Below are 60,948 nucleotides of genomic sequence, written 5' to 3'. Positions count from 1 at the left end.
GGTAGATAGAAGGGGGGGGGGGGGCAGGTGGGGATAAATTCAATCTGTTTTCCTTTTGCATAAGACAACATTGGCCACATCAACTATCCCATTCCAGGCGACATTCCTCTGAGGGGCACAGGGAGGGTCCATCTATGGTGTGTATGTGTGTGGAAGTATAGAGTGACAAACCCACCCAAGCACGGAGAGTCACGGCAGTCCCTCAGACACCATCTTGTAGGGATTGCGTTCAGCCAGTCTGAGCCGGTCTCGCCCTCCTTTCCTGGGCCGGACTGGGAGTGGTTAGCCACAGGGTCTCTTGGGTCCCAGCCCGGGACACTGCGTCCTCCCCAAGCCCCCACTCCACCCCCGCAGGGTTAACTCCACCTCCGCCCCTGTTTACCCAGGAGTCAGAGCCCTTGGGGGTCCCCGGCCCCTCCTTCAGCAACGCCCTCCCTCGTTGGGGCCTTGACCCGGGAGTCCCTGTTGGCCATCCTCTCTCCCCTCCAGCGAACACCCTCTATTTATAGCGGCCCCCAGCATTCCCCGCCCCCGCTCCTTGTTGTCCAACTTCTCACAGAGCAGCCGGAGAGCAGGCGTCGGACGCAGCAAAGAAAGGAGGTACTAGGACCCTGGGCACCCGGGAGTCGAAATTCCTGCGTCCTCGACGCCCCCAACCCTGCTCGGAGCTGGCACATCGACCCCTCCCAGCCCGCGAGACCCCATCCTCTTCAGCGGCCGGCTTCGCCCTCCTCCTCCTTCCTTAACCTAGCTCTCTGTTTCCAGGGGGCGGCAGTTGAAAATTTGGGGTGCCAGTACCTTGTAGGTCTCCCTCCACCCAACCCATAACTGAGTCTAGGGGCGAAGGGGGCTAGAGTACCACAGGCAGATACAGGCCATGGATAGAGGCGGTGTCGAGAGCGGGCGTAGGGATCCCTTGCAGGGTTAAGGGGTCCCCACGCACGCCCCACACCGCTCCTTGCGGGGGATGTTGTGTGGAGCGCAAGTGGAGCCTGGAAGCATCCCCCAGTTTGCTTTCCTCGCACTCCATTCTGCCCCAGCACAGCCCCTCCCTGAGCCGAGGACAGTCTGGGGCGGGGTAAAGGGGGGTGTGTTTACTGGGGGTCTGGGGCGGATCTGCTGGGAGCTGTCGGCCCGAGGGCGGGCCGGGGCGGGCCGGGGGCGGGTCTGCGGGGAGTCCGAGCCGGGGCGGGCCCGAGTCAAAGGCAAGTGAAGGTGGAAGCAACCGCGGCGGCAGCAGGTAGGGGGAGGGGCAGGCGAGGGGCCGCCGGGCCTGGAAGGCGCCCGCCGGGCCGGAGGGCGGTTTGATCCCGATTTATTGAAGCTGGCGGCTCCGGGAAAGGGGCCCCGCAAGGAGGGGGCTGCTGCGCACAAAGGCGGAGGCTTTTGCGAGCCGACGGGCGTGTTTGGGGTGTGCGAGAGATTGTGTCCACGGTGCCCGACGCTTGGCGCCTGCAGCCCAAAGGTGTCGATCCTCACGCGGACTGGCAGCGTAGGGACAGGCTCTGGGTGCTGGGCCCGGCCAGTGCCGTAAATCCTACTCATCCCTTCCCAGCTGGCGCTTGCCCTGGCTCGCCGTCGGGGGAGGCTGGGAGATTATGGGACCGCCTTCCCCACCCTCCCCTTTCTCCACTCACAGGATTTACAGAGGGCCGGCTGAAGGCTGGAGACTTTTTTGTTTTTAAATGGTGGAGGGAAACCCTCATCTTAAACGAGAGCTGTCAAAAATTTTGGGGGTCCCCTACTCCCCCCTTTTAGTTTTCAGGAGGAGATTTGAGTAGTAACCCAGTGGGCCAAGGTCACACTGGTAGTGGCAGAGCCAGGGTTAGAATCCAGAGGTTTTGACAGATATGCTTTTTCCTCCTCCACATCAGCACTTCCTTCTCGCCAGCCCCCACCCCAGCCTGGGCAGAAGCCAGCTCCGTGTTGTCCTGCAGGTCCCTCCAGCCTGTATTGATTGAAGCCTAGAGAGGACGCGTTCTCTGGACTCAGGGGTAGAGATTGGGGAGGGTTAGTGACCCTGGGAGTCTGGGTCTTGGCTGATGCTTCCTGTCCCTAAAAGACCCAGCGTATGTTTCCCATGTCATTCACCTCGTGTAACTGTGTTTTCTCAGACCCCAGAGTCAGGAGGAGTGAGAACCCTGACCCTTAATCCCACTGAATCCAGCCAATAGGAGCCCAGTAAGTGACCCCACCCACAAGCTGTAAACTCCTTCTTCTGCAGGTCTGCCCTGGTGCTCTGCCCCTCCTGGCCCCTAATGCTGAATGTAATCAGGAGGGAGTCTTGAGTCTTGGGACAAAGGGAGGCATTGATTGGGTTGGATACTCAGGTCCCTGTGCTGTAGTGTCCCTTTCCTCAGTTGTTCATTGCTCTGACTACTTTTTTAGTCCCCTTTCCTTTGAGTTGCTGACCTTGGGCTTTAGTTGAAGGTTATAGTCCACCGTGAACTCTCATCACCCTACTCCTTTGTATGTTTAGAGTACTCAGTCACTGAGCCACGAGTTTCACCCTCTACCTAACTGGGAGTGTGGGTGTCCCCTAAATATAGCCTGGGAAACCAGAGCCACACTGCTGTTCCACTCTGGTATTTCCGTACAGGATAGGGGAGGGGTAGGGTCTGGAGGTGCCTGTATTAAGGGGCAGCAGTGAGGCTGGCAGTCTGAAGAGGAGTGGTGTCCTGATTCCTGTTCTGCACCCCCTTCTCCCAGGTGATCTGGAAATGGAGCTGAGGCAGGAAAGGTCCTATGGGTATCCTGGAGTAGTCTTCAACTCCTGGGTTCCTCTATACTTTGTATTCCAGTGCTGACAGGGGAAGCCCAGTGTTTGAGGAGGGGTAAAGGTGAGGAGGCAACTACCCTGTCTTGTTTCCTCACCCTGCCAGGCCACCATGGCAGAGCTTCAGGAGGTGCAGATCACAGAGGAGAAGCCGCTGTTGCCAGGACAGACCCCTGAGGCGGCCAAGGTTACTGGAGACCCTCTGGCTTCCCTGCCAAAATCCTAGCCCCCTAAGCATTCCCTTTGCCTCCTGGCTTCCAAGCCTGTGGCTCTCATTCTAATGCGCACTCCTGCTTCTCCACCTCCGCCCATCTCTCATCCCTTATGCTGCAGCTGGGACCCAGGTCCTTGTCTTATCACTGCACTAACCTTCATCCTTTCCTGTCTTTTTTGTCAATCTCTTTCTTTGGTCTTTGTTGGTCTCTCTACCTATGTGTGTCACTCCATCTGACTCTTCATGTTTGTGTGTATCTGTGTGTATCTGTCTGTATGTGTGTCTCTCCAGGAGGCTGAGTTAGCTGCCCGAATCCTCCTGGACCAGGGACAGGTAACAGCATGAGGGCAGTCCCAGGGTGGGAGGAGTGGCTGTCCTCTCCCCCAGGATCTAGAAAGGGCCCCTACCTGGTTTTCTCTTAAGTTCCCTTCCCCAGCTCTCCTCTTTCCTTCCTTCTTCTTCCCTTCTCAGAGTTCCCGGATGCTCTCCAATCATTCTTTTCCATCCTCAAACCCATCTCCACCATCATGTTGCCCTAAATTCCTGCTGATCCTATTTTTAATTTTGTTTTCTTCTCTCTGCCACCCCCATCTCCCTGATTTTGTGTAGCTCTTTCTCTGGCCCCTGTTCCTCTCAGCCTAACTCCTCCCTGATGGTGACCTGTTTTCCTACAGACTCACTCTGTGGAGACACCTTATGGCTCTGTCACTTTTACTGTCTATGGCACCCCTAAACCCAAACGCCCAGCGATATTCACGTACCATGATGTGGGACTCAACTGTAAGGACCTTTATTTTCTCCTGTTCCTCCTTTCTGGGAAGAGGCTGAGGGAAGGGTACAATTGTAGAGGGAAGAGAGAGTGTGGGCAGGCAGGGAGCCCAGGGGCTTGTCAAGAAATTCTCTCCTAGCCTGATTATGGCATCAAAGCAAGAGGGTGGGTGGGTTCTGATGTGGGGACACTTTGCCTGTCTGATTCTCTTGTTGGGGTGATGTGGGTTCTCTTTAGATAAATCTTGCTTCCAGCCGCTGTTTCAATTTGGGGATATGCAGGAAATCATTCAAAACTTCGTGCGGGTTCATGTGGATGCCCCTGGAATGGAAGAGGGGGCTCCTGTGTTCCCTTTGGGGTGAGAATTAACCCCTTACCCCTTTACCAGACTGTAAGGTATAGGGCAGGTGTGGGGAAGAATGGACCAGGGAGGAGGAAGGGAAGGCAGGGGTGATTCTGGCAGAGGATAAGGAGGGCACCTGAGATGGGAAGTGTGGGCACAGATTAGTATCTTAACATTCCTCTCTTCCCCAGATACCAGTACCCGTCTCTGGACCAGCTTGCAGACATGATCCCTTGCATCCTGCAGTACTTAAAGTGAGAGGCCTGGGGACCCCTCTAAACCAGAGTTCTCTTTCCAGTACAAGGAGGCCTTAGCAGTACTTGTGCCCACCATAGTTCCTGGGCTAAGTTTTAGTATCTGGTGTCAATATATTCTTTCTCCCTCATACCCCACCTTGATTATTGAGAGGAGTGTGGTGGGTTTGGAAAATTGACTATGGAATAGCCTTAGAGAATGGAGGAAAGTGGGGGTGGTCTGTGCTTAGCCCTGCCTCTGGCTGGGGAGGGGCTTCTTAGATCTGGAAGCTAGAGAGGAAGAGGTAGGGGTGACCTAATCACTGAGGAACCAGATAGACCTGTCTCTTCCCCTCCCACTTTTCCCTCCTCCACACACACCTGGTGAACTGCGGGTTCTCTTCGAGCCCTGTGTGTGAGTGAGTGGGAGAAGGAAGAAAAGGCCACACAGGCTTCCTTCTTTGACATACACAGGGAGATGCTGACTCCTGGGTTCTGTTCTTAGATTTTCCTGGGCACTATGGCTCTTGGCAACTCCAAGAACCTCCTTGCCTCTGTTTCCCCCTTCTGTTGTTCACTACAGTTGTGTCTGATTTTACCTCTTGCTAAGTTCCATTCTAGAAAGCAGAACAAGTTGAACTAGCTCCTAAGAATATACAAAGAGCTATGCATATAGGAAAGAGTGGTTGGTAGATTGGTAGATAGGTGTTTTGTCTCAAGATACTAGCTCTCTCAGAGGATGCTGGGGCTAGTCTTCAGAGATCTACACTGGCTTCCAGTGCCAACCTTGGAAGTGCTTTTAGCTCCTTAGTACCTTCCTTTACATCCCCCCAAAGAGGGTCCCTTGCTGTCCTCCTTTGTGCCTCTTAACTCAGAAAGGAGGGTGAAGAGTTTGAGGAGACTACTGGACTCTGACAGGTTTTAGACACCAGAGCCCATGAGACATACATTTCCTTTTTATAGTTTCTCTACAATAATTGGAGTTGGTGTCGGAGCTGGAGCCTACATCCTGTCGCGATACGCTGTAAGAAATAAAAAATTTCTAGGTGGGGAAAAGGAGGGTCCTTACCGATTAGAAGAATATTGCTTATTAGTGTGTGTTCACAGGAGGAAGTGGGGACAAGGGTGGGCAGTCAGGCCCACCTGAGGGAACCTCAGGATGGGTGGAGCTCAGTGGGAAAGGGATAAGGCCATGCCCTGTTTCTGATTTCTTTCCTTCTACTGCCCCTCAGCTTAACCACCCGGACACAGTTGAAGGTCTTGTTCTCATCAATATTGATCCCAATGCCAAGGGTTGGATGGATTGGGCAGCCCACAAGGTTTGGAAGACTTCTGTTTGGATGTCTAGGGTGGGGCTCCCCTTGTTTGGGCCTAGCTCTATGGAGCAACCATATGGACTCAAGCTTCACATAGAGGGTGATAGGTAGGAAAGTGAAGCTGTATCATTTGCCTGGTCTCTTTTCCCCATAAGGTCCTGAACTTGTTCCCCTGCCCTTTCCTCATAGTTAACGGGCCTCACCTCTTCCATTCCGGAGATGATCCTTGGGCATCTTTTCAGCCAGGTAGGTTGGTTGTGGAAGATGGAGGAAGTAGGGGGTCCAGCAGGGACTTGAATGCCTAGGATGACTTCTTTAAGCTGGTACATGATCTGGAGAAAGAAGAAGGCTTGCCTCTTATGCAGTGGTTGCTTGCTTCTCTTTTTAACCCTAAGTTATCTCCTGTCTGTCCTTCAGGAAGAGTTGTCTGGAAATTCAGAGTTGATACAAAAGTATAGGAATATCATTACACATGCACCCAACCTGGAGAACATTGAACTCTACTGGAACAGCTACAACAAGTGAGTGGGCTGTGTGTGTGTGCATGTGAGAGAAATTAATAGTGGGAACTGGGGGGCATGGGAGGTACAGAGGAGGCAGGGGAGTCTGAGAAGTATGCAGTGTGGGAGGAGGGCAGGGTTTGGTGTGCAGCTTGGGCAGCTCAGGACAGACCGAGAAGGAAGAATTGTGAGGCACTGTCCCCTTTCTTTTGTTTACCTCCCATGGATTTTTGGATTCTCGGAGATAATGTGATCTCTTGTTCTTGTGCCCTTCTTCCCTCTTTGCTGCCCTCTGATCAGGGATATAGGGCATAGGTGATCACAGCAGTTTTGCTTGGGATCTGCTGGCTCTCTTCTCCTTTGGTTTCTACCTTAAATTATCAATATTTGATCATAAAGAAGGAAGATGGCTTTCTCACAGAGGGAGAGCTTATATCTGGATGGATCGCATTGCCTGTCTAAAATTTCTATTCTTTGAACCCCTCTCTAGCCGCCGAGATCTGAACTTTGAGCGTGGAAGTGAAATCACCCTCAAGTAAGACTTAAGAAATAAGGCTTTGCCTCTCTCCCTGGATCTTCCCTAGGTGTTTGTATCCCTTACAAGGAGAGTTTTTGTCAGGGAATTTCTCTGTCATCTCTTGTCCCATTATATTTGGTAAAGTCTTCCCTCTTTGACTCTTCTTGGTGGGGTTAGCAGAGGGAAAGAGGCTGTTTTCTCTTTAGAGTCAGACATTTTTCCTGCTGCTTTGCTAGGAAGAGGTGGGTGAGGGAGTGTCAGGGGCTTACTGACTTCTCCCCAACTATGCCTGTAGATGCCCTGTGATGTTGGTGGTAGGAGACCAAGCACCCCATGAAGATGCAGTGGTCAGTAGAAAATCTGGGGGTAGTGAGGGAGAGTTGGGGTCTGAGGGTGGTGGTGAGAGGGGCAAACTACTCAATTTGGGACAGGGAGGTCAACTTTGGGGCAAATTAAGAATTTGATTCTTTGCTGGGGGTGGAGGCACATACCTGTAATCCCAGTGACTCAGGAGCTGAGGCAGGAGGATCATAAGCTTGAGGCCAGCCTCAGCATCTTAGCAAGTTCTTGGCAACTTAAGACCTTGCCTCAAAATAAACTCAGTGGTAAAGTGCTCCTGGGTTCAATCCCCAGTAAAAAAAAAAAAAAGAAAGAAAGAAAATGTACGTTAGCAAAAAAAAAAAAAAATTGATTTCTTTGATTCTTGGTAAGGAGGCACTGGGTAGGGGGCTGATAGAGAAGAGAACTGGGATTAGGGTCCTTGGGAGGGGAGGGGCCCCAGAGAGAGTGATCTCATTCATTCAGCCTTTTACTTACTCCAGGTGGAATGTAACTCAAAATTGGACCCCACCCAGACCTCGTTCCTCAAGGTAATTCTACTCCAAGCTCAGCCTGACTTCTGGCCCTCTGTCTGGAGCCATATAGCCTCTCTAAATTCAGCGTCTAAATCTATTTGATTCTTCTGCATGGGAGCAAGTAGGGTGAATGAAGACTAAAACAAAGGGACTGGAGTCAGGAAGCTAGGAAAGAGAGACCCTTTTCTACCTCTCTGTGTGGATCATTTGATTTATATGTATATCATTTTTTCTTGGTGGCTGTTTCCTGAGCAGATGGCGGACTCTGGAGGTCAGCCCCAGCTGACTCAGGTGAGTACCCTGCTGTCCATGAGATGGGGAAGAGGGCTAGGACATTAGTGGTTCTCACCCCACCATGGCCTTGGGCTCCTGCTGGGCCTCTAAGCTCACTGTCTCTCTCATCTTACTTCCACAGCCAGGCAAGCTGACTGAGGCCTTCAAGTACTTCCTGCAAGGCATGGGCTACAGTGAGTGTGGGGAGAGAAGCTATCATGAGGACAAGGGAGGGATGGGCACTGAGAGGGCAGAACCATGTTAGTAAATTCCTGGACACTCCACCATCTGCCATCAGACTCGTTGACTCTCTGGCCCCAGTTTGAACTCTGGTCTCCACATCAGCACCCCACACTGAGTTGCCAGTCTCCCTTCCCCACTACTTTCTGATTCCTTCTTATCCTTCTGTCTCCACAGTGGCCTCATCCTGCATGACTCGCCTCTCCCGGTCTCGCACAGCCTCTCTGACCAGTGCAGCATCCATTGATGGCAACCGGTCCCGCTCCCGTACCCTGTCTCAGAGCAGCGAATCTGGAACTCTTTCTTCAGGTCCCCCAGGGCACACCATGGAGGTCTCCTGTTGAATGACCCTTGTTGCCCTGGTGTGGGACCCAGCCCTCACCTCCCACAGCACTAACCTGGGAGGCGCATGAGGGCACTGGGCAAGGGAAATGGGCAGATCACTGTTGGGGAGATGACCTTGATCTTTGATTGCTACCCTAACCTTGACCTTTAACCTGTGATTTCCCCTAGCTCCTGGGAGAGGTGCCTAATATCTCTTAGGGACCCAGACCCCTAAATTATCCCCTCTCCCATTTTGGTGTTGTGGAGGAGAAGGCATGTATCCTCTCTCCTTGACCTAGTTGTCTGTAGATGAGGGATAAGAGGCTGTTGTGGCTGTCATGGTGCCTGGATTAGACTCCCTACTTATCCCATATTTGCAAGGGCAGGGGATTTGGGGCTGGGGCTCCATTCACCAAAGCTGATATGGCTTCTTATTAACTCCTCAGGGCCCTAAAGGGAATGGGCCTCAATGAATGTGTGTCAGAGGAGGCTAGCTGGTGGGTTAGTGGTCCTCAGAATGTGATAAAATGTCCAGCATATAAAGAGGAAGTTGGAATGGGAGATAGTGGCAATGAATGATATGATGGAAAGTCTGGAGCTGGGGGCAATGGGAAGGGGCCTGGGGCCATTTGGCTGCACTAACTTTGGTAGCTGTCAGTGTGTGTCTAGAGTGGGATGGGGGAGGAAGCCAAGCTTGAGCCAGGATGCTTGGGGCTTGGCAGAGGGGTGGGAAGGGCTATGCTGGGGCTCTGACCACACTGTGTTATTCGTGGAAGGTGGCCTCCTGTCTCCCACAACTTCTGCTGTGACAATAAACTGTAGAGAAATCTGAGCATCATTATTATTCTTGGTCTGACTACATCCTGCATCAGGCCTCTTTTCCTATCCTCTTCTTGCCCAACTCTTAAAATTCTCTTCTTAAAGTAACATAAATCATGGGGGGAGGGCTTATGTAACAAAAATACTTCACAAAATATGACTATATGGGAACTGGCCCCAGTTCCTGTAGAATGGTATTGTTTTTCCTATAATATCAAGTTTGTGAGAGAGGAATTACTTAGATCTCAGAAGACTGCCTTGTTAGTTGTGGATTATTACTAAAGGTAATAGAATTTCAGAGATGCCACCAAAATCATGATCTTTGAGGAAAAAAAGCAAGCTGACTGTCTGAGAATGCCTTGCAATACACCTTCCTGCAGGATCCTTGTACAGGTCACCCAGGGTCCATTATAGATGGTTCAATATAATCAGTAGAACAGGATTAATGAAGTTACTATAGGGCTTGGGCTGTTCATAGTTCATCCAATTCTGAAGACTTTTGGGAGGGTCACAAGGGGATTCATTCCTCTTGGAAATTCCTCTACCTTTCTTTGAATACAAGGGATCTGGGAGCTAGTTAGACTACATTTGTGATTCTCTAAGAAGCTTTTTAACAAATGTGAATAACAACCATCAGGAATTTAAACATCTTACTGCTATTGAAGGCTGATTCTTGAGCTCTTGAAGCACAAGTAAAACTGAGAAGGCACTTTATAGCATTTTTGGCGGGAGTACTGTGGATGGAATATTACAAGATCATATGAGTTTGCTTTATAGAAACCCCATGGGCAATTATATACTTTCATCATTTGATTGGTGCAACTTGGTTTAGTGATAACACACTGATAGGGACATGATATGTCCTTGATTTTTTTTCTTTCAGTGCTGGTTTTGAACACAGAGTCTTGCACATGCTAGGCAAATGCTTTACCTCTGAGCTAAACTCCCAGCCCTGAGTCTTTCTTGTTTGGTACCAGGGTTTGAGGCCAGGGGTGCCTGATCACTGAGCCACATCCCCAGCCCTTTTGGTATTTTATTTAGACACAGGGTCATACTGAGTTGCTTAGGGCCTCACTAGGCTGGTTTTGAACTTGTGATCCTCCTGCTTCAGCCTCCCAAACTGCTGGGATTACAGGTGTGCAACACTGTGCCTGGCCTTGAGTCCATTTTAAATATAGTAAGCCAGGGTTAGAAGTAGGGCAAGTTATGAAGATAACTATTGTTTGGACCATTTGAGCCCAGGGCAGGCAGCTAAGAGTGCTAAAATGCTAAACTGAAGAAAAACAGCAGGGTTGGAATCATTAGGGTCAACTAACTCCTAGGCAAAACATGGAAAAGGCAAAGAACTGCAGCAGCATTGGCCTTTACTAGTAATTGGTGCTATTGGGCATTATAGAAGGGAAGCCAGATGTTTTCTGCATATTCATCTGCACAAGTAACAGTGTTAGCCGGATAAACTTCAGAAATGGGAGTATATTACGTTTATGTGTAGATATGTATGTGTGAAGTGTATATATCCTGTAGGTGTGTGTATCAAATGGGTGGTCACTGTTTATATCACTCTACTAGATGTTTCTGCCCAAGAAATCTAAGAAGTAGAAGGAAAAATGCTTGCCAGCAGATACAAAGAGGGGGATTTGCTGTCCTTGACTGACCTCCCTGCTTTGTTGGTCCTAGACTTCTAGTCTAGCTCATGGAGACACAGTGCCCCCCTGTGTTTGGCATGGTCGGGTTTTTTTTTGGGGGGGGCACTTAACCACTGAGCAACCCTTTTTATTTTTCATTTTGAGACAGGGTCTTGCTAAGTTGCTTAGGGCATTGTGAAGTTGCTAAGGCTGGCTTTGAACTTGCGATCCTCCTGCCTCAGTTTCCAAAGTTTCTGGGATTACAGGCATGCACTACCATGCCTGGCTGGCATGGTTCTTAGTAACTTTTCCCAGTTCTCAAGTCCCTTCCTCAGTTGTCTTGTCCTACATCTCCACTGTTTCTTGTAGTTCTGCCCAGTAGCTATATCAGGAGGTCCTGATACCAAATTCTGCTGCTTGTATCTGTTCTCAAGATCAGAGCTGAGAGGTTGGGATTGTGATTCAGTGGCAGAGTACTTTCTTGCAAGTATGAGGCACTGGGTTTGATCCTTAGCAACACATGAAAATAAATAAATAAGAAAAAGATATTGTGACCATCTACAACTAAAAAAAAAAAAAAAAAAAAAAGATCAGAGCTGAGAGGCTTGGTAGGTGTGTGTATGTGTATATATGTACACAGTTGCTTCTGTAACTTGATAGAAGCTGAAACACAAACACCCTATTTTCCCCTGTGCTTCAGGCTTAGAACTCCTGTTTATCTCTTTTTAATTCAAGGAATCTGAGTACTTCCTAGACTTTACAACTCAAGAGAGCTAAGAGAACATTCAATGGGAATGAGAATAAAACTAGAAGAATATAGTGAAAAAAGAGATTTATGGTCTTAGCCTGAAAATTCTGGATATCATAAAGAGAATTTCCAGGGTAAGTTTCTGAAGGTACAGCCATGAACTATATAATAATGGTTTGATAAAAAATGGACCATTTGAGCCCAGTGCAGTGGTGCATGCCTGTAATTCCAGCATCTTGGGAGGCTGAGACAAGAGGATCATAAATTTAAAGCCAGACTTAGAAACTTAGGCTCTAAGCAACTTAGCAAGACCCTGTCTCAAAATAAAGTATAAAAAATGGCTGGGGATGTGGCTCAGTGCTTAGGTTTCCCTGGATTCAATCTCTGGGACAACACCCCCCGCCCCCCCAAAAAGTGAGCATATGTACTACAATGGTTCCAGAAGATTATATTGCCTAGTGACACTATATGGCTTTCTAAGTTTGTGTAAGTATGCTCTGTGATGTTCACACAATGACAAAATCACCTCATGAAACGTTTCCCAGAACCTGTCCCATCATTAAGCAATGTAGGACCGTGCACTCAAAACAGTGAAGGGATAGATGTTAAACACTGGAGAGTACTCTAATGGTTAGGGAAAACATTGACTGGGAGACACCATTTTTCTAGAGAGATTTTAGGACTAACTGGAAAATGAGTGTCAGTTCTCACTGGAGGCCATGGGTGTGGCGAGAGTAAATGGTGTCCAGAGCCATGTAATTATTTGTACTCTCTTTCTTTACTAACCGCAGAATTTTTCCCACATTGAATAATTATATAGTAAAAATATAATGCATTCTGTATTTGACATCCAACACATCTAAATAAAGTAACTCAGAATACAATTAAAATTGTGAAAATTAATCTGTGACTGGCATGTTATAAGCATCCCCATAGACTAGTGTGTAGGGTGTAATCCCTCTCTGTACCCCTCTTGCTTCACCTTTACTAGTGACAATGGGCTCCCTGCTCAGGTCCATGGGGGAAGGTGAAAGTGTCTGGATGGTTGCCACACTCACACACAGCAACCCACTGGTGTTCTGGCAACTGTTCTTTATACTCCATCAGGCCAGAGCCAGGAGCAAGGGACTACTTCCTCCAGTGAGGGGAGCAAGACACTCCAAAATTATCCTTCAGGGAGGGGGCCAAGTGGCACAAATTGTCTCATGGGAATTAGCTTGGAGCTGCTTTTTGTTTTTGAACATTTCTTGTCCCTGTATATTGATTTCTGACTGACTTTCCACTCTGCTCTACCATATCCCCTAAACTTTGTTTTCTCTTGGAATCTATTCTGATCTCTCCTTTTTCATGAATTGTCACCTCATCATGGCAATATCCAAACCAAACCCTCAGTTTGAAGCAAAGAAAAGGTAGGGAGTTCCAAATGGATCCTTCAGAGAACAATGAACTGGTGACAGAATGGAAAGCTGCCTCCCGGAAGGGTAGTTGGATGCCTCATTTTACTATTTTCTTCCTAAGTGTCTAAAAAATATACATGTGGGACTAGAGAATGAGGGGTGGGGAAGGGTGACACAGAGGAGGTGTGAACATTGTCCCACATAAATTCTCTCCTGATTATTCCAGCTAGCTTCCCTCATCCCTTTTTGCAGTCTGCATATTGTCCCTCATATATAAAAGATATTACATGTATTAAATTATATTTAAACATACACATCATATATGTTTTAACATACACACGTGTGTATATTGGTACTGGAGATTGAACCCAGGAGTGATATGCCACTGAGCAGTATAACCCCAGCCCTTTTATTTGACTTTGAGATAGGGTCTTGCAAAGTTGCCAGCATGAGCCTCTAACTTGTGTGCCTCCTGCCTCAGCCTCCTGAGTTGCTGGGATTACAGGCATGCGCTCAAGCACCTGGCCCCTCCTATTTTTATTTTTCAACTTCTATTATTATTCTGGTTATCTTCTGTTACAACCTGTCTCTTAAGGCTGAGTGAATCAAAGATTACTCCTGCATCTGGCTTCTAGTCACCATAGCCCAGCTGTCTCAGCTATCCCCAAGTTCTTATGCCTGTTCTTATTTCAGCTTTCTTTATTTGGTCTCCTTCATCTTTGGCTCCCTGATAGCCCTCTTTGTATTCTTTCTGGAAATGCATGTCTTTTGAAAATGATCAAAAGATTGTTTTCTTTTCCTGGTGCTCTCTATATGGAACCATACTCCAGCTTTTTTCCAGTTCCTGATACAATATAGTTTATACTAATGATGGCTCTGGTCCCAATTGATGAGAATTTTGGGCAAAGGAAATAGATCTGAAGAGAAGAAAAAGTATTGAGGCTGGATGCAGAGGAAGCTAAAGGAGAATCCAAGGATCTTGGGATGGAAGATGGCAAAAAGGGTGTGACTCCCTTGTGCTTGAAATATCCTAAACTCTGCCTCATTTACATCAAACGCTGATAGCATCAGTGACCAGAAGCATGGAGAAGAGTCCTAACAGTTTAATGTCTGTAGGCATGCGAATACTCTTTCTTGGAAATAGCTTCCATAAAATCATATCCTTTTCAATTCATCCCTGCTGAAGTCCAGTCAAGATCACTTAATTGAACACAACAGAAAATCTCCCGTTTGAACCTCTGCATCTCTCTGTTATGCTCTGTGCCCTATGAGGTTGACTTGTTTGCAAGGCACTATGGCTGGTTTGGGTTTGCACAGTAAGATGCTGACACAGATCAAAGAGTAGAAGGCTGGTGAGATTATTTCCTTGGCCTCTCCTGTTGGGGCCTATCAAGGTCACAGCTCTTACTGAGTTTTAGTTTCCTCTTTAGTTTCTGGTAACTCCTCCTTTTTCTTCAGCCTAGGTAATAGCATTGTCAATACTCAGCTACAGGGTATTACCACATCATTTCTCGCTTTGTTCAAATCCTGCCCACCCCTTACTCAATACTCCCTTTATTAAACTTGAATAAACAATTATTCAGTGTGCAACTATCTGCTTTCTTCTACAATCCTAACATATAGGATGGGAGGTTAGGTAAGGTAAAGTAGGAGAAGAGAATGTACATATTGAGTTTTTCTTGTTTTGTGGTGCTGGGGATTGAACCCAGGGCCTTGTGCATGCAAGGCAAGCACTCTACCATCTGAGCTATAACCCCAGTCTGAGATTTTCTTAGAATTATAGAAACAGAGCTTTGAAGCCCAGAGAGCTAAGTGATTAAACTATTTAACTTTTCTGAATGTCAGTTTTCCTAGACTTCCTACAGGGATAATATCTACCTGTCAGGTTTGTGAAAGTGAAATAATGTATGTGAAGACAACAGCGCAGGGCCTGGCATGCAGCAGGTGTTCAATGTAGAAACTATATCATTATTATTATGCACTAGTCACTGTTCTAAGTATATTACATGTTCCTGAATTTTTTTTTAAAGAGAGAGAATTTTAATATTTATTTTTTAGTTTTTGGTGGACACAACATCCTTGTTTGTATGTGGTGCTAAGGATCGAACCCGGGCCCCATGCATGCCAGGCGAGCACGCTACCGCTTGAGCCACATCCCCAGCCCCATGTTCCTGAATTTAATACTGAAGAGAAGACATAACAGGATAATGCTTCAGGGAATTTTTTTTCCTGTATTAGACATATCTATGTATCATCTTTCTTCCACTCTCTTTATATATCTATCAGTCCATTCATCCATTTATCATTTATTATGTTTTGTTTTGTTCTGGGGATTGAACCCCGGGGCCCTCTACCACTGAGCCACATTCCCTCCCTGCTTTTTTAAAAAATATTTTTAGTTCTAGATGGACACAATACCTTTATTTTCTCTATTTAGTTTTTTTATTTTATGTGATGCTGGGGATTATACCCAGCGCCTCACACATGCCAGGCAAGCATTCTACCCTTGAGCCACAACCACAGTCTCCCTATTCTTTTTATTTTGAGAAAGGGTCTTGCTGAATTGCTGAGGCTGGCTTCCAATTTGTGATTGTCCTGCCTCAGTCTCCTAAATTGCCGGGGCTACAGGCATGTACCACCAGGCCTGGCAATTATGTATCTATTTTTGCCTGGAGCTTGTCTTATCAGTGATGCCTGGGTATATAAATTAGGGTCAAAATAATTGTATTTCTTACTTCGTGGGGAGCAGAAGATGAAAAGGATGCAAAGAATGAGTCCGTGTCATGTTAAGGCTATTTGAGCTTCCACACTGAAAATCAGAGAAGTGGCAAATTGGTGAGAGTGAGTTAGTTCCCAAAGTCATAGCAAGTGTCTACTGGGGTAGAGAGGTCCTCCTAGGTAGGTCCATTAGAGATCTCTCAGGCCCATAAAGCAATAAAGGCCATGAAGGTAAAACCAGCAACTCTTCTCTTTTCTCATTTCTCCAGTAAGCCTCCTTCTTATCATTGGTAGGAGGCTGGGCAACAGTCATCCTTCTCAGTATCAGGTAACCTGCTTTTATTTGTGTCCTTAGCAGTTGTTAAGGAAAGCAACACATTGTAGGAATTACTCAAACTGAAGGACAAATGATAGGGCAGGTAGAAAGAAAGCCACTAAGTCATGCAGGAGCCAATTAATCACTGTAGGTATTTATCTGGTATCTTTTTACCTCTCCAAACACACTGCTTTTTAATCCCTCAGCTTGAAGCAGCCGGAAGAGAATAGGCTCAAAGAACACCACTAGTGTCCCTGAAGCCTTATAGGGCTGTGTGAAAAACAGGGACTTGGAGGAAACAAGCTCCATTTAGCCTGATGATCTCATGAGTCTGCTGAGCACATAGTGGCTGACAGTAGGTACTGGGAGTGGGGTGAGGTAGGTAGTGTAGGAAAATAATCAATACCCCTGGCTTCTATTTTTAAACTTCTTTCCTTCTAAATGCTGGGAGTGCTGGCTCATTTTCTGGACTCCTGTGGGTAAGGTGGGAGGGGACAGTTGGAATCCCAGCAATGCTACCCTGTGTAGAGTCATGGTCTGCAATTTACAGAATGGCTAGAGGCTCTGATTCCAGAAGAAAACATTGCATCTAACACAAATCCCTCCCATTCCCCATTCTACCACTTCCTATTCCAGTCAGCTTCTAGGCAATTGGGAGAAATGAAATACAATATGGCTGAAGGGGAAGGGTCAAATAAGACATTTTATTGCACACAGTAGCATAAGTGTGACAAGAATCAAAATTGGAGTAATGATCTTTGTACCAATTCTCCAATCAACAAGCACTCAACTTAAAGAATAAAATTGTAATGACAGGGGAAAAACAAACAAACAAACATAGGCACTCAACCTAAACCTCCTTTTCTCAGTTCTGAGTGAGAAATGGGATCTTATGTAGGTAAAAGCTGAGGTCCAGTGCATACGAATGCATAGTGAATATAATTTAGTCTCAGTAAAAAAAAGTCCGAGGGCCAGTCATAGCAAGTATCTACTGGGGTAGAGAGGTCCTCCTAGGTAGGTCCATTAGAGATCTCTCAGGCCCATAAAGCAATAAAGGCCATGAAGGCAAAACCAGCAGCTACACAGCTCCACTTGGTCAAAGGGGCCTCAGGACCAGCTAGCTCCCGGGGCAGAATTTCCAGGAAGGTAACATATAGGAATGTGCCAGCTGCCACACCCTCTAATACAGCCTGGGCTAAGCCTTGTCCCCCTTCAGGATCCCCTCCAGCCACAGTCAGCCCTAGGGCTAGTCCCAAAGGGGACATGAGAGCTAATAATAATATGGAGAACAGGGCCCATCGTGATCCAGTGCCTATCTTCACCAGACGCAGTCCTATGCCAAAAACTACAAGCCCCTTATGAGCCAAGACAGCAAGACAGAGCTGTATGGTAGCTACAATTGTTGGCTGTAGTCCCACAGCTAGACCTTCAAACACGGAATGAAAGGAGAGTGAAAGCAAGAGGACAAGGGCTCGAAGGGGACCCCGTGAGGGTGAGGGCAGAGGTTCATGGCTGTGGAATCCAAAGATGTGAGTCCCACCCCATTCCTCTTTCTGAACTGTTGATCCTTCAGCAGACCCAGGACAGCACTGCAATGCCAGCGACTCCAAAAGGAAGACAGAGAAAAAACCCAGGGAGATGATGAGCTCTCCATAGGGATACTCCACCTAGGGACATAAAGAGGGCTGTGAGACAGGAAGGGAAGGGAAGGGAAGACACTTCATTGGATGGACATGGATTCAGAGATTGAAGAGAATGGGAAAATTCTATAATGTAAAATAAGGGTATGGAGATGAAGTCATGGGTAGATATGCAACAGTGAGAATATCAGAGGGGCTCAGGGACACAATAGCAAGAGAGTTAGAAATATGGGAAGATAATATGAAGTATGTTGGAGGGTCCTGGAAAGGCAGTAAATAGTAAAGCAAGAGGAGCTTTTCCTGGTGTTCTGTAAGCACAAGAAGACTATGGTGGTTCCTCCTTTCCTCTACACTGAGCTGGGGAGAAGGGATTTCTGGTATTCCTCATATATTCTTCTCTAAAGGGTCTGGGTGTAAAGGACTCTCTGGGTCTCCTCAGTCTCCAGATAGGGGCTGGTGGGAGATTACTTACAAGAGCTGAATCAGTAGCATCAGAGGAATTTCCCTTAATTTCTGTCCTATTCTAGGGGGAAAGAAACAGAAATTAGATGGGAGATGGAGCAGTTCAGTGTCCTGTCCTGTCCCTTCAGCAATATCTCTTTCCTTAAAGCCCAGTCTGAGGGGCTCTCATCATGCCCCACATTGAGCTATCTTCCCTGCTGTCCCACTCATGCCCGTGGCTCCATCACTCTCCCTGCTTTCTTCTCTTGGTGCTAGTTGTCATTCTTGCCTTGCAGCTCTGCAGTTCGGCATTCAGCTGCTCACCTGCACTTCAAACTTCTGGATTTCGGATTCAATTCCCTCCAGGGCTTCGGCAGTCATATGCATGAACCCCGCTCCCAGGAAGACACCAGCTGAAATGCAGCCCAGGAGGCTGAGGACCCGGCGGTGACGACCTAATAACCAAGAAGTGACAATGCAGTTGGCAATGAGGGGGTAAACAAAGATGACTAAGGAGCAACAGGCAGCACCCAATGTCCTGAGCTTGGGCATGGTGAAACAATCAAGAGCAAGGAATAGGACAGGGTTGAGGTAAGAGGTAAAGGGATGAAGATGGGGTGGGGTTATACCTGTAGCTTCAGCAATCTGGAACCACTTGAAGCAGATGGGAATAAGGCCACAGGTCAGAGTGATAGCCAACAGGGCAAACAGGCAGCCAATTTTTACTCCCAGGATTGACTCCATCTCTGGGGTGCAGGATAAGCAGAGGCCTCAGAATGGCAAATGGAGCAAGAGTGGTATCTTAGTGGTCAAAGTTGGAGAGTGTCCACTTGCTAGAGTTTCAGGAGCCTGTTGCTTTCTTTCCGTTCTGGGTTGACTCTGCTTGCGCAGCTCTGCCTAGCTAGCTAGGGCCCTGCCCCAGCTACCTGCCCTCCCACTATGTGGAGGCCCCTCCCCTGGCTCATGCTTTCCTGAGCTTCAAAACCAGAAACTCCGGACTCCCTGCCAGCATAGCTCAGTGCTGTCTTCTCCTCCTCTTCAATGCCATGACTAATCCAAGAACTCTGGATAGACTTAGTTCATCCCTTGGGTTGCTCTAGCCCCAAACGGGGCAATCTATGGTACTTACTTCCTAGCTATTTTGTGTTGGGGACATTCTGCTCCTGCCTAACTCAGTATATTTGATCTAAGCCTTTCATACCCTCTGCACCTCAACTCAAATTTTTTAAGTTGCTAGGTTGATATCTGAATCAGAACCCTTTCAGAGGGGATTTGGGGCCACAGGGGCAGAGAGGTGGGGCTGAGGGGTAGTGCTGTTGTTATGCATTCTGTGGGAACTGGTAGGTGAGGGGACTCCCCTTTCCTGTAACTCCAGAAAAATAGCTTCAGGCATGGAAATGTCTAGTGGGGAGTGGACATTTCTAGTTTTACAACACTGATACTGCCCTGACTTCTGACTGTGCCTGTTTCTGTAACTAAGTCTCCATAACAAAATTAACTTATTTTTCTCATTAAGAAAGCAAACCATTTATCCTCCCTAAAGTTAAGAAAAACAGAACCAAACAAACAAACAAAAAAACTAGGCAGAGCACATTTTTTGCTTTCCTCTGGTCAAGGTGACCCATGTTTCTGTTGCCATTTCTATAAGCACTTTTATTGTTTTTTTCACACAGGGCAATTTACAAGTTTGATTTGCAGACCCCTTGATAGATCAATGATCAGATGTCTACTACAGTGTCAACAAGTCTGAAAGACCTGTATTTTAATCAGTTTCCTCCACTGGACTCCTGCTTATATAATTATGCTTCCTGGGGTAGGGAGATTTGAGGTATATCCCTGCCTTTTTGGTTAGTCCTTCTATTAAATTTTCTCTACTCCAAGCATTAGTGTTCAGTGATTGGTTGGCTTCTGTGCATAGGGCACACAAATCTTTTTTTGGGTTTGGTAATGTTTCTTTATATGAACTGTGGGAGAGGGACTTTCAGGTTTTAAGGTGAATAAAGTTGTTCTAGCTATGAAAACCCTAAGGCCTAGGACAAAACAGAAATGAATCAAACAAGGATCCTGCCTGGGTACACAGGGGTAGAAATGCAAGACTTAGTACTGACAGGGATCAATCTTGAGGATAATGTGGGGGGCAAACTCTGGGATAGTTAATGGACCCTGGGAAAGATGGAAGGGAAAGAGATATATAAAAAAATGAAGTTAGGTAGCTGTTGATTCCCCTATTCAGGTGGCCCACATAACTATCCTGAGACCTGTTGAGCCAGTTCTCAGAGAGCTGAGGGTGGTTTTCCCCACTATTTCAGATAATCTTCCTGGGAATTCCTGGTTTTCAGCAGAAGCAGCAATATTCTTACAGGGGATGGTGAGCTTAAGATTTGTGTGCTAGCTTGGCATGGAAAAATCTCAGGATTCTCTACATTACGGGATAGGTCAGGACAATAGACCCTTATTCTTTTAAGAATCACAAAACCCACTACCATTCTTTAAAAATTTATTATTATTAAAACTTCAAACAAATGCAGAAATGCAGGCGTACTGGCATTCTCTTACTGGATACCACGTAGCTTCAGCCTTGGCAGGTATGATGGAAGAAAGTAATTGTTACATATCCTTGTCAACTCTTATGGAATTCTCAGGGGGATCTTGAGCAGGGGAGAGAGGAAATTCAGATGGAGTGATCACAGGTAAAAGATCTCCCCAGGAGCTGACACGGGCACAACGATACAAATCCCTATTGAATAGAAAGAGATGTCAATGTATGCTGCAGGTTTTGCCAGATTTTACTAATTTTGGTCACATCTCCTATACCTGCCATGCCGGCGGGCTGTGATGACAGCATGCTGCATATGTCCATCTGAACAGCACAGGTGACAATGCACATGACGAGGCCGTTTAAGCACAGGTTGAGTAATTCGTGGCCAACGATTAACCTCCTCTGGAGACCCCCGGGCAAGAATCACCATGGAGAACTTTTCCTCCTTTGGCTTCTTGTTCTAAGATAAGAATATACAGACTGTTTAGAGGAAAAAGATAAGAGGAAAAACTTTTAGTCCTCCCTCCCCCTACATTCCTGAAGTCCCTTTTTCTTATTCTATAATGCAGGCTCTAATATCTCCAGGCTATTCTATGGATTCTCAAACTTCCCACCTCTGACTCTTTTTTCTGTTTTCCCAGGCTATCTTCTCTCTGTTGCAATATTCTCAGAATACATACCCAGCTGAAGGGGATTGGATGGTAAGCCTGAGAGAAGCTACAGGCCAGGGGCTGAGAGGCTGTCAACTGAGGACAAGGAAGTTCATGGGGACACTGTGAACATAAAGACATAAGACAAAAAAGATAAAAGAGCTATTAATTGTAAAATTCAAGAATGATAAAGTCAAGACAGGTCAGGTGTTGGAAGGTGCACATGAATTATGGGTTTGTTTGAGCCATCACAAGGCAGGGGTGGCTTTTCTGAGAATTCCTGGTATGAATCCACTGGCTGAAGATTACTCAGATTAAAGCTGACACCCTACCTTAGCTCATAGCCCCAAACAAACTGTTGTTCCCATCTTTATCCTGTTTTCCCAAGAAGCCTGCCACACTGAAACCATTTGCTTTATTTCCCCTTAAACAATTTGGGCCTTTTTCCTTGTTCAGTTCTAGTTCCTATCAGGGCTGGAAGACCGACCCACCAGACACCCAGCTTTTAAAACTATTTTCTATCTGCTATCTTCTGTTCCTTATTGATTACTTTCAGACTTTCCATTTTCCCAGTTGGTTCACACCTTCAAGCAGGCATCTGCTCTGCTAGGGTTGCCAACAAGGGAGAAGGCAGCACAAGAGAAGGGGGTAGAGAGAATCAAGGGAATCAGTTGGCAGAAAATGGATAGAGAGCCAGGCACAGTGGTGCATGCCTATAATCCCACAGACTTTGGAGGCTGAGGAAAAAGGATCATAAGTTCAACACCGACTTCAACAATTTAGTGAGGCCCTAAGCAACTTAGCCAGACCCTGTCTCAAAATAAAAAATAAAAAGGGCTGGGGATGTGGGTTGGTGGTTAAGTGTCCCTGGGTTTAATTCCTGGTACCAAAAAAAGAAAGTGGATATGGACACAAAATAGTGGGGAGAGTGGCTTGGCTTGGCTTTAGCCTCTTATTCTTCTGGGTTACTCTAAGTTCAGATCTATGTTCTGCAACAGGTAGAAGTAATATACTCACGGGGGCAAAGACAAAGCTAGGCCGAGGATCTGAAGGTAACTTCTCTTTTCCCTGAAATCAAAGAAATAAAGCTAGGATTGCAGGGTCTATTTTCATGTTTCAATTTCTACACTTGGTGGACTCTTTAACATTCAATTCTAATCACGACCAACTAAGTTCTTGAGTTAAGCTGGCTATATCACTAATGTGCCAAAGAACTCTTTCTCTGCAGCAGTAGAAAGGCATGAACTTGGCACACATTATGGTGCTCTCCCTTGTCAGCAACCTCCACTCTCAAAAAAAATCTTACTTCAGGACAATTAAATTTATGATTACACAGAGGCTCATACTCTCCCCTAGAGACAAGGTTCTTGACTCAGCAATGCTCTAGATTAGGGTGGGGAAATTTTATTTAAAGGGCCAGAGTAGGCAAAATCTACCTCTGTCTCAACTACTCAACTCTGCAATTTGTAGTGTGAGCAGCCACAGACAATACAGACATGGATATGTATGGGCCATAAAAAACAGGCCTTCATCTGCCAACCACTGTCCTATATCATAATGATTTTTTATGTCTAATTTCCTGAGAGTTACCCTTATCAACAGGCGACAGAGTCTCTTTTTTTTAAAGGTTTCCATTGGCTTTTTTAAAAAAAATCTTTATTTTTATGTGGTGCTGAGGATCGAACCCAGTGCCTCACATGTGCAAGGTGAGTGCTCTCACTCTGAGCCACAATCCCAGCCCCCAACAGAGTCTCTTTAGTTTTCAAGGAAGTAACAATAATTGGTGACAGCTGGGAATGCGAAAGGAAGGGCAAAGAACTTTACCTTAAGAACTAGGTCCCTGGCATCCATAAGAAGGCGGTGGCCAGCTTTCGTTCCATTCTCCAACAATACCTGTTCACCAAATGGGAAAATAAGCAGAAGCCCTGAATCACATGAAAGCATAAATAAACATCAATAGCACTCAAGAGGGAGTAAGGGTCTAAAAGGAACTGGGCATTATACAAAAGATGGGGATGAGACCTAAAAGAGGGACACAGAAATCTATAAAGGGGAGAAACGTTCAAGAATAAAGACAAAAAAAAAAAAAAAAAGAATAAAGACAATGAGAGAAGGAAGGCATGAAATCAGGAGAAAGGGGATTTCAACTTACCAGAAAATGGCTTGTCTTACGCCACAAAGTTTGAACCACCTCAGTTCGGTCAGCTTTGCTAGGCAGTTCACTTAGGGCAAAGGCTGATACGACCACGTCAAATTGTACCTGAGGACCAAGACAAGGAACACGACAGACCTGACATTTCCCAATTCTAAGAATACAAGAAGTTCTAGCCCCTATATTTCTTCTACTCCGTCTTTTGTATTCTAATATTCAATACTGGATGGCAAGACTGAGGCCACAATTTTCTATCTGCCACATTCCATATTTAGAATACCCTAAACACTGCTACTTGCCTTGGGTGACACAGGTAGAAACTGTCTGAAAAAGACACCTGGAACATAAGGCTCTCCTGTTTGTGAACCACCTGTGAAAGAAACAGGAGATGTGGAACTAAGAATGTATATGAATTTACAGCCACAGGTATAAACTGAAGAGATATCCAGAGAAGAAACACGGCCCCAAGGATAAAGAAAAACACTAGGTGAGACTGAGATGCAATATGTTAAGTAAATATTAAAATGGGTAGGGAAATCATGAGTTCCCCTCACCTGCTAACTTTACCATCTAACCACAATCCTGCAAAGTTCTCTGATACCTTCTGCTTGACTATAATATTGGAAAGAGACCAGATTCATGTTAACTCTTAGTCCTCCTCTCTACTTCCCAGTAAAATACTCTTTCTACTAGTCCTTTGCTTCCTTAACCGCCTCCGCCCCAACTGTGGAAAAGTCCTACCTTAAAGCTTTTTCTCACCTTTCAGTAGCTTTTCTGCCAAATCCAACATGGCAGCTGATCTGTCCACACACATATACTCTCGAAGGCTCTGGCCCCAAGTATTGTGAGCAGCCCTGAGATGGTAAAACAAAACTCAACAATTTTCATGACAAAGAGTCATCCCCTCAAGAGATCCATCTACTTCCAATCCCACCCTTGGGTAAACAGGGTTATGTTAAATAGTTGGAAAAACTGTAAGTTATTTTCTTATTTCATGTATAACTCCCGAAAAGAAGGGCAGATTCAAGGGGAGGGAGCAGGGAAGTGTTGGAAGTGATACTGGGCCAAATAATACTGTTATATTGTGTGTGTAAAAATATGTAATAAATCCCACCATTATGTATAGCTATAAAGCACCGTAAGAAAAGAAAATGGGAGAGTAAAGGGCAGATTTAAATATTTATTTGTTGGCAAAAAATAAAAAATTTTTTGCCTGATATGTAAAACCTATTCCGTATACTAATAACTTTCCTTTTAAAACCTTCTATATATTGTCTTTTTTCACTTCACATTTAAGTTCTATCTCCAATCTATATACCTTCTTCTGCTTGGCCTACTCTAAGGGAAGAAACATTCTAGTTTTGAAAATTTCCTGTTCTCCATTTGGTTTCCCAGTCTCTTGATAATGAAGCATACAAATATGGCTATCAAATATAAAACTGACAAAGACAGGGCTAAAGAAAGTTACTTACCAGGTGACAGAACCAGTACCAGAACCAAAGTCCATCAAGGTTTGTGGCTTGAACTCTGGAATCCGAATCCTGATCTGAAGGAATATATAAGCCCAAAGAAGAGTAGTAGAGACTCAAGAGTTTTAGAAAATACGCATTAAGAGACTATGATAGAGAGATGTGAATGTGTTTTAAATTCAATATAAATACTTTAGAGAATAGAAAGCTCCTAAAACAATGATGCTAAATTTTTCTTGGGTCACAGAATCCTTCCAGAGGATAAATAAGACCTTTTTTAAAAAATGTATATATAAGTCGGGCATGGTGGCACATGCCTGTAATCACAGTGGTTGGGAGGCTGAGGCAGGAGTATTGCAAGTTCAAAGCCAGCCTCAGCAAAAGTAAAGTAATAAGCAACTCAGTGAGACCCTCTCTCTAATAAATATAATTTTAAAAAGGGCTGGGGGTGTGGCTCAGTGGTCGAGTGCCATAGTTCAATACCTGGTACCTCCCCCGTAACAAAAGCATATATAATGTCCCAAGAATCTCTACTCTACAAGACTACTTTATGAATGTGGGAGCTGATAGTAAAAGGGTTCAGTTTGGAAGTTGAGGGACTTTCACCTCATGGAATGCCCTGGAGACTGCTGCAAAGCCACCATCCAGTCTTGCTGCCATATACACCAGACTCAGTTCCTCATTGTAGCTGTCACAAAAATCAGAGTCAGGGCTGGGGACATAGCTCAGTTGGTAGAGTGCTTGCCTCGCATGCACAAGGCCCTGGGTTCAATCCCCAACACCACACAAAACAAAATAAAACAAAAAACAAAACAAAACAAAAACCAGAGTCACACTTACTGGGAAATGATCTGAATTCTCTGGTTATCTATTATATTTTAAGGAAATGAAATCTCTGGAATTGTCCCTTCCAGTTCAGTCCTTTTACTTCCAAATATAGAAAGGTTCAGGTAGCTTTCTCAAACACCAATTGACTGTATAAATGCAGTCCTCCACCTCTTTTCAAGTTCAACATTTCTTTCTTTTGCACCCTTTTTGGCCCTTCCTTACCTCAGTTCTTGCCAGTGGTAAGTAGTTTTGCGTAGGACATGTAGTACTGCTTCACAAAGTTTCTCCTCTGTCTGAGGTAAGTCTGCGGTGAGAACAAGGACTGGAAGTGAGGACCTAGGGAGAACAGGGATCAGATCCAATATTTGAATAAAATGCCCACTCAATCCTCCTTTATTCCCCACCTGACAAAAGCCTTCAAAGCTCACGAGAGAAGTCAAACCTAGAGAGAAACTCCAGGTAACAGTAACAATAAAGACTACCAACATCAGTGTGTATTAAATAGTATTCTGCCACTAACAGCAGTTTATTCAACTGAACCAATGCTATCCAAAATGTTTTATTTTACATTAAAGAGAAGTGTATTAAAAACTTAAAGAGGGGCTGGGGTTGTATCTCAGTGGTAGAGCGTTTGCCTAGCACATGTGAGGTACTGGGTTTGATCCGTAGCACCACATAAAAATAAATAAAGTAAGCTAGGTGTGGTGGCACATGCCTGTAATCCCAGCATCTTGGGAGGCTGAAAGAGGAGGATTACAAGTTCAAAGCCACCCTCAGCAATGGTGAGTGCTAAGCAGCTCAGTGAGATCCTGTCTCTAAATAAAATAATACAAAATAGGGTTGGGGATGTGGCTCAGTGGTCGAGTACCTCTGAGATCAATCCCTGGTACCCACCCCTGAAAAAGGTAAAGGCATTTGTCTCTCTACAACTAAAACAACAAACAAAAAAGGATAGGATAAGGATGATATTTTGTGGATTTCCTCATTTTCTGAAAACTTAAGATTGTGATATCTCCAATGTTCCCATGGGGAGGAAAAGTGCTTGAAAAATCTAAGTCTCACAACTGTTCTCAGTTTATGATTTAACAAGTATCTATTGAATGCCTACTCTAAACCAGGTACAACAACAACAACAACAAAAAAAAAAAAAAAGGCAGATCTGTAATACCAAAAAAGTTCACAATCATGAAAATAATTTGAATTATACTTATTCTTCTTATTCCTGAAGGTTTCAGTATTGAACAGGGAGCCATACAGGGACTTTATTTCAACTGAATAAAAAAAGTTGAAGATCCTAATCCACTGGACTTCGGTGGGTGGGTGGGCGACAAAACCCAAAATCCCAAAGATCTGGATTTTTTAACCTTTATTCAAACACCCCGGGTAAACACTGGATTAATCTACCTTCTAGTAAGGCATCATCATAAGGAATGGTTTGCCAAAAAGAAAGCATGTAAGCCAGGAGCAGTGGCATACTCCTTTAATCTCAGCGACTCAGGAGACTGAGGCAGGAGGATCATCAAGCTTGAGGCCAGTTTTAGCAGTTCAGGACAACACTCAGCAATTTGGCGAAATAAAAAATAAAAGGGCTGGGGATGTGGCTTAGCAGTAAAGCACCCCTGGATAAAGGAAAAATCGAAACAAACTTCAGCGTCTTTTTGAAAAGCTGTGAAATTATTTCTTGCTCTTCATTTTTCCACTAATATTTCAATCTGGCTTACTCGTTAATTATTCTTAAACCCTACCTGAGTTTTCCGAGAATTTTTTCTCAAGATGTATTGCCCGTCTTTGCAACTCCTCTGGCTCTACAGGCAAATGTCGGCTCCAGAGATAACTGGTCAGTGCATGCACCTCCTTCTCGACATTGGACATTGAGCTCTCTATGGGCCAAATATGAAAAGCGGAATCACACACGTGCAGACCTAGTGGCTTTTCTCTTCAGACCTTCATTCACGCAGATACTCACCAGCCAGTAGTACCCGGGCGGCGTTAGTCAGCGCCTGCGGCAGCCGCACGTACGGAAGCTGTAGGATGCCGGGGTGCTTACGATGGGGCTTTTTCCCCAGAAAATCGGACTTGTTATCTATCTGGGTCACACCGGGCACGAGGACGGCGAGCGTCTGCAGGCCGGGAAAGAAAAGCTGATTGCCAGAAATGAAATTGGCAGGCGCTTACACGCTTACTAAAAGGAAGGGGCTGCCGAGAGCTTTCCTTCTTCAACCGGAGCTGTCTCTGGAAACCCAGTCTCTCCAAGAACAAAGGAAGTAGGTACTTACTCGGAACTGAAAAATTACTCCACGGCTGCGGCGCCATCTGTCTACTGTCAATAGGAACCTCAGTGTCGTTACGGTAGCCATGGCTCTGGAGGAAAACCGGAAACGGAACTGTAGGTGCCGGTGACCCTCACGCCCAACGTCCCGGTGAGCATGCTCCGCGGACTTCGCGCGAGACAGTATCAACCAATGAGAAGGGCGACTACTTACTAGTAGCCAATGAGAAGTCTATATGTAAATCTCCTCGAGGAGGAATCCTACGTAGGCGGGACCACCTGGGCTGCAGTTCAGACATAATCTGCTGGAGGACCGGAAATCAAGGGGGCGGAGTGGGGGCAGGCCTTAGACTGCTGAAGACTGTTTCTTGATGTATTTCTTGTTTTCCTGCCTGGAGACTTCTGCGTTTGGGTTGTTTCCCGGTAGTGGAAAGGGGAAAATATGAAATAAAAAGACATAATGAGAAAAATCAGATTTAGGCCGCCAAGGATAATCAAAACTAATAATTATTAGATAATTAATAGTTGAGCTGGGTGCGGCAGGGCACGCATGTGATGCCCGCTACTTGGGATGTGGAGTCAGGAGGATCACAAGTTCGAGACCAGCCTTAGCAACTTAGTGAGACCCTGTCTCAAAATAAAAATAAAAAGTCCTGGTGATGTAGGTCAGTGGTAAAACACCCCTACCATACCCAGGATCCAATACCCAGTATCCACCCCTCAACACCCCCCAAAAGTTAACAATTAATAAATATGAAGTCTAGTTAGTAAGCTTTTCCCCCCCATATTTATTAGGTTTTATTCGAATTAAACTGATCCTTTTACTAAGCTAACATTGAGAATATCCATGTGACAGACACCGTGCCAAGAACTTTCATATTTCTACCTCATTTAGTTTCCCAAATCGTATAAAGCACGATTGAAATTCAGACTGCAAATGGTTAAATGGGCTCAAGATGACAGAACTTGTTAGGTGAACACTAGGTTTAAACCTAGGCAGGGGGCCCGAATGTAGCTCAGTACACTTCCTAGCATGTGGTAAATCCAAACGCAAAAACCCTGTGGAGGGTAAGTGTGAGCCTTACTTTTAAACTACGGTGTAATTGCAAGAAACCAAATATGAAAATTATCAGATAAAATATAGGAAACTATATCAGCTGGAGAGTTAAATGTCCTGTTTGTATTGGGGTCATTTAAAATTGATTCTAATAAAGCAAACTTCTTTATAATTTGAATCTTGGGAAGGAGACTTGAGGAGGTATGTATGACAGCTGTGTAGATATGTTCCTCTCTACTCTCCTTTTCAGGTTCACCTTCCCTTTGGTTCGTATTTTCCCCTTTCATTTTGATTTACACTGCCACACTTAAGTTTCACCTTTTGTGGTACTCTGCTTTTATTATTTAAATTGTTGACTTAAATGTTGATCCGAATAAAATATCCTTGTCACTTATAGGTCAGCTGTAATATAATATTATGTAGCAAAATATAGGGGTAAAGTGTTGGCCTCTGAAGTCTGGTATTCTGTGGTTGAATTCTAGAGCAGCCTTATAAAATAGTTGCTGCCTCACAGAGTTGTTGCATTGAAGAGTAAATAAATCTGGCTCAAAATTCATGCTCAATAAGTTTATGCCACTATCATTGTCACATGTGTTTTTGGAATTTGCAGGACATAATTGAATTTTAATTTTCATTTTGAACTCATGTCATTTCCAAAAAAAGATAAGCAAGTGGGGGGATAGTTTGGGGCCAAGTAAGACTGAGCACTGGAGAATGAGAAGTAAGGAACAGGAGTACCTGGTGGTGTCTGTGAACATCCTTCCTGTTTTTCTGGAGAAATTACCAATATACACGTGGCTTCCTTATTCTGATAATGGCCTAGTTGGACTTATTTCTTTTCTTCTGTAATGTAACATCTCAAAACTGACTTAAAATTACATGCTTTTGTTCTTAACCCAAAGGATTATTCTCCAAAACATAAACTTCCATAATACCCTTCTCATGTATCAAGAATATGTAAAGGTATCTAAAACTGAATGCAATTCTTGAAATGTTAAGAATGCTTAACCAGTATTGGTTGATGACATTGATAAAGTGACAAATCTTTATTTCCATGATTGGAAAAGCTCAGCAGGATAGATTAGCCTGAAGATCTAGGTTTAATAAATTTGACCAGGACCCAATTCCCCCAAAAAGCATCGTTGAGTCCATTTGATACACATTCTATGAATTCTGCCATATTACACGGGTCATATCTTGACCTGGGTGGTATTTCCAACTAATGGCTCTGCACTTTAACAAACAGATGTAAATGTGGAAAGACAAGGCAATGTTAAAGAGAAATATCCCCAACACCCAGAGTGAGTAAAAGAAAATAAAAAAGACCTATGAGGAAGGTGTGGATTACTTGTTTGAAGATGGGTAAATGACCAACTGGTCTTTTCCATTAAACTTGTGAAAAAAGGATAATAATTAATAATTTGATTATATTTAGAGAAACTTTCAATAGTGAAAGTGTGAAGAAATGGAAACAAGGTTCTTAGGAAACAAAAGAAATTCTGCCTCCAAAGATCCCCACAAGTATTGACCTGTGGTGAGAGAGAGGCAACTTTGCGAGGAAGCAGAAATCAAAGGTAGTGGATCTCTGGAGAGTTCTGTCAGCTCCACAGCTTCAAGAGTATTTATGATCTCTAACATCCTAAAGAGATCCCCTGACTCCATCGAGTTAATTCTAGTCAAGATAGTAGAAGTGGCCGTTGTCCTGATTTGATAAATATCCACTGCTTTTTCTTTCATATTGTTCTAAACAGGAAATCTCTTGTATCTTCCCAGAATCAATTAGACCCATGAAAATCTTGAAGTCAGCCACACCTTCTCTTTTGCTGTTGTAACTCATATCCAAGCCAATGACAAATCATATTGGCTTTAAAAGTATGCCAGCAGAATCTATCCAGAAAGTAATTGTTTCTCACTACCTTCAGTGTTATCACTCTGATCCAAGCAACCACAATCTTTTATAGTGAGCCTCTTAACTAGTCTATTTCTGTCTTTGCCCCTGGCATCCAGTTTTCCACAGCACAGTTGTATGTTTTTTTTTTTAAATATTGGGAATTGAACTGAGGGGCATTCGACTACTGAGCCACATCCCAAGCCCCATTTTGTATTTTATTTAGAGACAGGGTCTCACCGAGTTGCTTAGCACCTCGCTTTTTGCTGAGGCTGTTTTGAATTTGGGGTCCTCCTGCCTTAGATTCCCAAGATGCTGGGATTACAGGCATCTACCACTGTGCCTGGTTCAGTGATCCTTTTAACATAAGTGGAATCATGCTACTACTTTATCTAAAACCTTTAAATAGTGATATGAAGATATCACTCTGGGTAAAATCTAGAATCTTCAGAGTGATCTCCAAAGCCCTACATGATCTGGCCCTTTTGACTTTTTCTATGATCTCTTTTCCCTGGGTCCTCACAGCTACAAGGTCAATGATTTTGCGCTTCCTTAATCATTGCAAACTTGCTCCCACTTTAGGCCTTTGTATCTGCTATTTAGAATGTTTTCCCCTCTGCCATCTTCATGGCAAACTTCTCATTTTCTTCAAGCATCTGCTCAAGTCACTCAGTTATTTTTATACATATATAATAGGGTTTTTATATTATATATAGGATTATATATTCTTTATTTTATTCATTGTTCTATCTTCAGGGCTTAAAACTGTGCCTGACATGTCGTAGTCAAGTAAATATTTCTTAAATGAGAGAATGAGCAAGTATAGAAAAGGTACCTAAAGCACTTTTAACACTAGGTTAAAGTCTTCTGCTCTATCTTCCCAAGTGCTTGGTACTTTCTGTTTTAGAATGTGGATATAAATCACATTATATAAACTCAGATATACAAGAAATATTATTTAATTTTTTCTATAAATTAATCTGTATCCTTTATGAAAAGCTGGGTCTCAGTTATTTTTGCTGCCCCAACCCCATGCCAAGATTCTACGGTCTAGGAATGAGAAAGCAGTTCCATTCATCTGAGGCCCGATAACCTTGATGGCCACAGAGATGCCTACTGTTCTCCCATGCTGCTCTTGGGACATGGGGATTATTTGCAAGCCAGGATACCAGGAAAACCATTGTCTTGCAGGTGACTATTGCTTTCCATCCTGAAATTAACTTTAAGGAAAGGAAACAGAGCCTGCATCTTCACTGATGGAGGGAAATAAAAAGAGAGAAAAAAACAATGGCTCAAAAAATTATCTTGCTATTTATACATTCAGCTTGAAATTACTTGTTAAATGTTCTTTCTTTCTTTCTGGTACTGGAGATCGAACCCAAGAGAGCCTTATCCCAGTCCTTTTTATTTATTTATTTATTTTTTATTCTAATTTCTAATATGACAGCAGAATGCATTACAATTCATATTACACATATAGAGTACAATTTTTCATATCTCTGGTTGTATACAAAGTATATTTACACCATTTGTGTCTTCATACATGTACTTAAAGTAATGATATCCATCTCATTCCATCTTTTTTACCCCATACCCACTCTCTTCCCCTCCCACCTCTTTGCCCTATCTAGAGTTTGTCTAATCTTCCCATACTCCCTCTCCCAACCCCATTATGGATCAGCCTCCTTAGATCAGAGAAAACATTCGGCATTTGCTTTTTTGGGATTGGTTCACTTCACTTAGCATTATATCCATTTACCTGCAATGCCATGATTTTATTCCCTCTTATTGCTGAGTAATATTCCATTGTGTATACAGTTTCTTTTTTCTTTTTTTTTAACTACAGTTTCTTTATCCATCCATCTACTGAAGGGCATCTAGGTTGGTTTCACAGTTTAGCTATTGTAAATTGTGCTGCTATAAATATTGATGTGGCCGAGTCACTGTAATATTGCTGTTTTTAAGTCCTTTGGGTATAGACCAAGGAGTGGGATAGCTGGGTCAAGTGGTGGTTCCTTCCCAGCTTTCCAAGGAATCTCCATACTGCTTTCCATATTGGCTGCACCAATTTCCACCAGCAATGTGTGAATGTGCCTTTTTTCTCACATCCTTGCCAACAATTATTGTTGTTTGTGTTCTTTTTTAAAAAAATATTTATTTTTTAGTTGTAGTTGGACACAATACCTTTATTTCACTTATTTATTTTTATGTGGTACTGGGGATTGAACCCAGGGTCTTGCATGTGTGAGGTGATCACTCTACCGCTGAGCCATAACCCCAGCTCTATTTTATTTATTTTTATGTGGTGCTGAGGATGGAACCAAGGGCCTTACACATGCTAGGTAAATGCTCTACCACTGAACCACAACCCCAGCCCTGTTTGTGTTCTTAATAGCTGCCATTCTGACTGGAGTGAGATGAAATATTAGAGTAGTTTTGATTTGCATTTCTGTATTTGCTAGAGGTGTTGAACATTTTTTCATGTATTGATTGTACATCATCTTATGAGAAGTGTCTCTTCAAGTCCTTGGCACATTTATTGATTAGATTATTTGGGTTTTTTTTTGGTGTTTAGCTTTTTGAGTACTTTATATACCCTAGAGATTATTGCTCTATCTGATGTGCAAGTGGTAAAAATCTGCTCCCAAGATGTAGGTTCTCTGTTCACCTCACTAATTGTTTCTTTTGCTGAGAAGAAGCTTTTTAGTTTGAATCCATCCCATTTATTGATTCTTGATTTTAATTCTTGTGCTATAGGAGTCTCATTAAGGAAGTTGGGGCCTAATACAACATGATGGAGATTTGGGCCTACTTTTTCCTCTAATTGTTGCAGGGCCTCTGGTTTAATTCCTAGGTCCTTGATCCATTTTCAGTTGAGTTTGGTGCATGGTGAGAGATAGGGGTTTAATTTTATTTTGTTGCATACGGATTTCCAGTTTTCCCAGCACCATTTGTTGAAGACTATCTTTTCTCCATTGTATGTTTTTGGCACCTTTGTCTAATGTAAGATAACTGTAATTATGTGGATTAGTCTCTGTGTCCTCTATTCTGTACCTCTGGTCTACTAGTCTATTTTGGTGCCAATACTATGCTGTTTTTGTTACTATTGCTCTGTAGAATAGTTTAAGTTCTGGTATAGTGATGCCACCTGCTTCACTCTTCTTGCTGAGGATTGCTTTAGCTATTTTGTGTTTCTTATTTTTCCAGATGAATTTCATGACTGCTTTTTCTATTATTATGAGGAATGTTATTGGAATTTTGATTGGAATTGCATTAAATCTGTATAGTGCTTTTGGTAGTATGGTGGTGTTTTGAGAATATTAATTCTGCTTACCCAAGAACAAGAGAGATCTTTCCATCTTCTAAGGTCTTCTTCTTCTTCTTCTTTTTTAGTATTCTATAGAGTTCCTTCACCCCTTTCATTAAGTTGATTCTCAAGTATTTTATGTTATTTTGAGGCTATTGTAAATGTGGTAGTTTTCCTCTCAGAGAATTTGTCACTGATATACAGAAATTCCTTTGATTTGTGGGTGTTGATTTTGTATCCTGCTACTTGGCTTAATTCCTTTACTAGTTCTAGAAGTTTTCTGGTGGAATTTTTTGGGTCTTTTAGGTATAGAATCATATCGTTGGCAAATAGTGCTACTTTGAGTTCTTCTTTTCCTATCCATTTCCCTTTAATTTCTTTCATCTGTCTAATTGCTTTATTTATTTATTTAAATTTTTTTTGTAGTTGTAGATAGACATAATGTTTTTATTTTATTTATTTATTTTATGTGGTGCTAAGGCTCAAACCCAGTGCCTCACACATGCTAGGCAAGCACTCTGCCACTGAGCTACAGCCCCAGCTCCTCCTTTTTTATTTTTTTGAGACAGGGTCTTGCTAAGATGCTGAAGGGAGTGTATAACTGTGCATGGCTTTTCATTCCTTTTTGGCTGTAGACCCCTGGAGATCAGGAGCCATTTCCCTATTGATTTGTGTGGGTAGATTTGCCTTTACTATTTGCTAGGTTCAGGGAAAGAGTATAAATGGAAGCCTTTATGCCCCATATATGAATATTGAACAGTTACAAATCAAGCTAATAATTTGTTAAATTTGTTCCATGCTAATATCTTGACAGATATATCTTCAAAATGACAAAATAAAAGATGTTCTGAGTTATTTTTTTATGTGATTAAAAGTTGGCAAAGTTTCAAAGATGACTGAATTTGTTATGATGTATGTCAATTACCTGCTGGCAGACTGTCATTATTTGAAAAAACCCATAATTTATAAATTATGTGTTTTTCAGAAAATGTATTTCCTTGCCTTTATTTAATGAAAGTCATTGTGTTGTTACAATCTAGATGTTCACATAATTATGCCCTTTTTGACAGTAAAGAATGTCAAATTAGGCAACCTTTCTTGAATCATTAGAGTTACTAGAAAATAAATACTTCGCACCAATAATATATCATAATATGAAATCTATTGCAGTCATACTATCTGAGAAAACTCTAACAAGTCAGTTTTTTTTCTTTTATATAAATGCTTGTGCTGCCCAAATCCTTCTAGTACTTGGAATCAGTGTCTGTTTCTTTCACTGACAGAGGCACAGCCTGCAACTGTCATGTCACTTGAATGCAGTCATCTTTGGAAGACCTAGGGTGAAAAATATGGAGAAATGTTTCCTTTGGACTAGAACCATGTTATTCATAAAAGCAGAAGTTTAGGATTATGGGTTACACTGAATCTCAAGTGACAAAACACCTTTGTGTGTGTGGGTTTTTTGTTTTGTTTTTTTTAACCAGGAATTGAACACAGGGGCCCTCATCCCCAGGCCTTTTTATTTTTTATTTTAAAACAGGGTCTCACTAAGTTACTTAGGGCCTCGCTCAGTTGCTGAGGCTGGCTTTGAACTTGCAATCCTTCTGCCTCAGGCACCCAAGTAGCTGGGATTACAGGCATGGCCACCACACCTGGTGCACCTTTGTACTCTTAAGTGAAGGTATTATTTTATATGATTGTCTTAGTTGTATGTAGGGCCTTCTTAAATGTGAGGGCCAGAGAAGGAGCCCCATTTATCTGGTTATAGGGTAGTTCTGGCTGTATCTTCAGCATTTAGGCAAGAAGTCTTATAGGTTTCTTCTATTTCCTTTCTTTCTTTTCTTATTTTGCAGAATTAGAGATTGAATCCAGGAACTCAATCATGATAGGCAAGTGCTCTACCATTGAGCCACATCCCCAGTCTCTAATTATAGTAGATTTATAATAAATTGTCTGATGAAATATTTTGAGTACATGAGATGTATGCCTGGAAGAGATGTGCTGCTGGCTCTCTGGATGCCAGAGGTTGGTGAATTTTAAGAAAACAGGAGTCTCAAAGCAAAAATCCAACAAAGATATATATTTGGAGTATGCAAAAAAGATTTTAACAGTCATTTATTAGAGTACAAATGTTCCAATAAACAAGTGAGAAAAAAGAAAAAAAAAAGCAAAAGTATTTCTGGGCACAGTGGTACATGCCTGTAATCCCAGCACTTGGGAAGCTGAGGCAGGAGGATCACAAGTTCAAAACCAGCCTCAGCAACTTAGCGAGGCCCTAAGCAACTCAGCAACACCCTAAGCAACTCAACAACACCCTGTCACTAAATAAAATATTAAAATATGGCTAGGGATATGGCTCAGTGGTTAAGCACCCCTGGGTTCAATCCCTGGTACCAAAAGAAAAGAAAAAAATCTCTTTGGAGTCCTAAAGTTCAGTGCAGAAGTTAGCAGTGGTTGGTTATGAAAAAAACTATTTTAGAAATGTTCTCTGAACAGGGGTTGGGGATATAGTTCAGTAGTAAAGTGCTTTCTTAGCATGTGTGAAGGCCTGGGTTTAATCCTCAGCAACACACACACACACACACACACACACTCACAATTCTTTGAACAAAATGCAGATCAACTCTTGAGCTGGTTTTGTATGAAGCTAAGAAGGGTAACTTCAATTTGAGTCATGAAAATTGAGCCCAGTGTTTAGATTGAAAGAACTATACCTCTTAAGATATCAAGGGATAAATAGCTCTGACCTCAAACTGGGACTGGCAGTACACATGAACTTTGAAATGGAATTTGAACCAGCTTCAAAGCCTGAATACTGGGTGAATGTATGTGTGCCAAGCTGAATGGTGTGGCATGAGATAGTATCTATAAGTTTTCCCTAATTATATCCTGTATGTACTGTGAAAAGTCATTGTCACTGTGGTAAAATTATGTTGTTCTTTAAATAACTGTCCATTAGAGGAAACAGGGGAGGTCCATACAAGGGAAGCTTAGGGATGGAAGAGGATTTAAGAATACATTTTTTGGAGAAAAAGACTTTGACAAAAACAACTTAACTAACTATAACAAAGCTGGCCACCGAGTACTTAAGCTATCCTCTGTCAATATCATTCATTTCTTTTTTATGCGTTTGCTCTTCACTTAGAGGCGTAAGGGAAGAAAGTTTAGAGAACAGACCTGGAAAATTTCAAGAAATAGGAGGAAAGGATCATTTTTATAGATGTGCACTTTTCCAGAAATTTTAGGTATTTGCTGAAAACTGTCAGACTCTATGTATTACCGTAGCTCCTATCAAAAGTGGAATCTGAGCCAGGCATGGTGGAGCACACCTGTAATCTCAGCTACTTGGGGAGTTGAGGCAGGAGGATTGCAAGTTTATGGCCAGCCTGGTAATTTAGAAAGACCATTTCAAAATAAAATAAAAAGCGCTGAGGATGTGGTAGAGGGCTTGCCTAGCATGTTCAAAGCTCTGGCCTCAATTCAATGTCCAGCAAACATGCGCGCATACACACACACACACACTGAAATCTTTAATGTGGAGAGTTTTAACTGCCTAGGTTCTGTAGTGAATTTAAGTTGTAACCTGTTCTTTCATGAATGCTGATATGGATTTACATAGATTAGGAACAAATCCTTTTCCAACTACAAGTTTGTTTCTGTGGATCCTTGCTTAGGGGAGAAAGAAATTTAGTGCAGCCTAGATAGATTGTCAGAGAATGATTAGTGCAATATAAAGAAAAATTCACAGTAAAGAATTGCAGTTAGTGAAATGAACATTTGGGAAACTATTCAACTTCACTAACAAGGAAATACATGTTAAAACATTAGGTACAATTTCTCCTAATAAAATAGCAAGGTTGCAAAGAAATTCATATTCTCTGCACAGCAGATGGCATTGTAAGTAAATACAAGCATTTTGGAGGAAAGTTTGTATTATACCAAGGATGAAAGGAATGTTCATGTGCTTTGATCCATCAATTCCAATTTTGTTATTCTGTAAACATCTGTAGCATCCCTTCCATATGATAGACAACATTTCAGGGAGAGACAACCAGGACTGATGTTGTACCTTGTGTCCTTTAGGAACTATCAATTTCCAGGGGAAATGTACCTACTCAGATAATTATGAATAAGATGATCAGGGAAGATGGAGGCCTAATTGCAGTTATGGGGAGTGTGCAGGAAAGAACAGGGAAGGATTCCTGTAAGAGGTGATACCAAACTGAATCTAGAAGGATAAACAATAAATAATTTCCCTACAAGACTAAGTGGGGAAAGATGCACCAAGAAAAGCGAGAGCAAGGACTGGAGGTGGCTTTCCATGATTCAACATGTCTAGAGGACAGCCTTGAAGGAATTTCAGGAAATTACTTAACTACTCTCCAGAGTGGCTTCAGAGAAAGTTTTCATATATTGGGTAGCTTTCCCTTGACTTTAGTTTTAATTTTCTTCATAGAGACGTATATTCATTCCCTCACTCTCTGGGGATACAGAGAGCATATCTGTCACCTTGGCCACAAAATTCTCCATGGCAATGACTGACAAGCTTGAGTTATGCTCCCTGGGTCCCTTTAACACCACATAGAATCTCAGTGCTCTTTAAGCCCTTCAAGCAGAAGCAGAGACGGCTTCTTGGGCAGCAACAACAGCACAAAACAGGTGGTGCCTGCATGATTCCCCTTGCTTTTCTATGGCATCTCCACCAGCAAGGGCACCTAGGTGAGGTGGGAGGACCTTTTAGAAAAGCTGGAGAAGTCAGCAGACACGACTGATAGTTTGGGAATTATTCAGATATTCTTTTTATTATTATCATTTTTTTGTGTGGTGATGGAGTGAACCCAGGGCCTTGTGCATGGGAGGCAAGAACTCTACCAACTGAGATATATATCCCCAGCTTGTATGTACTTCATTTTTATATCCCATCTTCTCTGAAAATGGAGCAAGTGAAATAGGGTCACAATTGTCCTACTGGTCTCAGACATTCAGGTAAGAATAGCATGTGAAAAAACACTTTCTGGTAGTGAAAAGCCAGATAGATGCTAAGCAGGGATCTGGGAGACTCTGGAGAGCTCCACAATAGAAGGCTTGCCATCATTCATTTAGCTGTAAAAGGCTAAATAAATGAGATGTCTGGTTTAGGGACTGGGCAGCCTTCTTCACTAGGACATCTCTGTTTCATTCAGAAAAGATTTATTTAGCTTGTACTATGATGGGCTATGCATGATAAGTGCATATGAATTTTTAAAATCAATTTTTTCAGATTGAGAATGATTCCTGTGTATGGGCCTGTGTCAGATCAGGGTGAGGTCTTAAGCACAGAAGAAGCTCTGAATCCTGGAGGAAGGACAGCGGACAGGGATGGGTGGACAGGCTAAGAATCGATTAACAGGAAAAGAAAGATTGGCCTGGCCTAGGAGGGTGAGTGGTTGCAGGGCCTAAGGGTGGTAAGATTTTGGGGGAGTCATTCGTGAGTGTGGACCACACCCAAAGACCTTGAGACAAATCTCTGGCTCTGGGAATATAGGGAGTGGATGGGCTTGGGGGTTAGGATTTTTCTTTCTTTCTTGGTAGGGATAGAACCCAGGGCCTTGTGCATGCTAGGCAAGCACTCTGTTACTGAATTGCACCCCCAAGCCTTAGGTGTTTTCTCTGCAGAAGCTGGGAGGGCATTAAGAGATTCAGGGAGTGCCCACATAATCAGCATAGATTCTTCTCTGAGATCTCAGCTCCTTTTCTTCTTCCCTTGACCCAAGTGAACTTCAGGCTCTTTTCCTCTTCTTCTAGCTGAACTTTGTGGTGCCCTTCCTCACTTATAAACTGTGATTATTATTTTTCCCAGTGCTATAGTTTGTATGTGATCTGTCCCCATCAAACTCATGTTGGAGTTTAATCCTAATTGTGAAGTATTAAGAAAATAGAAACTTAAGGTGTTTAGAGGTGGGGCCTTTGGGAAGTAAATAGGATTAGATAAGTTCATCAGGCAGAGTCCTTATGATTGAATTCTGGTGGCTTCATAAAAAGAGCAAGAGAGTCCACAATGCATGCACACTTCCTGTATCTTACAATGGGATTCTCTGTGCTACCCTGGGACTCTGCCAGCAAGAAGGCCATCACCAGATGTGGGCCAGAAATCTTTGACCTCCAGAATTATCAGATAAAATAAACTTCTTTAAAACTTACCCAGATTGTGGTATTGTGTTATCAGCCACAGAACATAGACTAATAGACCCAGGCCCTTTAATTTCTGGGCTTTAGGTGAGAAAGCCCCAGGAAGGCTTGGGAAGGCAGGGCTGGGGGAGAGAAGAAGCCAGATGGAGTTCTCTTATTGCTCAGGCTGGGTTGCATTTGGTCAAAGGATTTATGCTTTCTATTTATGTTCCTCCTTTATGACTGCTCTTCTGGATAAAAGGCAATAATATCACCCCTTTCCCATTTGACCTGTGGGGGAAAAATAGGCCTGGGGAGCAGATACAGGTAGCACAGGAGCCAGGCTACCTTCCATTTGCTTCTTCTCCCCTGCCAGGCCACATGTGAGTCTAATTCCCCCAACAACTTCTGGATTTCTGCTGTGCCATCTCCCTACATATTACACAAGGTCCTATGTAAGTGTCAGGATGGCAAGTATCAACTTTTCTTCCTGAAAGAAAATGTTACTCAACCTACCCGTCCTGACCCTATACAGATGGACACTATAAGAATGCATATTGGGGGGCCTGGGGTTGTGGCTCAGTGGTAGAGCGCTCGCCTAGCATGCATGAAGCACTGGGTTCGATCCTCAGCACCACATAAAAATAAAAAATTAATATATTGTGTCCACCTAAAACCAAAAAATAAATATTAAAAAAAAAGAATACATATTGGGAGGAGAGAGGTTCAACACCACTGCAACTGCGTAATCCCTGACTAATTCTGTGAGATTCTCACCCAGGGTTGAGTGGAGGAGGGTACATGCATGAAATCAAGATTGTGAATGTGATGATTCTCACTGGAGGTGAAGTAGTAATGGTGATTCTCTTTTGTTTATGGGGAGAACAGGAAGGTGGAAATGGGCAAAGGACTGAGTGAAGTAGTTACAGATAAAGAGGAGTGAGTGTGAGAGGAAGAGGGGGCTGTGGATTTCTTAGTTTGCAGAATGAAGCAGGTATGGTGGAGGACTTCATTTTTATGGGCACTTTGAAGGGCTCACCATCATTTTAAGCTGCTTCTCAATGATTAGCTGTCAGACTCTGGACAACTCTTTCCCTCGTGGTTCTACAAAAAAAAAAGCTGAGAGTTTTATCTTATCGAAACATACATTGTACTTCATAAGTATATACAAATTTATGTGTTAGTAAAAAGACTTTGAAGTTGGATGTGGTGGTGCATGCCTATAATCCCAGCAGTTTGGGAGGCTGAGGCAGGAGGATCACGAGTTCAAAGCCAGCCTAGCAAGGCCCTAAGCAACTCAGTGAGACCCTGTCTCAAAATAAAATACAAAAAGGGCTGGGGATGTGATTCAGTGTTAAGTGCCCCTGAGTTCAATCCCAGATCCCCCCCACCCCCCAAAAAAATGAGATTGAGAACAACAGTGGAGCAACAGGATTTAAATACATATCTATAGATACGTTTCAGAACACAAGGTATTTTAACTTAGGGGCACTTTCCCCTGAACTACAACCTCAGCCTGATTTATTTTTTATTTTTTTATTTTTTATTTTGAGGTAGAGCCTTTTTAAGTTGCTGAAGCTGACCCCAAACTTGTAGTCCTCCTGCCTCAAGCTGCCAGGTTGCTAGGATTGTCAAATGCAACATTTCACCTGGCCTCAAAACAGGATTCTTAACCCTTACATCCCCGCCCCAAACTCATTCTACTTATTGCCCTGGTATGTTCATAGTCTTCTTGAGAAGACAGATAGATCTAAGGGGCACCTGCTTTGTTCCATGAGTCCTGACCACCACAGTGGAGTGGAAATGAAGAAGGAAGAGGGAGAAGTGAGACAATATCTCTTTATCAGTAAAGAAAAAATGAGGGCTCCCATCTGCACCTCTGAGGTCAAAGCTGTGCTATACCATTTTGACAGTTTCCGGCTGCATTTCACTAGTTCTTTAAAGGGACAAATTGTCCCTTTGTCCATTTACAGAAAATCAAGGACCTTTTATTTTAACAGGCTGAGAAAAGGGTAGTGTGAAAGTCTGTGTTTGAATGTTTGATTATACACACACATATATAAAATCATATAAATATAAAATCCTTAATGGAAGTGTTTACATTGAAAAGGGTAGGTGATGTTATATAAATATTATGAATATACATATATATTTTGTTCTTTATGCATGGTTCTTGGCTCAAAAATTACTTTCCAAGGCAAGCCATAGAAAATAGAATTTCTCTTTTCCAAGGTAGGTCACTGAAACTCAAATCTTCACTCACCTTCTTGTCTTAGAACTGGCCATAAAAAATTTATCTGACCTACCTTGTCTGATGGTAGATAAGAGCTTCCATTTCAGAAGAGATCCCTCCACATTCCTGGGAGGCAGGAATGCTACATAGGAAAACTAAGAAGAAACGGAACAGAGAGTCCTTGTTAGATTCCCCCACCAGTCTATTAGCATTAGATCATACCCTTTTTGCCTAATCACATTTCCATATAGTTTTCCATGCTTCAATCATGCCTATGCAATGAAGTCTCCATAAAAACTCACTGAAAAGGACAGGGTTCAGAGAGCTTCTGGATAGTTGAACATGTGGCTGTTCCTGGAGGGTGGTATGTGGAGAGGGTATGGAAACTCCATACTCCTTCCCCCGCCCCATGCCTTACCCTTGCATCTCTTCTTCGGCATCCTTTATAATAAATGAGTAAATATGTTTCCCTGAATTCTGTAAGTCATTTGAACAAATTCAGTGAACCTGAGCAGGTGTTAAATTTATAGGCAGAAGCACAGGTAAAACAATTTGGTGCTTGTAAGTTGCATCAGAAATGAATGGGGGCAGTCAGGAATAGTTGGGGACTTCACTCTCAACCTGTGGAATCTGATGCTATTTGCAGATAGATAGTGTTAGGATTCAGTTGAATTAGAATTCATTCAATTCTAATTTCAATTCTAATGCCATGGTGCTTACTGCAGAACTGGTTGCTCACTTGTTGCTGGGGAGAAATCACTACATATTTTGGGATTACAGAAGTAATCTTCAGTGTTCCTAGGACCTGATATATTGAAGCTTTCGTTCTTGTGTGGGGTGGTGGGGGCTGCAGATTGGCAGTATCAAATCTTCCAGATGCACGTGTCACTGGTTCCAGGGAATCCTAAGAGGATAATATTTTTCAGAATTTGTTAGTCATTGCTTATCCATAGTTTTACTTTCTGTTTCAGTAACTCATTGGTAATCTTTGGTCTGAAAATATTAAGTGGAAAATTTCAGAAATTAGCAATTTATGGGGTTTAAATTGCACAGCATATTTAGTAGTATGATAAAATCTTGCACCATCTCAGTTGGTCTTTCCTGGTCCTACTGGGACATGGATTGTCCCTTTGTCCAGTTAACCACACTATATATATGCTACTTTCCTGTTAGTCACCTTGTAGTCTTCTTTATTATCAGATGGACTACTGTGTCATTGTGGTACTTGAATTCAAGTAAGCTTTATTTTATTTTACTTAATAATGGTACCAAAAGGCAATTGTAGTGACATTGGCCATTTGCATATATCAAAGAGAAGTCAAAAAGTACCTCCTTTAAGTAAAATGATGGAAGTTATTGACTTAATAAGGAAAGAAAACAATTTATGTTGATGTTGCTAAGACTTATGGTAAGAACAAATTTATCTGTAAATTGTTAAGAAGGAAAAAGAAATTCTTGTTAGTTTTGCCATTGCACCTTGAAGTGAAAAAGTTAGAGCTAGAATGTGTGATAAGTGCTCAGCTCAGATTGAAAAGTCAGTAGATGCTGGGTGTGGTGTTACATCCCTATATTCCCAGCAACTTGGGAGGCTGAGGCAGAAGCATTCCAAGTTTGAGGCCACCGTTGGCAATTTAGGGTGATACCTTGTCTCAAAATAAGAAATAAAAAGAATATGGCATGTAGCTTAGTGGTGGAGTCCCTCAGGTTTAATCCCCTCTACAAAAACCAAACAAACAAAAACAGAAAGAATGGAAGAGAGAGAGAGAGAGAGAGAGAGAGAGAGAGAGACAGAGAGAGGGAAAAAGACAAAAGGCATTAAATCATAAGGTTTGATACTATCCATAGTTTTAGGCATGCTCTGAGAGTCTGGGAATGTATACCCTAAGGGAAATGAGAAGTGACTATAATGACATGACCTACAGAAGAATCCCTTGGCAGTTTTTCCTTGTAATAAGAGTCTAATAACAGTGTGGTACATAAAATTCAGCCTTATTCTCTCCAAGTCCTGGCTTTTTAATACTGGAGAGTAAAAAGCGTACCTGTTTATATGTATTGGATAAACTTACATACCAGTAAGGACAACTGGTTTTATTTCTAGTCACATACGGAAAGAGTTTCAGCAAACTGCACCGTCCTATTTTCAAGTGACTTCTAGAGGATTAGCACTTTACTTAAATTGATTCACTTAACCTTCACAAAAATCCACAATGTAAATACCATTATCCTTATTTTATTTTATTTATTTATTTTTTATTTAGTCTTAGCATTTACTTCTCCCACTCCATATTCTTGGAACTCTCTTCATTGAAGCTCAACAGGAAGTGGAACTGATAGAAAGATGCTGGCTCTATCTTCAACAAACAGCTGTTGGAGCTAGCTGGGAAAAATCCTCACGGAATTGGAAGCTTCTGGAACAGGTGCCTAGTCTGCTGTCCAAGTCCTTCACAAGGGTGGTGGCAGGGCCTGCACTTCCTCCAAGCATTCATCACAGGCTTCTTGGTATTCCTCGTGGGGCTTGACCATTATCACACAGGTGGGGCGCTTGGAGCCAGCAGCTGCACCCAGGTCCGTCTTAGAGGGGATATAGACATAGGGCATATTCTGGTCTTCACACATAACTGGGAGATGGCAGTACACCTCAACTGGTAACGTATCTTTTGCTAAAATCATGATCCCTTTCTCGCTTTTGTTGATAAACTTTTGAACCTCCTTAACCCTGCGCCGAATCTGCTTCTGCTTCTGCTTCACCCGCTTTCTTGATGCATTTATAGAGTTTCCTCGTGAGTCTGCGAGAAGCCATAGGCTGCGTGATAGGGTTCAGATTCATGGTAAGTGCGCTCTCGGAAGCACGCCTCCGCCGGAGTCTGGGGTCTGTCCGGGTCTGCCTTTATTTTGGTCATCCCGCAGCCGCAGCAACCCAGACCCAAAGATGAATCCATGCGGCCCGATTATCCTTATTTTAAAGATGAGTAAACAGAATCCCAGATGGCAGATAATAGTGGTAGAATCAGGAGCATCTCCTTCAGAAGCTGGAGGGTGCCCATTTATTCTGGGCTGCCTCTTTGAGAGAGCTGACATTGTATGTTTAGGGTAAAATCTATCCTTACTTTTGTTTCTTCCTCTCTAAACTAGGTATAGTTATCCAGGTTGACCTCACAGTATCACCAAGCTTATGTTCTAGGTAATAATGTTGTTTCCACAATAAAACGTGGATTATAGAATGTTCGAGATGGAAAGGAGTCTCCACTCTGATGGTTCTTATCCTTTCTATGTCCCAGGACCCCTGTCATTATCCCTGCCTGTGAAACACATATTTTAGAACACAGTAAATGAACTAGTGAAAGGAAAGTGAGGAACTGGGAAACAGGCTAGAGAGAAGTGAAAGACAGAGACAAGGCAGAGATACACACTAGAGTTTATTTGTCAGAGCTGACAAAGGCACATCTCTCCATAGACAGAGGAAAAACAGGCTTGGGGCTCGAACTTTTATGCAGCAGGCTCAGGGATTAGAGCCAAGTGGGTCCTAATGCAGGCACTTAAGGGTGGGGTTGGTATGAGGGAGTGGTGAGCCTTTCTCAGAGAGAAATGCCCCAGAAAGTGAAATTTTTCTTAAAATGGCGGCTGTCACTTAAGATGGCCATCCAGATGTTAAGCAAGGACCTTAAAACTAGTATGTAATCTTTTTCTAACAAGAGCAGCTACTGTTTTTCCTTAAAGTTAAGTGTCAACTTTTAGAAGTCTGACTCTAACATTTAGAAAGATCACTTTTCTTCAAAACAAAGTATAGTTAACCTTTGAAAAACATTTTCTACTTACTCTTGGCCTTCTCCTGTTCCAGGCTCTTTTTTTGAGGTAAAGCTTGCTGTTAGAAGAGGTGTGTGGATCTGTAAAACAACCAATTAGGGTGGGATGGGAACTCTGTGACTTGTCAGCACAGACACTTGAGAAACTGATGTAACTCCATTTTTGAGAAACTAGCCTCTACCTCAGAGCAAAGCCTGTCCAAGGAAGGGGCGTGGCCCTTGTCCTTGGAAAAACCCATAGAGCACTCCTAGGCACATATCCACCCTGCAAATAACAGGAGAGATCTGTGGCACCAGGTGTCCCTGACTCAGTCAGGCTAGGTGAGAACTCATAGCAACCCCCTAGCAACTACCAATCAGCATAAGACAGGGAAAATACCTGGAATGCCAGATGATCCTCCCAGTAGTTTATGGTGGTTGATAACATGTTGGGAAACCATGTGGTTCAGCACGTACACCCCTCGTGGCTTAAACCAATCAGTTCAAACGAATCCCCCTCTTGTACTAACCAATCACCCCTACCCAACTTGTTCCCACCAGTGAATTTGCTAATCATGTTTTAGAGTTGTTTTATGATTTTCCCGCGGTGTGTGATGATTTGCTAAGAGATGCTATGATGTATGTAAAGTCCCTGCCTTCCCCAAAGAGTGTATAAAACTGCTGCAAACCCTGGGTTCAGGACCTCTCAGCATCACTAGTTGCTGTGTGCGGAGGACTGAGCTAGCTCGCAATAAACACCTCTTTGCTGCTTACATCGATCTTGGTCTCTGGTGGTCTTTTGGGGGTCCCGAACTCAAGCATAACACACTCAGACAAGATACCAGGGACTCCTGAGTGCAGTCAATAACAGAGACAGAGAATCAAAATCATGGTAGCTAGTCATTCTGGATCTTGAGCACATGGGAGCTTTTGTGTCATCTCTGTGATCATTGGCATGATGGTTAAGTTAGCATAGCTTTGATGCTTAAAGAAAAAATTAAAATAACTAATACAAAAATAAATATTTAAGTCAGGCACAATGGCGCACAAATATAATCTTAGTGGCTCAGAAGGCTGAGGCAGGAGGATTAAAGTTCAAAGTTAGCCTAAGCAACTTAGTGAGGTCCTAGGTAACTTAGGGAGACCCTGTCTCAAAATAAAAATTAACAAAGGGCTGGGGATGTGACTTAGTGGTTATGTGCCTCTGGGTTCAATCCCTGGTACCAAAAAACAAAACAAAACAAAACCACAAAAATAACAATACCTGGCTGGCTAATAAACAACAGAAATTCATTTCTCCTAGTTGTGGAGGCTGAGGCCCAAGATTGGGTTGCTGGCATGGCCAGGCTCTGGTGAGGCCTCTTGAGAGTTGCAAAGGACCAACTTCTGACTGCATCTGAAGATGAGAGCAATAAAGGGCTCCTTTATAAGGGCAATAATGCCATTCACAAGAGCTTTATACTCATGATTAATGGCCTCCTAAAGGCCCCAGTTCCTAATACCATTACATTAGGGCTTAGGATTTCAGCATAAGAATTTTAAGGGACACAAGCATTCAGTCCAATAAAAGATGTTGAGAGGGTTCAAGATATGTATTGCCACTCACTCAAGACATCCTCTTCAGTGCTAAAGACAAGGGCTAAGGATATAGTTCAGTGGTAAGGCACTTGCAGTGCTAGTACAAGGCTTAGTTCAATCCCCAGCACCAAAACCCAAAACCTAACCAACCACCAACAACAAAAAAACAAACCCAAACAAAACAGAAAACAAACAAAGGAACAAAACAAAGGAGAGAGAGAGAGAGAGAGAGAGAGAGAACAAAATATTTCCTGTCCTAGAGATACCTGAGGCATGAAACTATTACATTCATGCTCAGTGATGAACTGACCTCTCTAGGCTATTATCAAGTCCATTAACACAGATGGCATCCAAAGTTCTTACGTCTCAATTCACCCCTTATTCTTTTGTGTCAATCTTTTATTATGCCCAAATGCAAAGATAGTTTTGAAGATTAGAATGTTTTACATGTAGAGACTTATTAAGGCCCCATGAATATAAACTTATTTTATTTCATGTACATCCCACTGCCCAGAGATCATTTTGTCCAAACCCTATATCTTATAGATGAAGAAAGGAATGTGGAGGAATCTGCCAAGATTCTGTAGTCAGCAAGTCAAAGATCTGGACTAAATCCCATAGCTTCTTGTCCTCGGAATTCTATTCACGTAGCTGAAATCATGTGATGGCATCAGATCCACTATCCAAATTATGGCACACATGTGCTTTGTGTAGTGATTCCTTATAGGCCATTTGTCCAAGGAAATCACCAGATCTGATGTACTTCCATCAGGGCTCACTGTTTGAAGGCCTATGGGTATAGGGTCCAGGTGTGCAGGCGTGTGGGATTCACACTACGTTTGTGCTCCAGGATGGGAGAAAGTAAGAAGGGACTCAAGTTGTACCTCAACTGGGAGTGCATAAATTACCCCTTTAAATGTGCCCTCTGTGGTTTTCTGGGCTATTTTTAGTGTCCTTGCCACAGTAGGAGCCACCTTGACTTCACCTCTGTATTCCTAGCACCTTGCTGTCTGCTCAAGCTGTGGTAAGTGCTGAATGTTGGTGGCACTGTCCCTGTCTGATTCATGCCAGTGAGACTCAGTGCACACTCCTCTCCATTTGGGTTCCTGGGAGGACAGATGATCCTGAAGTTTCCCTTTTTTCTTTTTGGTCTTATGATTCTTTGAATAGATTGCTCATTCCTTTGGTTTGAAACTCTGTCCCTTCCTGTATCCCAATGACTCTTAAATTGGTCTCTTGATGTTATCCCATATTTCTTGGATGTTCTGCTCATGGTTTCTTAACAGTCTTGCTGAGCTGTCTATGTTCTTTTCAAGTTGAAATACTTTATCTTCATTGTCTGATGTTCTATCTTCTAAGTGTTCTACTCTGCTGGTAGTATTCTCCATTGAGTTTTTAAGTTGGTTTATTGCTTCCTGCATTTCTAGGATTTCTGTTTGTTTGTTTTTTATAACCTCTATCTCCCTGTATAGTTGATCTTTTGCTTCTTGGATTTGTTTATGTAATTCATTGTTGAAGTGATCTTTCATTGTCTGATTTTGCTGTCTGATGTCTTCCTTGAGACTCCAGATCATCTGAAGCATGTATATCCTGAATTCTTTATCTGACATTCCATCTGCTGCAGCTATTACCTCTTCTAACGTTGAGTTGACCTGCATTGCTTGTGGTCCTTTCTTTCCTTGTCTCTTCATACTGTTCGCGTTCCTTTCTACTTGGTGAAACTGTTGTGCTATTGAATTTTCCCCCTATATATTTATATTGGTCTTGTATAGTTGCAAAGTCTCCCTCACAGGCGCGGGCGGCGGCTCTGCCCCTCCTCCAATTGGGGCAATGTGCCTACCACGCCGGCAGGCCACTGGGCCTGCTCTGCCGGTCGGTAGCAGGTCCGCCTACCTTGCAGGCGCGGGCGGCGGCTCTGTCCCTCTGCGGGCCGCTAGGCTTGTTCTGTCGGTGGTCGCAGTTCTGCCTACTTTGCAGGTGCAGGCAGCGGCACTGCCCCTCTGCAGGCCTCTGGGGCTGTTCTGCCAGTGGGTCGCAGGTCCGCCTACCTTGCAGGTGCGGGGGGCGGGGCGGCTCTACCCTTCCTCAGGCCACTGGGCCTGTTCTGTCTGTCGGTTGCAGGACTGGCCTGTTCTGATGGTGGTCACAGTTCCGTCTACCTTGCAGGCGTGGGGGGAGGGGGCGGCTCTGCCTCTCAGCAGGCCGCTGCTCCTCTTCTGCCGGTGGGTCGCAGGCCCGCCTACCTTGCAGGAGTGATTGGAAGCTCTGCCCCTCCGCGGGCCACTGGGCCTTTTCTGTCGGTGGTCACAGTTCCGCCTACCTGGCAGGCGCGGGGGGTGGGGGGCGGCTCTGCTCCTCAGCAGGCCGCTGGGCCTGTTCTGTGGGTGGTCACAGTTCCGTCTACCTTGCCGGCGCAGGGGGAGGGGGCGACACTGCCTCTCAGCAGGCCGCTGCTCCTCTTCTGCCAGTGGGTCGCAGGCCCGCCTACCTTGCAGGAGTGATTGGAAGCTCTGTCCCGCCGCGGACCACTGGGCCTTTTCTGTCAGTGGTCACAGTTCCGCCTACCTGGCAGGCGCGGGGGGTGGGGGGCGGCTCTGCCTCTCAGCAGGCCGGTGCTCCTCTTCTTCTGGTGGGTTGCAGGCCCGCCTATCTTGCAGGAGTGATTGGAAGCTCTGTCCCGCCGAGTGATTGGAAGCTCTGTCCCGCCGCGGGCCACTGGGCCTTTTCTGTCGGTGGTCACAGTTCCCTCTACCTTGCCGGCGCAGGGGGAGGGGGCGGCTCTGCCTCTCAGCAGGCCGCTGCTCCTCTTCTGCCGGTGGGTCGCAGGCCCGCCTACCTTGCAGGAGTGATTGGAAGCTCTCTGGTCTTATGATTCTTATTGCTCTCATCTTTCTTTTTTTCTATTTTAGCTTTTCTTTTCCTCCCCCCTTCTTTCATTTCTTTTTATTTTCTTCACAGCAATATGCCCCCAGACCAGTTTGCCTTCTAATGCAAAATTTATAATTTCGTAATAACCAATTTTAAAAGGCAAACTGGTCTGGGAGTCTGTAGCTCAGTGGTTAGTTGCACAAGGCTCTGGGATCAATCCTCAGCATGCGTGCACACACACACACAGGCAAACCAAGAAGCTAATCAGACAGAATCAACTGGACATTTATTTTCTCCTTACTCCCTGGGATTCATTTTTTTTTCTTGGGTGGGAAAGAGGGAGATCCCAGATGAGGCCTCAGGCTCTCAGTCTAAGGGTGAGGAGAAATACAAGTGTGATTTGCATCACAATGTATCTGAGGCTCAATCAGGAAGAAATTCTGAGGCTCAACCAGGAAGAAACCCACGGGTTGAATGTGGTTCTTTAGTGCCACAGGCTTACTTGTTTTGTGATTTGACTGATAAACTCATACACAAAGCCAGCTCTGCTGCTGCTGCTATTGAAACCACTCCAATCACAAAGCATTCTGCTGCAGGACAGAGATTTGCCAATGGGATCGGTGTCCTTTGCCAAAAATCTGTGTTGAAGAGAGCAAGCTGGTTCTGGAGAAATTGCAGACTTTTAAAAAACTCTGTCTGGGGTAGGTTCAGCCAGAGCTTCCAAACAGCTACAAGACAGGGAACAGAGCAGTGCTGGCCTTGGCTTGGAATGACATCCTTAGAATATGAGTCCTACTCACATAGGAGCTTCACTGGAGGTGCAGTGTGGACACTATTGTGTGGACAGGTCTTTAAAAAAAAAAAAAGAGCCAAGGATTGGACACCCACCGGGAGTCTCCCATCTCTCTCCTGAGGATTGAGACTCTGACATGGAGACCAGAAAGGCTTTGGCAGTGAGAAGATTTAGAAGTCATCCTACTCTCACTTTATGACTCTGAGAAAAATCTTAAAATTATTCCATTACAGTGGTCTGGGACAGGACCTTCCATTGTCTAACAATTATTTCAGCAGTTTCTAGTCTAGACTCAGGAAAGGAATCCCAAAAAGAAACTTGGATTCATCATCAGCTTCTCTAAGCTATCTAGAAATGCCATTTCTAATGTACTGCCCTGAAACAGGGACTGACTCAAGAGAGAACTTTCTGGTAGGATCTGTCAGTGTTTTTGAGAATCACTGGAAATGGTAGCACATTCGTCTAGCTCAGAAGGCCGTCTAGGAAATGAAGAGAAAAAATGAGAGGAAAGAGTGGTATATAATGGGAAAAGATATATATTAGTGATGTGGAAATTGTTTTTCATTCCTGAGTTAGTGGAATTCTTTTCCAGTTGTATTATATAGGCCAAGCTCTGTGTTAAGGGCTAAAAGCCAGAAGAGGAGGAAAAAAATGTGTTATGGGAGGTGATATATATTTTCCTTGTAAAAGTCTGGTTCCACGTTTACATTTTGAACTCAGTGGGGATTCCTCTATCCAGGCTCTGTGGGCGTCAGACATCAATAAAAGCTCCTAAAACTCTGCAGGCCAAGCCTATCTTCCCTTTCCCCTTTCTTCTTTTTAATCTGGCTTCGGCACACCAAAGGATTGTTATGCCAGATTCGTGGGACGCCAGTAGACCTCCAGGAGCCGAATCCGATGCAATCATATAAGAGTCTTTATTGCAAGCTCTAGCCTGGACTCACAACCGTTCTGACGCAGTGGTCCCAGGGAGTGAGTCCCCATCCTTTGTTCAGTGAGATTTTATAGGTTTTGGGGAGATACTCTATGCATCACAACATCACATAGCAAATCATTCCATACTGTGGGAAAATCAAACAACAACTCTTAACATTGATTAGCACATTCAATGGCGGGAACAAGTTGGGTAGGGGTGATTGGCTAGTACAAGAAGGGGGTTCGTTTGAACTGAGTGGTTTAGGCCACGAGGGGTGTACGTGCTAAACCACATGGTTTCCCAACATGTTATCAACCACCATAAACTACTTGGGGGTCATCTGGCATCCCAGGTATTTTCCCTGTCTCATGCTGATTGGAGGTTGCTAGGGGGGTTGCCATGGGTCCTCACCTAGCCTAACTGAGTCAGGGACACCTGGCACTGCAGACCTCTCCTGTTATTTACAGACAAACAACTCAGCAGGGTGGGTATGTACTTAGGAGTGCTCTGTGGGTTTTTCCAAGGACAAGGGTCACGCCCCCTTCCTTAGGACAGGCCTTGAGGTAGAAGCTGCTGTTATTTATTTATTTTTTAAAAATGGAGTCACATTAGTTTCTCAGGATCTTGTGACGTAAAGTGAGATTTATGTTATCTTTCCAAAGATTTTCACATTGAAAATTTGAATTCCGATTTGCCTTAAAATAGCAAAACCTGAGGTCACCTTGAATCACCATTTACTCCATGTAAGATCAACCAGAGCTGAGTAGCAGCCTCCTCTTCTTAAGCTGCTTCTTTTTTCTTTTTTTCCAGCACCAGGGATTGAACCCAGGGGCACTTAAGCACTGAGCCACATCCCTAGCACTTTTTATTTCTAAGTTGCATTAGGGCTTCACTAAGTTGCTGAGGCTGGCTTTGAACTTGTAATCCTCTTGCCTCAGCCTCCCGAGTCTCTGGGATAACAGGCATGAGCCACCATACCTGGCAAGCCACTTCTTCTTAAGGAGCACCTGTCTCTTTAAAGATAAAAGCTCCAGGGTCTTCAATGACTTCACTTCTGCCTCCTGGTGGCCATCCTGTCTGTCCACTCATAGTGATACCTGCCTTGTTCCTGGAGACATTTCTGTTTATGACCATCAGATTGTTATGGTGTCCTAAGAAATGACTCAGGTCATGCCTGCCCAATCCTTGACCATTCTTTCAATTATGTTCAGAGTATAACCCCAAACCGATTTTCTTGTTGTTTCTTGTTTTTCCTCTGCACATACTTAACTGCCTCCATTATCTCCAAATTAAATCCAAATGACCTAGTCTACAAAAAAAGATCTTGAGTTGAGGACCTGTTTATTTGAAAAAGGAATCAATACAAATATGTTAAGGGAGGTACACTGGATTCTCAGTGTGATTTTGTCTTTAGTATCAAAAGACTGCTCAATGTAGGCTTGTTCTATTATTTTATTGACTTGAGTACCCTATTTCATGTCAAAGCAGCACTGAATTATTGGCTAATATCATTATGCCGTTATTTGTAATTAAGGGACGTTGTCAGATAATAGTCCCTGGAGGTCTTCTGCATTGAGATAAAAAGAAGCGTTGAGGACATTGACCATAGAGTTGCTCAAAGCCACCTCAATTTCCAGCACTTGACATTTCTTCAATGCCTTTGCAATATCTGCCCTCGCAATATCTGTTCTTAAGCTGATATAGAAATACCCTCCATCAATACCTTCTGTGCACAGCTTCCCCTAACACAGTGGCTATCTGTGGGATGACACACACACTATTGTTATATCAAGTGTAGGATTCATGTACAACATAGTGCAGGCTAACTTAATTCCAATGAATAGAGGAAACTAAGCTCTGCTTAAAAGAGATTTGGTATACTGACCCCTCCTTGGGCTCCGCAAGGTGGTTCCAGGCCTGCCTTCTGTTTTTATGAGGCCTCCTACATCTCTCTCCTAAGGCTTTTGAATGACAGCATATCCAGGTTTCAGGAGTGAGATAGATAAGTTCAGAAGTTTTCATACTCTCTTTACTGATAACAACTCTAGATAGTTTGGCAAAGGATGCTCTGATGGAATTATAGAGGGGTGTGTCAGAAAAGGATGGGAACAAAGGAGTTTTACCCCTCAAATTGGAAGATTGGTTCTATGTGAAATGAACCTTTCACAAAGTCAGCATAAGGAAGGTGTTTATTAAGACCTCAGGGTTCATGGGAAATGGATTCATCATTTCTGATCTCTGCATCTCAGTAATTATAGGAGTCTGTATAACCGTGATAGGAGTTTAGATTGTGGATGGTTTAGTCCTGATGACACTGTTCATTTACTCATCCTCTCTAAGCCCCTGTCTTCTCATCTGTAGATTGCTAATAATAATACATACATACTTAATAAGGTTAAGGAGATTTAATTAAGTAGTGTATGTAAAATATTTAGCATAAAGAATTCCACAAAGTAAAATGTGCTCATAATCAGAAATAGCAGTTGTACTCAGCAAGGTACTGGTGAACTGACACTCAGTGTTCCTGAACATGCTTTTTGTTTCCATTAGTCCCACAGGTGAGAATGGTAGTCCAGGAACATTATGAACCAGAGTTCAGAGCCTGCTTAGAGGGTTGGATAGAGGTCATGAGGCTGTGCAATGAAGGTCAGCTCAGGGACTCAGAACAGTAAGTACAGAAACTACATTAACACTAGGGGGTGGCTCTGAGGGCAAAGAACCAGCCAATGAAGAGCAGCATGAGTGGAGGCTGAAGCGGATGTTAGGACCTTTGTGCCACTCCAGGAAGGGCAGGGCAGAGCAATTGACTGAAGAGCTCACTATGTGCAGCTAATCAGTTTCATGGCACAGAGGACAACATTGGGGTGCCAAGGCCCGGGAATAGCAACAGAGGAGCTTGGACCACACACCTGGTCCATGGCCATCAGGAAGAGTCCAATGTGATCTGGCATAGCTAAGCCAAGACAGGTTTAGTGTTCCAGGATAGAACTGGAGTAAAATCAGGATGTGGATGTAAAAGAGCAACTTTATGGATTATAGAGAAGTCTGAATACAGGGATGCAGGCCAGTCCTTATGGGGCAGGAGATGGGTGCTTTTCCTGACAAAAAAAATATTGTTTTCATATGTTTTATCATCTTACGGACAACTTGAGTGGATGTGGTAGACAAAGGAAGAGTTGTTGTAAGTTTTCTTCCATTCTTTCAAAAATGTTTCAGGGACATAAGCCATCATCACCAGGTTAGGCACTCCTCTGGATTCTCTGAACTTACACCTAGGTTGTGGTGTCATGGCTAAATGCACCAAGAAGGTCAAAATCTCCCTGTGGAAAATGGTGAGGAAAATGAAATCAGCCAGCACACCAAGTACACTTGCTACTTTGTGGCAAAACCAAGATGGAGAGGTGAGGGTTGGTTCCTGCATGAGAACAGCAGTCGTGGCACCTGGACCCACGGCACTACTCCACGGCCATGGTCAAGTTCACTAACAGAAGGCTGAGGGGATCCAAAGGCTGGTAGAAGCTCTTCCATTCGAGATGTCCCAAGCCTGTGACAAATGACTTAGTTTATGTAACAATAACAGCAACAACAATGACAAAATCCCTCTTGACCTGGTAAAATTGAGCATGTAAGAGTTAGCCTTTGCTTTCTTCTGATAGTGAATAATTGCATGGAGGTCATGGGCTAATTGGTGTGGTCAGGTGGAAGTACATTTTGGAAGGAGGCAGGTTGGGTGTGAGAAATTTTACACATCAAAGCTGTGTAACTGGGTGTCTGAAAAGATGAGGGAAAGAATTCCTGAGTCCAGGACATCTCAGGGAACGCCAGGATGTGTGGGTGTGGTTAATATGCAATTGGAGCTACTCCTTCCTATTTGATCACATGGGAAATGTAATTTCACACACATTTTTCTCATACTTCTGGACCATTTTCTTTTAGTGATATTTTTGGCAGCTATAATGATCAGTACTGGCATTTAATGAGTAGGCCTCAGGTATGCAGGGCATAGAGAAACGTGCAGCAAATTCCTAAAAGGGGAAGGGTTACTGCCTCACACAAACAGCTTATAACTGTCTTCTTGGATATTGGGGTGGGAAGGAAAACAGCTTATAAACTTCTGTGCCTCCATCATAACTCCTTTTATTTTTTGGGGTGGGGTACTGGGGATTGAACTCAGGGGCTCTTGACCACTGAGTCACATCCCCAGCCCTATTTTGTATTTTATTTAGAGACAGGGTCTCACTGAGTTGCTTAGCGCCTTGCTTTTGCCAAGGCTGGCTTTGAACTGGAGAACCTCCTGCCTCAGATGCTGGGATTCCAGATGTACGCCACTGCGCCTAGAAATTCCTTTTAATTTTGTTTGGTTTTAAAATACAAAGAATTTGCTGGAAATGTAACTACCATGTAAATTGAAGAAACTATACTTCTAGGTCTTTGCAAGCTCTCTCATAGACTGGGGGAGAGCAGGCTGAGGGGTTTATCTCTTTCCTTTTCACAAGGTCCTCCTGAAGTTGACTTGAGATGGGTCAGTAATTGGCCATTATTTCTTGGGAACCCTTGCTAAATCTGAGACTGAAAGAATCAACTTTTAGCATTCCATTTTACTCATGGAATCAGAGCAAAGAGAAACAAATGTTTATAAGAATTACTTCTTTTGATAACTCCATGACAAACATGAGGAACTGTCTCAGCAAGCAATTAGGAACATTTCTACCATGATGAGAAAATAGCCTGCCTATTTTCTAACCCCTTTTTAAAACAGAATTGGATAAATATAACTAAATCTTTGACCTTAGTTTTCATTTTCTTTTTACTATCTTTAGGTCCTTTATTCTTTTGTAAAAGCATTTTTTAAAAAATTTTTTAATATTTATTTTTCAAGTATCGGCGGACACAACATCTTTGTTTGTATGTGGTGCATGAGGATCGAACCCGGGCCGCACGCATGCCAGGCAAGTGCGCTACCACTTGAGCCACATCCCCAGCCCTGTAAAAGCATTTTTTTAAAGGTAGAACCTTTCTTTTCTTGGTAGTGGGGATTGAAGGGTGCTCAACCACTAAGCTATATCCCCAGCTTCCGTGCTTTTCTTTAAATATATTTTTTTAGTTGTAGGTGGACACGATAGATATCCCCTTTCTTATTTTAATGTGGTGTTGAGGATCAAACCCAGTGCCTCACATGTGTTGGCAAGTGCTCCACCACTGAGCCATAGCTCCATCCCCCCCTCACCGACCTTTTTATTTTGAGACAGGGTTTCACTAAATTTCTGAGGCTGGCCTCAAACTTACCATTTCCCTGCCTCAGTCTCCCACATTTCCAGGATTATAGGTGTGTACCACTGTACCCAGCTCCAGGTAGAACTTTTCATGTTGAAGTCTGAGATAAGCTGAAGAAGAAGAAAATGTGTAGAATTGGTGGGAGGTGAGATGACTGATGCTTAGTATTCACAGGTACACATTTAAAGTGTTCATTGCCATGGATTTTTTTTTTGTACCAGGGATTAAAATGGGGTTTCTTCTACAGAATGGGAGAAAAACTTTACCACATGCACCTCAGGTAGAGCACTAATCTGCAAGATATATAAAGATTTAAAAAACTTAGCAAGAAACAAACAAAAACAACAACAAAACCAACCCAATCAATAAATGGGCTAAGGAACAGAACACACACTTCACAGAAGTAAATATACAATTCATCAACAATTATGTGAAAAATTGTTCAACATCTCTAGCAATTAGAGAAATGCAAACCAAAACTACTCTAAGATTTTATCTCCCCTCACTCAGAATGGCAGTTATCAAGAATACAAACAACAACAAGTGTTAGTGAGAATGTGGGGAAAAAGGCACACTTATACATTGCTGGTGGGACTGCAAATTGGTGAAACCACTCTGGAAAGCAGTATGGAGATTCCTTAGAAAACTTGGAATGGAACCACTATTTGACCCAGCTATCCAACTCCTCAGTCTATACTCAAGGTACTTAAAATCAGCATACTACAGTGACACAGCCACATCAGTGTTTATAGTAGCTCAATTCACAATAGCTAAACTGTGGAGCCAACCTAGATGCCCTTGAACAGATAAATGGATAAAGAAAATGTGGTATATATACACAGTGGACTATTACTCAGGCTTAAAGAAGAATGAAATTATGGCATTTACAGGTACATGGATAAAGTTGGAGAATATCATGCTAAGTGAAATAAGTCAATCCTGAAAAACCAAAGTCCACCTGTTTTCTCTGATATGTGGATGCTGATCCATAATGGGGTTGAAGTGGGGCAAGGGAAGAATGAAGGAACTTTGGATTGGGCAGAGGGGAGGAAGGGGAGGGGAGGGGGTATGGGGGTGGGAAGGATGGTGCAATGTGATGGTAATTATTACCTTATGTATATTTATGATTGCATGAGTGGTATGACTCTGCATTGTGTACAACCAGAGAAATAAAAAGTTATGCTCCATTTGTGTACAATGAGTCAAAATGCATTCTGTTGTCATGTATCACTAATTTGAACAACAACAACAAAAAGAAATGAGGGGCTCTTAAGCATTGAACTGCATCCCCAGCCCTTTTTATATTTTATTTTGAGACAGGGTCTTGCTAATCGCTTAGGTTCTTCCTAAGTTTTGATGCTGGCTTTGAACTTTCTCCTGCTTCAGCCTCCTGAGCCTCTGGGATTACAGGTGTGTGCCACTGTGCCCAGCTCATGAATTTATTTTAATGTGCACAAATAAATACTGTATGCTGTATTTTCTTCTGCTTTCAACAAAACTGTGTGAAAAAGTGAGTTGATAAAAGGGAAATATTAACTAGTAGTTCAGATGGAAGGGAGCTGTGGAGCAGGATGCCTGATGTCTAGAAAATTTGAGATAGCAGTCAAGCTTAAATGGGCCTTAAATGCATTTCTCAATTTGAGTTATTTCACTGTTTCCCAACAATAGTAATGATTGGAGCTGGATGGCCAAGAAGGAGGAGATGGTGAAGGTAATTCCTCAGTGAGCGTTTTTTGATGAGATGGAGATTCACAAAAGTGTCTTTCCACCAGCAGAGGGCAGGAGCAGCTATGAAATCTTGTGTGGGAGAAAATGAAGTACTGAGGGTCTGGGGAAGGAAGGACTGGTGCATCAGGGTTAGGTGAGATGCTGGTGCCTCACTCTCCATGTCTTCATTCTCTCCTCTAGCACAGAAAACAGCTCCGATGAGTACACTTCCTAATCACCTCCTGGACAACCTCTAGGTCAAGAACTTTTGTGACAGAAACAGGGATGAAAAGCATCATGAAATAGTCCTGGTGCCATCTGCAATCGATCATGTTGAGGCAGTGTGTTGATCTCTGGACACTTATTTTCTGTCTCTTCCCTTACCTGATAGGGCTTTTGTTCTTACTGTCCTCCACAACTACATTGTGGTATCAGTTGAAGTTGTAGAACCCAAGGGTCAGCTGTTTTTCCTCTCCTCTCTCTACCATACTCCCTTGGTGTGCACTGATTCTAAAACAACTCCCTGATTTTACACTCTGCTCAGATCTCTCTCTTTTGACTAGTACATCCAACTGTCTACTTGACATCTTCACTTGAAGGTCTAATAGACAATTCAGACTTAACCTGTCTCAAATGGAAATAATCATCTCCCCTTCTACTCCTCTAAAACTGCTCTTACATCAACATCTCCCATCTGGGATGAAAATAATGTTATCTTTTCCATTCTGAGGGCAACAACTTTGATGTTATTCTTGAGTCTTTGTTTTTTCTTTTGTCTCACTTCTAACCTGTCAGTAAATTCATTTGTTTCTGCCTTCAAAACACCTTCAGTGTTTGTTCACTTCTCACTATCTTTGCTGCGATCACCTAGAAATGAGAGATCATTTCTTTCTACCAGGTTTATTATCAGAGCCTTGGATCTGAACCCCCTGCTTCTACCCTTGACCCCACTCTCAGCAGCTGGAAAATCTTCTTGAAACAACTCAGATCATGTAACTCTGCTCAAAACCCTCTACTGTGCCTTCTTTTCACACTAAGTTAAAAACTACAAAAGTCCATGTGCTTTTCAGTGATCTGTCCTCCTACACTCTTAACTTCCAAACAAATCTACTGCTCTCCCTCTCACTCACTCTAACATCTGACCTCCCTGCTGATCCTGAAATGTATCCTAGGCACATTCTTCCTTTAAAACCTTTCTGCCTAGATATGTACCTGGCTAACTACCATCCCATCTTTGAGTCTCTGCTTCAGTGTCACCTCATGCTACGTTTTGGATATAATTTGAGTATCTTCCAAAACTTCATATGTTAAAATTTAATCTCCATTGCGAAGTGTTACGAAGATGGAAACTTAATCCAACTATGGTGCTTAAAGGTGGAGCTTTTAAAGTGTGATTAGCATTAGATAAATTCACCAGGGTGGAGACTC

The 60,948-nt window shown here is 43.3% G+C and overlaps 3 protein-coding genes and 1 pseudogene across 10 annotated transcripts; 1 reads left to right on the top strand and 3 right to left on the bottom strand.

Moving 5' to 3' along the window:
- The first annotated feature begins 548 nt into the window (after positions 1-548).
- On the top strand, positions 549-9,191 carry Ndrg2 (NDRG family member 2). 7 transcript variants are annotated; one of them, XM_071607717.1, is made up of 18 exons: positions 1,209-1,240; positions 1,875-1,994; positions 2,115-2,181; positions 2,883-2,963; positions 3,282-3,323; positions 3,665-3,770; positions 3,997-4,117; positions 4,294-4,356; positions 5,299-5,359; positions 5,568-5,654; positions 5,841-5,897; positions 6,069-6,172; positions 6,642-6,686; positions 6,964-7,015; positions 7,490-7,537; positions 7,778-7,813; positions 7,938-7,989; positions 8,213-9,191. In XM_071607717.1, the coding sequence occupies exons 4-18, from the start codon at positions 2,889-2,891 to the stop codon at positions 8,377-8,379; spliced, it is 1,116 nt and encodes a 371-aa protein (XP_071463818.1). In that variant the 5' UTR covers positions 1,209-1,240; positions 1,875-1,994; positions 2,115-2,181; positions 2,883-2,888; the 3' UTR covers positions 8,380-9,191. The 7 variants fall into 7 exon arrangements, with proteins under 7 accessions (XP_071463820.1, XP_027778147.1, XP_027778158.1 ...); XM_071607719.1 differs by lacking the exons at positions 1,209-1,240; positions 1,875-1,994 and adding an exon at positions 549-600; XM_027922346.2 differs by lacking the exon at positions 1,875-1,994 and having other exon boundaries at positions 1,160-1,240.
- A 7,468-nt stretch (positions 9,192-16,659) lies between these two features.
- Slc39a2 (solute carrier family 39 member 2) lies at positions 16,660-19,454 on the bottom strand. Of its 2 annotated transcripts, XM_027922391.3 has the most exons (4): positions 18,693-19,454; positions 18,388-18,518; positions 18,095-18,145; positions 16,660-17,649 (listed from the first exon to the last, which is right to left on the bottom strand). In XM_027922391.3, exons 1-4 carry the CDS (start codon positions 18,805-18,807, stop codon positions 17,017-17,019), a joined length of 930 nt encoding a protein of 309 aa, XP_027778192.2. In that variant the 5' UTR covers positions 18,808-19,454; the 3' UTR covers positions 16,660-17,016. The 2 variants fall into 2 exon arrangements, with proteins under 2 accessions (XP_027778192.2, XP_071462921.1); XM_071606820.1 differs by having other exon boundaries at positions 18,388-19,454.
- Positions 19,455-20,543: 1,089 nt separating this feature from the next.
- On the bottom strand, positions 20,544-28,072 carry Mettl17 (methyltransferase like 17). Its single transcript, XM_027922389.2, has 14 exons — positions 27,978-28,072; positions 27,668-27,821; positions 27,447-27,581; positions 25,924-26,005; positions 25,480-25,561; positions 24,877-24,950; positions 24,164-24,258; positions 23,704-23,774; positions 23,405-23,512; positions 23,077-23,145; positions 22,270-22,320; positions 21,283-21,375; positions 20,878-21,062; positions 20,544-20,800 (listed from the first exon to the last, which is right to left on the bottom strand). Exons 1-14 carry the CDS (start codon positions 28,056-28,058, stop codon positions 20,671-20,673), a joined length of 1,410 nt encoding a protein of 469 aa, XP_027778190.2. The 5' UTR covers positions 28,059-28,072; the 3' UTR covers positions 20,544-20,670.
- A 16,972-nt stretch (positions 28,073-45,044) lies between these two features.
- On the bottom strand, positions 45,045-45,502 carry LOC114080748 (H/ACA ribonucleoprotein complex subunit 2 pseudogene; annotated as a pseudogene).
- Between the last annotated feature and the right edge of the window lie 15,446 nt (positions 45,503-60,948).

Source organism: Marmota flaviventris, chromosome 2 (assembly GCF_047511675.1).
Source record: "Marmota flaviventris isolate mMarFla1 chromosome 2, mMarFla1.hap1, whole genome shotgun sequence".
Lineage (NCBI taxonomy): Eukaryota > Metazoa > Chordata > Mammalia > Rodentia > Sciuridae > Marmota > Marmota flaviventris.
This window is presented reverse-complemented; position numbering and strand designations above follow the sequence as displayed.

Coding starts and splice junctions, on each gene's coding strand:
- Ndrg2 (XM_071607719.1), top strand. CDS start 2,889: ATGGCAGAGCTTCAGGAGGTGCAGATCACAGAGGAGAAGCCGCTGTTG. Junction 4,357..5,298: donor TGCATCCTGCAGTACTTAAA/GTGAGAGGCCTG, acceptor TCCTTTTTATAG/TTTCTCTACAATAATTGGAG. Junction 7,990..8,212: donor CCTGCAAGGCATGGGCTACA/GTGAGTGTGGGG, acceptor CTGTCTCCACAG/TGGCCTCATCCTGCATGACT.
- Slc39a2 (XM_071606820.1), bottom strand. CDS start 18,807: ATGGAGTCAATCCTGGGAGTAAAAATTGGCTGCCTGTTTGCCCTGTTG. Junction 18,146..18,387: donor TCCAGAAGTTTGAAGTGCAG/GTGAGCAGCTGA, acceptor CTTTCCCCCTAG/AATAGGACAGAAATTAAGGG. Junction 17,650..18,094: donor ATGCTACTGATTCAGCTCTT/GTAAGTAATCTC, acceptor TTATGTCCCTAG/GTGGAGTATCCCTATGGAGA.
- Mettl17 (XM_027922389.2), bottom strand. CDS start 28,058: ATGGCTACCGTAACGACACTGAGGTTCCTATTGACAGTAGACAGATGG. Junction 26,006..27,446: donor AAAATTCTCGGAAAACTCAG/GTAGGGTTTAAG, acceptor TTCTCACCGCAG/ACTTACCTCAGACAGAGGAG. Junction 24,951..25,479: donor TCTCCAGGGCATTCCATGAG/GTGAAAGTCCCT, acceptor ATATTCCTTCAG/ATCAGGATTCGGATTCCAGA.